Here is a 72,089-nt window from a genome sequence, read left to right as displayed (position 1 = left end):
ATCTTAGCATGGGACATTGTATTATTCATTTTGTGAATTGTTTCTGCTAGTACCAATGTAGGAGATTTCCATGCCTTGGCCACTGTTTGTTTTGCAGCCGTTATTAGTTGGATCATAAGTTTGAATTGAGAGAGCGTTAACCATCCCGGTTTTAGATTAAGTAACGTTAAATATGGATCTGGTTGTATTATTTTTTTAAATATTTTAGATGCAATCACGAAGACTTCCTTCCAGAAGGTTTGGATTACTGGGCACGTCCACCATATGTGTAAATGTGTGCCTATTTCTGGGCATCCTCGAAAACAAAGAGCTGAGGTATTAGGTGAATATTTTGCCACTCTAGCGGGTACAAGGTACCAGCGAGTTAGGACTTTATAATTTGTCTCCAGTGCTAAGATGTTGGGTGAAGATGACTTAGATGTGAGCCATATGTTAGACCAGTCCGTGTCTTCTAAAGTTCGTCCCAGGTCCTCCTCCCACCTCTGAACGTAAGAGGGTCTATTAAGATTTGCTACTCCATATAATTGATTATAAAGTGATGAAATTGTACCTTTAGCAAATGGATCTTTTGTACAGATTGATTCAAAAATGGATAATTGGGATAATGGTGTATCCCCCTTTAGGAATGGTGTATAGAAATTTTTGATTTGGAGATATCTAAATATCTCAGAGTTTGGTAGATCATATTTTTCTCTAAGCGATGGGAATGAAAGGAATGATTTAGATGCTATGAAGTCATTTAGTGTCTGAATGCCTGATGTTGTCCAAGCTTTAAAAGAATTTGGGTAGATCCATGCCGGATAAAAGGCCGGATTTCTGATAAAAGAAAGGAGAGGATTGTGTGGAGATTGTAACTGATATTTGGTTTTTAGTTTATCCCAGAGAGATAAGAAGTGTTTAGTTATGGGATTATGAATTTTAAAGCGGTCTTTAGGATCAAGCCATAATAAATTTGATATTAATAGAGGGTCATTTTCTGAAGCCTCTATAAATACCCATAATGAGATTTCCTGTTTTGCATGGTATTTGGACAGACTGGCCAAATGTGCTGCTCTGTAGTAGTTAGTAAAATTAGGGTATCCCAGGCCTCCTTTATTTTTGGGAAGATGTAGTGTGTGTATAGGTATACGTGGTTTAGAAGAGCCCCATATAAACGAAGTTGCTCTTTTTTGTACTATTCTCAAAAAATAGGAAGGAATTGGGATAGGGAGGACTCTGAATAGATAAAGCAATTTGGGTAGAATAGTCATTTTGATTGCATTAATCTTCCCTATCCAGGATAAAGGAAGTTGCGACCATTATTTTATTAGATTTGTGATCTGTCTTAATACAGGAGGATAATTGGTTGAGAATAAGTCAGAATGAGATGCTGTTAAATGAATTCCAAGATATGGGATTGATTTTTCTGCCCATGTGAATGGGAGTGCAGCCCTAGCCGGGATCAATTCCATGTTTGTGAGTGAAATATTAAGCACTAGGCATTTCTTAGGATTAATCATAAGGCCGGATAGGGCTGCAAATCCATCAAGAGCTGGTATTAAGTTAGGACCAGAGACCTGTGGTGATGATAGAAAAAGTAATATATCGTCTGCAAATATACATAATTTGTGTGTAATACCTCCTACTTCAATGCCAGTTATAGTTTGGTTTGTTCTGATGTATTGGGCCATGGGTTCGAGTATAAGGGCAAATAATAAGGGAGATAATGGGCAACCCTGTCGGGTACCTCTTTCGATATTAAAGGCTTCAGATTTGTATCCAGCATATTTTATATAGGCTTTGGGTTTATTATATAATGCCTTGATCCATGTTAAAAAGTGTGGTCCAAAACCCCATTTTTGTAATGAATATTGCATATATTGCCAGGATACTGTGTCAAATGCCCTCTTAATATCGAGAGATAGAAAACATAAAGGGATTTTCCGTTTTTTAGCAATATGTGCCAATAACACTGCCCTGCGTATATTATCGCCTGCCTGTCTATTTGGCATGAAGCCTACTTGATCTCTATGTATTAATTTTCCTATAATGCTATTGAGGCGTTTTGCTATTATTTTTGCTAATAATTTAATATCGAGGTTTAACAGAGAGATAGGCCGATAATTCACACAGGAAGTATCATCAGAAAGGGGTTTTGGGATCATACAAACAATTGCCATTAGTGTTTCTTGCCGAAAAGAATGTCCATCTAGAAGTTTGTTAAAAGTTTCAGTGAGAATGGGAGAGAGTATTTCTGAGAATGTTTTATAGTATAAAGCCGAGTAGCCGTCTGGGCCTGGTCTTTTGTTAAGTTTTAGGTCTTTTATGGCGTTAGCAACTTCATCTATAGTTATAGGCTCATCCAAACTGCTTTTTTGATTCTGAGATAACTCAGGTAAGGTTATTTTTGAGAAGAAGGATTCAGCTTCTGTAGGATTAAATTCATTGTTTGTCTTGTATAAAGTTGCGAGATGTGAGTGAAATTTATGGACTATTTTAACTGGATTACAAGTGTAAACATTTTTTGATAATTTCAAACATATTGGTTTGAAAGATTTGTTAGTTGAATTTAATGCCCGAGCCAAATATGTACCTGGTTTGTTTGTATTCATGTAGAAATTGTGTTTGGAGCGTTTGAGGGATTTATCAACTGACTCAGTGAGAAATAGATCGTATTCCAATCTAGATTTTTCCAGATGAGATTTTGTACTCTGAGATGGATTATCTTGAAATGATATGTAGGCTGCATTAAAATTGAGTTCTAGTTTTTTTGCTAGATTTTTGCGTTCCCGTTTAAATAGTGCCATTTGTCTTTGTATTGTACCACGCAAGACAGGCTTATGAGCTTCCCACAGTGTTATTGGGGAGATGTCTGTTGTATTATTAATTGATATGTATTCCTTTAAAGCTTGTTCAATGGCTATCTGATGTAGTGGGTGTTTGAGCATTATGTCCGGTAAGTACCACGTTGGGTCATGCGCTTTTGGTATGGCTGAGGCTATAGTAGTGTATACTGCATTATGGTCAGACCACGGAATCGGAATTATATCTGATGCAATAATTTCTGGTATCATTCCTATTGTTAGAAAAATATGATCTATTCTGGTGAAGGTTTGATGAGGGTGCGAGAAATAAGTAAATTTCTTTTTCATTGGGTTACTTTCTCTCCATGAATCTACCAGATTGTATTTGGAAAGAAGTTGAGAAAAAGGTAATCTAGAGGTTATTTTGGATGGTGTAAAAGGTGATTTATCTAGAAATGGGAGGAGGACCTGGTTCGAATCCCCACACATTATCACTGTTCCTATTTTGTGTGTATTAATCACTTGTAATATATGTGAGAGGAATGGTGTAGGTTGTTTGTTAGGAGCGTAGTAGGAAATCACCGTGATTGCTGTATCCATTATATAACCCATGAGTATCAGGTATCTACCTTCTGGGTCTTTAATTTCTGATGATAAGGTGAATGGTGTGGATCGGTGAAATGCAATTAGAGTTCCCCTTTGCTTGGTACAGGCAGAAGCCGTGTAAATTTGTTGATAAAAAGGAGAAATATATTTTGGAGTAGAATCTTTGGTGAAGTGTGTTTCTTGGAGGCATACTATGTGAGCCTTCTTGTTATGGAAAGTACGGAAGGCTTTGGTCCTTTTTTGAGGGACATTTATTCCCTGAACATTCAGGGAAAGTATATTCAGTGGTGCCATGGCAATAGATCAAATAGTTTTGACTTACTTTTTGTTATGCAGAGCTGACTGCGCAGATCAACTTGTGTGGACTGAAGAGATGAATAGATAGAAAAGAAACCAGTGAATTCTGGAGTAAAGAGTAAACAAAAAACATATGAGATTAGATGATACATTGTATAAATTATTTTTTGCAAGTAATCAAAATTTACCCGTAAAAGAGAATAAATATCTCTCTCAGGGGAATAAGTGCCTTCGTCACACTCCCACATAATATGGTTGGGAGAATGAGGAAGGCTAATGGGGGTACATGGATCTTCCGCTTACAGGAGAGAAGTGCTATGTCAAAAGACATCAAAATGATGTTTCATTAATTGGAGTGCAGAATATAGTTTTTGTTGAAATTATTTATTCCAGGGTGGTTGTATATGGTTAGTCTTGCCCTAGGCTAAATAATTCAGTTAGAAAGGTACTGTTAATAACTTTGGTATTGATGAAGATAGTTTGAATTATTTTGGGATTTTAACCCCTTTAGAGTAAACAATTACATATTTTATTCATATGCAACTGTTTAGATATGTTAACTCATAAAATTGAGGTTGTATTGCTTCAGATTAGAATAAACAAAAACATAATTCTAGGAACTAGTTAGGTAATAATATATTTGTTTTAAGAAAAGAAAGAAAAAGCTTCCATTACTTCTGGATTTTTGAACATATTTGTCCTAAAAAGTAATAAATCTATTGTTATTACCTGATAATATATAACTGAACAAGAATTTCCTTATTTCACTTATATATTCTAAGGCTATATGAATCAGAAGTAATAAGAAATATAACTGGATGTAATGTAACATGATCCCACACAGTGTGTGACTATCAGAATGCAGTTACATTCAGTTATAACTATAGGTTTTTTATAGAGAACCATCTCTTAGTATAATAAATGAAGAGATATCAAGAATTAGGATGTCAGTCCATTGAATCTTCTTGGTCCATGGATGATGTGGCATAACGGCCTCTTTTGTGAGAATGATGATTCCCATTTTGTTCTGAAATTTTCTGGGTGCTGCCTGAAGGTGAAGATGACGCCATTCTTCTGCGTGTGGGAGTGTTGCTGTTTGTGGGTTCTGTCAGATTTAATTTTAAAAGGGTTTGTTGTAGTTCATCTGCTGATCTGCTTCTGTAAATTGTACCTTGGTAGTTAAATCTGACTGAAAAGGGGAAGCCCCATTGATACATAATGTTGTGGCGTTGCATTTCCATTAGTTGGGGTTTCATGGATCGTCTTTTAGTAATAGTAAGTTGGGATAAGTCAGCAAAAATTTGATAATTGTGTCCTTGAAAATTAAGTTCCTTTTTTTCTCTTGCAGCAATTAGTATTTGTTCTTTCGTTCTGTAATAATGAAATTTTGTGATTATATCACGTGGGGGTCCATCTTTCTTTTTGGCTGTGAGGGCTCTGTGTACTCTGTCCAGTTCTATACGTTCAATAGGGATATCTGGCTTTAGTTCTTGTAATAGAGCAGTAATAGTAGATTGCAGGTCTGTCACAGTTTCAGGTATTCCCCTTATGCGCAAGTTTGAACGTCTGCCTCTATTTTCGTAATCTTCGAGCTTAGTTTGAAGTATTAAATTCTCTTTTTTTAATTGTTCCAATTCTGTTATATTTTCTTGGGTTGTAATTTCAATTTCATACATTTTTATTTCTAAGGCTGCGGTGCGGTTTCCCAGCTCTCTTATTTCTTTGGTTAGGCTTTTTGTTATTTGGTCTGAGGTTTGTTTTAAAGCCTTATGAAGCATCTTTTCAAATTGTAATAATATTACTGGGGATACTGAGGAGGCTTGTGGAGAAGTTTGTGAGAGGATTTGTTCTGTATCTGACTCAAATGGAGAGTCTTGCTGTGACATTTTCTGTCTGTGAGAGCGCCCTGATGCTGTATCTTGTGAGGTGACTGGAGCTGCTTCAGCTGCAGTGAGTGCCTGTGAGCTCTTTGTGAGGTGATTTTTATTTCTGCCACGTTTTCCTCCCAGTACCATATTTCCTGCCCAAACTTTCACAGTTTGTTCCCAGGGGCAAAAAGGTTCAAATGGATACCTTTTGAGCCTGCAGGCTCCGCTTTGTCCTTCTCTTCTCTCCTCAGCGGTGTGGAGCTCTAACAATGCATGTCTGCCCTGCTAGGCTCCGCCTCCTGCCCCCCGACTTTGGTTTGTTTCAACCCAGTGACTCAACAAGTCTGATTTGCAAAAGGCAAAGCGGGTGTTCCCTTTGCAAGGCAATTTTCTCTTTGCAGATTCTGATGACTTCCCTCATCCAATCATGAGCAACCAAAAATACAATTTTTTTTTATTTCCTTGCACATGATTGGACATTCTTAGCAAAGTGAATCCTCACCACATTCACTAAGTTAAGGCAAAATTCTCCTGCAAAGTGAACAACCTATTTGCCTTTAATAAAACAACCCTGATGTTTTGCAACCAGAGACATTTTGAAAACTAGCTTTTTAATCATGTGGAACCAAAAATATAAAAATCCATTTTTTTTTTAAGTTTTCCTTGCACATAATTGGGTATTCTTTGCAAGACAAATTTTCACCGCATTCACTAAGTTAAGGCAACATTCACCTGCAAAGTGAACAGACTATTTGCCTTTAGTAAATCAACCACAATATTTTGCAACCAGAGACAGCTAGAAAACTAGCTTTTTTTAGATTAGCAGTGGTAGCCCTATATTACTATTAATACAGGTTTCCTTTAACCACTTTAGCACCGCCCACCGCATATATACTGCGGCAGGGCGGCCCTGCTGCGTGAAACGACGTACCTGTACCTTGTTTCGTGCATGAGATACTGTCCACCAGCCACCCGCAATCGCAGTACAGAGAGGCAGAATGGGGATCTGCCTAACAGGGGACAACACTGAGATAGCCTGTTCCTAGTAATCAGGAACAGAGATCTCTGCGTTGTCCCAGTGAGCCCATCCCCCACACAGTTAGAACACACTAAGGGAACACACTTAACCCTCTTGATCACCCCCTAGTGTTAACCCCTTCCCTGCCAGTGTCATTTATACAGTGATCAATGCATTTTTTTAGCACTGATCACTGTATTGGTGTCACTGGTCCTCAAAAAGTGTCACTTAGGGTCAGATTTGTCCGCCGCAATGCCGCAGTCCCGCTAAAAATCGCAGATCACCGCCATTACCAGTAAAAACAATAAACATTTTTTTAAAAGTCCCTAAATCTATCCCCTATTTTGTGGACGCTATAACTTTTGCGCAAACCAATCAATATACGCTTATTGTGATTTTTTTTTTTACCAAAAATATGTAGAAGAATACATATTGGCCTAAACTAATATATACATTTTTATTTATTTTTTGGGATATGTATTAACGCAAAAAGTAAAAAATATTGTTTTTTTTTTTTCAAAATTGTCAATAATTTTTTGTTTATAGCGCAAAAAATGAAAACTGAGGTGGTCAGAGGTCATCAAATACCACTAAAAGAAAGCTCTATTTTTGGGAAAAAAAGAAAATCAATTTTATTTGGGTACATCGACGGATGACCTCACAATTGTCAGTTAAAGTAATGCAGTGCCGTATCGCAAAAAATAGCATGGTCATTAAGGGGGTAAATCCTTCCGGGGCTGAAGTGGTTAAAGATACAATGTCACTTCTCTAACAATGCAGGCACATTCTATCTTGTAAACATAGTACCGGATCACTTAAGCAGGTTATACATGGACTGAAAATTGGCCGGTTCAGTAGAAATCAGCCGACTTTTGGCCCGTGTGTACCGCTGACTGTTCAACAGGGAAACCAGAATTTAATCACCACTTTCAGGGAATGGCTGCAGGGCTGATCAGTGTAAACTGACGGGGAAGTGGAGTCCCCGCTGTCAAAATACAATAGCGCAACAGGAGAGATCCCTGCATCACACATCTCCCAATTTTTGTTTGTTCAACCTGCTGGTTGAATGTGTATACCTTGCTTTTACTTTTGCTGCCTTTCTTAAAAAAATAAGTGCCCAGATATGCTCCACTCCTTTGTGGAACCCCTCGCACTTCAGGGTGCGGCAGAGGTTCCTCTGGCCTGTAGGTGCTCCCTGCTTCTCTGATGTCTTTAAAGTTTTTTCTACAAGGAAAAACATTCATGATTCCTAAAGACAGCACATAGCCTGTCTTTGGGAGCATTCTTAAAAAAAAAAAAAAACTTGTACGGTACAATTAACACTTCAAGTGCCAGTTCTTGTTTTCTTTTTTTTGTCTCTATTTTTAAAATACAGCATACCGCAACACACAGAGCATTTGCATCTGTGTGTTATTGTGGCTATAGTAAAGATGTGCGTTAGGGGGCAATTCACAAGGAATAGCAAGGCACCATACACACATGTGCAGTGCGGTAACCTACCAAACATTAAAAGCATGTTACATTGCATGTTATAATGCACACCATGGTGTGAATGAGCCCTTAATATAAACTCCCAGATGCATTATTTTTCAGTCTTTTCCTCTAATATTTATCTAGCCCTTCTTCTATTTATAGGACACTAACTTATTATTTTGCACTTAATCACTAAAAATAAAATGGTTTAACGCTTTGATACTGATTGTACTGAGTATATGACTAGATATTACAGGAAAGCATCTCTATCTGAAAGCTCAACTGCCTGGGATAATACTTTGAAGCTCACTACAGGACTTGATCATACATGCAGAGATTTAGCTCTTAGACTCAGTAGCCTCATCACCTAGATCTTGGATGTTCTCTGGGAGTTTAAAAAAAGAAAAGTATTTTCTTTATTGTAGGCTCTGGCAATGTAGTGATAGGATCAAAAATGGCCAGATGTCTTACCACCTGTTGTTCCTGCTGAGACAACTGTCTATCTATTGTCAGCATAACAGATTGTCATACAGCCATTGGTTGTGTATACTCCAGCCACTATTGCTGTTATATTTTAGCTTACATATGTAGTCCCAGTTTGCTGTTGCTCCAGTCCACAGTGCTGCTCTGTTTGGCAGCATGGACCAGGCTACTGGTGCTGCTGCTGTAAACCCCCCCCCCCCGCCCCCCAAGCTGTCAGGGACAAGATAAGCAGCTGTATGAAAGAAGAGAGGAGAAAAAAAACTGCTTCTGCTGCAGGGTTGTGTGGAGCCCGAGTATGCTCCACCCACTACCTGGGAACACAGAGAGGAAGAGGAGACTGAACTGTGCATCCTGGGAATGATAAAAGCCTGCTGGGAAGAATTAAGACTTTGGGAATGTAGTGGAAAAACATAAACTGCGCTACGGAATCCGCAAATAAAATATGATATTGGGGTTTTAAGGAATACCCTGATGTTGAAGGAATGTAGTACCTAGGAAAACTTAGTTTGTATTGCAGATTGGCTCTGAGACTACATATCTCAGCTTTACCAGAGTTCTGCAAGAGAGGACAAAGAAGGACTGTTCCTGGGCTCAGACAGTCACGTGGAGAACTCTAGGGGACACAAACTGTATAGCACTTTTGTATAAGTGATAGCCTTTTCTAACTGCTTCTTCTAGAGTAGACCATTGGTTTCAAGTAGCTGGACACTTTATAAAGCTAGCCACACACAAAATCTAACAGATTCTTCCATTCATGCTACACAGAGCGGATGGACGAATACCCCACTGTTGCTGTTGTATTTTTAAATCTACAACCCCTGGCAAAAAATATGGAATCACCAGTCCCTGAGGATGTTCCTTCAGTTGTTTATTGTTGTAGAAAAAAAGCAGATCACAGACATGGCCAAAAACTAAAGGCATTTCAAATGGCAACTTTCTGGCTTTAAGAAACACTAAAAGAAATCAAGAAAAATAATTGTGGTGGCCAGTAACAGTTAGATTTATAGAACAGGCACAAGGAATAAATTATGGAATCACTCAAGTCTTAAGAAAAAATTATCAAATCACCCTGTAAATTTTCATTACAAACACTAACACCTGCATCAGATTAAATCTGCTTGTTAGTATGTAGGTAAAGAGGGTAAATCATCATGCAGTGTTGCATAAGATGTTGGTTGTTCACAGTCGGCTGTGTCTAAAACATGGACCAAATACAAACAACATGGGAAGGTGGTTAAAGGCAAGCATACTGGTAGACCAAGGAAGTCATCAAAGTCTCAAGACAGAAAACTTAAAGTAATATGCCTTGAAAACAGAAAATGTACAACAAAACAAATGAGGAACAAATGGGAGGAAACTGGAGTCAACATCTGTGACCGAACTGTAAGAAACCGCCTAAAGGAAATGATTTACATACAGAAAAGCTAAAAGAAAGCCATCTCTAACACCTAAACACAAAAAAACAAGGTTACAATAGGCTAAGGAAAGGCAATCGTGGACTGTGGATGATTGGATGAAAGTCATATTCCGTGATGAATCTCGAATCTGCATTGGGCAAGGTGATGATGCTGGAACTTTTGTTTGGTGCCGTTCCAATGAGATTTATGCAGACGACTGTCTGAAGAAAACATGCAAATTTCCACGGTCAATTATGATATGGGGCTGCATGTCAGGTAAAGGCACTGGGGAGATGGCTGTCATTAAATCTTCAATAAATGCACAGGTTTACATTGAAATTTTGGACACTTTTCTTATCCCATCTATTGAAAGGATGTTTGGGGACGATGAAATCATTTATCAAGATGATAATGCATCTTGCCATAGTGCAAAAACTGTGAAAAAATTCCTTGAAGAAAGACATATAAGGTCAATGTCATGGCCTGCAAACAGTCCGGATCTCAATCCAATTGAAAATCTGTGGTGGAAGTTAAAGAAAATGGTCCATGACAAGGCTCCAACCTGCAAAGATGATTTGGCAACAGCAATCAGAGAAGGCTGGAGCCAGATTGATGAAGAGTACTGTTTATCACTCATTAAGTCAATGCCCCAGAGACTGCAAGCAGTTATAAAAGCCAGAGGTGGTGCAACAAAGTACTAGTGATGTGTTGGAGTGTTATTTTGTTTGTTTGTTTTCCATGATTCCATAATTTTTTCCTCAGAGTTGAGTGATTCCATAATTTATTCCCTGTGCTTGTTCTATAAATCTAACTGTTACTGGCCACCACAATTATTTTTCTTGATTTCTTTTAGTGTTTCTTAAAGCCAGAAAGTTGCCATTTGAAATGCCTTTAGTTTTTGGCCATGTCTGTGATCTGCTTTTTTCTACAACAATAAACAACTGAAAGAACATACTCAGGGACTAGTGATTCCATAATTTTTGCCAGGGGTTGTAGCCCCACCCGCTGTCAAAATACCCAAACAGCTGCTGCAACAATTGTTCCATGGGCTCCTACAATTTATTATTTAAAGGATGTCAGGCAGAAGGCAGGCAACAGCATAGTTCCCAACTGTCCCTGATTTTGAAGGACTGTCCCTGATTTGGAACAAAGTCCCCCTGCCACCCCTTCCTCCTCATTTGACCCTTATTTTGGTCTGATCTATACAGTTTTATATAAATTGCACTTTTTATCTTTCAAAAAGTGTTTCCCAGTGCTAAACCTTTCATCCAAATTCTAAATTGTTGCATTTGTAAATGTCAAAAGTCAGTATAAAGGAATAGTAGTGGTAAAAAAAAAGCACTTGTGGATTTAACTAATCTTTTTTTTTTTATATAATTCTCCTTTTGAGGGGGGCGTGGCAGGGTGTGTGTCCTATGCATACATACTTTTGCTAATAGGTGTCACCTTGTTTCCATCTAAAAAATCTGGGAGGTTACAAAGTTACGTGTTGTTCTACCCTATGGGAACTTTTCATTAAACTAAGACATCATTGGTACATGACCCCGGATAGAATTTCTCAATTTAGTATTGCCTGAATAATCAATACTGGAGAAACTGTGGTAAAAAAGGCGACCTACACCATATCCTCTAGATATGTATTAAATTGACATCATATTGGTTATTTATTATCTGATGTGGCTAAAACAACAATCTCTCCATCACCCAGCCTGGCACCACATTCACTAGATTTAGAAATGTTTCCACGCACATTACAATATACGATCACCCATATCCTTTTAGCCACCAGACTCAATATCACTAGGAGATGGAAAAATCCTAATCCTTCCACTCTATGGGAAGTGATAGACTCTTGTGTGACCATGGCTTGAATTGCGGTCCTTTCTTCCTTGATAAGACTAATTCATTGCATTAACCTCCTCCCTCTATTATCAACAGGAGTTGGCTTTATTTGGTTGAACAATATTCATATGATCAGTATATGTATAACTATTGTTCCTTACTTCCTCTTCCCTACCAGTGAATTCCATGCTGAATTTTTTGTCAAGTGTCTATATTGTTGAAACTTCAAAAATTATTTTTGTTTAATTCTTTTTTTACAAACACTGCCAGAACAAAAAAAGTTCTTCGATAGGTATGGTATAAAGAACCAGTATAGGAGATAGTACATGAATAACGAAACAAGAATTATTAATACTGCTGTCAGATAGACATAGTAATTGTAGTGATCAGGGGTCTTTGGCATGCAAGTATTGGTTGGGTTGTAACCCACTGGTACGGCAGGAGCAATATTTTAAGGTATCGGTTGGGTGTAACCCAGTGGTACAGCAGGAGCAATATTTAAGGTATTGGTTGGGTGTAACCCAGTGGTACAGCAGGAGCTACATATGAAGGGTCCAGCAGATAAAAAAAAAGGGGGGGGGGGGGAGTAGAGAAAGGGTTGAAGGAGAAGAGCGCAGCTGTCTGGAAGAAGGAGGGTGTAGTGAGAGAACAAAGCGTGTCCTAAAAAACGAGTTTTAAGACTATCGCCATTGAAGCCCTCCTAGTAAGGGGGTATGTCGGGCAGCATAGAGGGTGTATCCAGGGTAATAAGATGGGAAAAAAAAAGGTGGAGGGGGGGGCCTTAGCATGAGGCCACCCTGGCAGGGCCCCCCTACCCTCTTCAGAAGCATATAAACCTTTTGCCATTCAAAAGTCATATTAAAAAGTATTTAAAATGGATTAAACATCTATTGAATGAAAAAAAAAAGTTGGGAGGTATGCAACAGGGCAAACCACTGAACAAATTTTGTCTGGTTCATGAGAAACTGTGCCAAATTCAAACAGTGTATGGCCAGCTTTACCTTTTTTTCTTCTCTTTGCTTTTTTTGGGTGATTTTTTTCCTCTCTGCTTATCACTTCTCTCCTACTTTCTTTCCTTCCTGGAAATATTTGGCTATTGCTGACTTATTTTTTTTTTTTAATTTTTAATAGCATTTAAAGGGACGTCCTTGACTTTGGTATATCTGAATGATGCCTGCAGCTACAGACATCATTCAGATATCAGCTTTTTCAGCTGGCAATTCCCTACACTATAAGAATGATCATAGCGGCCCTTCCACTGCTTGATCGTTCTAACGAGCGGCAGAGTTTCTATGATCATTCAGAGGCCGGGGGTGATGTTATGACATCACCCCCGGCCTCTGCCTTCAAACAAATGGCGCCTTCTCGGCTGGGAAGCCGAGATCGTTTATTTATTTTTATTTTTATTTCAGGCTTCCCAGCCTAGAGGTGAGATGTGGGGTCTTATTGACCCCATATCTCACTGTAAAGAGGACCGATCATGCCATATTCCTATTACAAGGGATGTTTACATTACTTGTAATAGATATAAAAGTGATCAAATTTTTTTTTTTTAAAGTGTCAAACTAAAAAAATAAAAGTCAAATTAATAATAATAAAAGAAAAATAATTAAAGCAATGTCACATAACGTCAGAAGGGTGCGGGGTTACCTGCTAACATCACCAGGTGGCCCCGCCCTCAGCTATATAACAGCTGTCATCGGGAAGAGGCTTCAGTCAGCAAGAGCCTCCCATGAAGGCGGCGTTTTTTCAGTTTTTTTATATCGGGTCGTCAGATACTGTGTTTCAAGATGAATGGACATTGCGGGACAGTTTTATTTGTTTTATTTTTTAAATAAAGGACTTGTCCCAAATTGTCTCTTGTCATTTTTAATATTTTGACACTTTTTTTTAGTGAATGGGTAGGGGTACAATTTGCTACCCATTCACATGGGGGGCGGGATCTGGGGGCTCCTCTGTTAAAGGGGGCTTCCAGATTCCAATAAGCCCCCCACCCGCAGACCCCCACAACCACCGGGCAAGAGTTGTGGGGATGAGATCCTTGGCCCCATCAACATGGGGAAAAGGTGACCCCTACACCATTTTTTAATTTTGGTTTGGGGTTCCCCTTAAAATCCATACCAGACCTGAAGGGCCTGGTATGGATTTTGGGGGGGACCCCTACGCCTTTTTTTTTTTTACATTTTGGCACAGGGTTCCATTTAATGTCCATACCAGAACTGAAGGGCCTAGTATGGATTTTGGGAGGACCCCCCACACAATTTTTTTTTAAATTTGGGGGCAGGATTCCCCTTAATATCCATTCCAGACCCAAAGGGCCTGGTAATGGACTGGGGGGGAACCCATGACATTTTTTTCAATGATTTTTATCTATATTGCCCTGACCCGATGATACATTACAGCCACGAGCAGTTTCAAATTACTTTTTTTCCTTTAGAAATATCATTTTGCTGTGGTACTGTTATAAAAATGGGAAAGATGCGCTACTTTACAGATATACTAAGGACACCCCCCAGGCATGATATTTAAAGGAATATTAAATTTTTATTGTTTCACTTTAAGCATTATTAAAATCACTGCTCCCGAAAAAAACTCTTTTTTTGCATTGATACATGTCCCCTGGGGCAGGACCCGGGTCCCCAAACACTTTTTATGGCAATAACTTGCATATAAGCCTTTAAAATGAGCACTTTTGGTTTTTCATGTTAGTGTCCCATAGACTTTAACGGTGTTTCGTGGCTTTTGAATTTGCCGCGGACACCGCATATTGTTTGCTGTTCGGCAAACACCCGATGTTCGAGTCGAACTTACGTTCGACTCGAACATCGGGCTCATCCCAAATAGTAGTGTAAATATTTTATTTTATAACATTCTTTAATGGTAATCTATTGCAGTAGTGGTGACTTGATGAGAGGATTAGATTGCTATTTGCATGCTTTTTGAACTTTTAGATTAGTAAACTTTGAAAAGCCATATACAGTATACGGTCAATAATTTCTTGCATGGTAAGTTCATCCTGGGAGGTGACTTCTATTTTAACACCAATTGTTGTGACTTATCCCTTCCTGAAATTTTGACTTCTTTCATGGGACTTCTCATCTTTCTTCATCTTTTCAGAAGTTAGGGCAATTTCGCTTGGCAGTTAAATGATGTATGGAGGATTAAAAGTCCTGGCACTAGAGACTGCATTTTGTTTCTCTTTCATACATAGCTCTACATAAATTCCCTTTTGTATACACCACACAGATCTTCCCCTTTTCCTATATACTGAATTGGTAATATTACTTTCTCTGATCATGTTCCTAGTTCGCTCTTGTTATGCTTCCCTGACCACCCCCTCACTTTTTGTAGTGTAAGTTTCATAAAAGCAAAATCAGCACTCCTTTCCTTTAGAAGTTATCATTAAAGTAGATGGTCTTTACTTTTGTATTAATGCAAAACCTAACCCCTGGTAGTCTGAGAAGAGCATGAATGTTATATGAGGGGAGTTTTAATCTAGTACACATCTAATAAAATGAGAGACGGCATGCAGTTTTCTTTCACAAATGCATTAGCTCAAGCTATCTCCTAAACAGAATTCAGCTTCAGCCCCTGGTTCTGCTTTGCATGTTTAGCCAGGTGCTATGAGAGAAACACTGGCTGCATCTGCTTTTTGTAGCTGCTGCCCTGCAGTGTTTAACTAGTTAACAGCTAAAGCAGCAAAGGGGAGGGCTATTGAGCAGGAGGTGTTCAATAGACTGAATCAGGCAGCACTGCACTGTGGGACCTGTAGTCAAGAGGAGAGACACTCTACTGTAATGAAGAGCTTTTGAACTGCATTTCCCAGAGAGAGATTGCCAGGAGGGGAAAGAGCTGCATTTTCTCAGGCTGTACAGGACACAGCTTCTTCTTGCCATAAAGGAGCCCAAAGAGTGCACTTCGCAGTCCAGTGTGACCACCAGTACTGCATCACGGCGGTCTGAACAGGATTCCAAACACTGAGTTCAGGTGTGCCAACAGCCATAGTCACTTAGGTGCAGAGCAGAGAATGGACTAATCGCTGTGTGTCACCAGATTGTGAGCTGCAATATCGTTGGGATTGGTGAGCTGCTGCTGTGGGGATTTACTATCTGCTGCTAGAAAGACTGAGCCCTTTAGGAACTGACCATACAGCCATCTAGTAGCCTTATTGTTGCCTGCAGTCTTTACTGGGACTATTCTCATGTGCACCAACTGTACAATTGGGCCCCAACACTAGCCAGCTGATAGAGTTAAAGACTAAAGATAGAGACTAAAGGCTGCTCTTTTACTGCTGCTACACGGAGACCTTTACTTACTGCCTATGCAAAGAGGTACCTTGCAGGAGACAATGCACCATATTCTAGCCATCCTCCTAGAGTGCATTCTAGGCTAGTTATAGTATTATTATTATTATTCACATTGCAGATAATGCTTAAATGCACTGTTTATAGCTGACTTTGATGATCCATGGGCTAATTCTAGTCTAGTGGTACAGAACGCTATTCTTAGTTATGTTGGCATAGTGATTATATTGTATAACAGACTGTGTCTGAACCTACCTTCTCTATGCTAGTTTGTGCTCAAACCATCATTTACTCTAACCTACTGTATACCAATACATTGGGGTTGATTTACTAAAGGCAAATAGACTGTGCACTTTGCAAAGCGCAGTTGCACTCTGCAAGTGCAGTTGCTCCACAGTTTAGTAAATAAGGTAAATGTTCTCTCTGCAAAGAATACCCAATCACATGCAGGGAAAAGAAAAAAAAAAAAAAACAACATTTTTGCATGCACATGATTGGATGATGGAAGTCAGCAGAGCTTCTGCTCATTTACTAAGCTCTGGAGCAACTGCGCTTGCATAGTGCAACTGCACTTTGCAAAGTGCACAGTCTCTTTGCCTTTAGTAAATCAACCCCTAAGAGTTAATTTACCACTAAAAGGTCTTGTGTCTATTTTCTGATGCTAATTCATAGCCGAGTTAAAGGTGTCTATACTCGTATTCTTATAAGTGCATGCAGGGACTTTCATTCAGCCAAGTGTGTCAGAGGGGCTGAGGGTGTTCTTGGAGTCGAAGCATGGGACAGAAAGCCCAAATTTCCAAGCAGCACCTGCCAAGGTAGAGTTACACATAGTTAAAGCCCAAGGGTTAATTGCTCTTTTTATTTCTAGGGCAGAGCAGAGACAGTTTTACTTACCTGATCCTTCACTTCCCAGCAGGCGGTGCCCCCCCCCCACGATCCAGCCATGGATTGTCTGTTGGCAGTCTCATGTACAGTACTATAGAACCTGCTCTGTTCTGTTCTTGATGACCTCAGGACCCTAGACTGGTGGAGCATGGGGGTGCAAATGCTGTGGGGGAGTCTAGCTGCGGGGAGGAGCAGAGCATCAGGTAAGTACAGTAAATCTCCTTTTATTTTTCTCCTAGGCATAAACGAGCAATTAACAATTAGCAATTGATTATTTCTTGTTGCAGATATTACATTTTGGAATTTAAGTATTGGCAATAAATGTACTTATATTTCCCAAACCTAAGCATACCTAAGGAAAAAAGGTGAACCTTGGGGCTAATTCTCACTGTGCAGTGACCAGTGTTTTACTGCACTGTCAAATTCCGGTCACCACTAGGACACACAAAAAACAATTGTTTTCTGTGTGTCCTATTCACACTGCAACACAGCCCAGATCTGCACTGCAGTGAGCTGTGATAGAATGTAAATATGCTAAATTGTATTGCGGTTCACTTCTGTGCACTTCAAATAATTTCAACAAAAAAAAAAAGGAGCTGAATCGCGCACTACACCGCCCCCCACGACAGTCGGACCGGACAGCTATTGGTGGGTAAAGCACTGCAGTTTACCTCTCCAGCAGTTGTCTGTTCAGTGTGAATTCAGCCTTACAGTATGAATCATTAAAGTAAATTTAAACCATAAACGGATGCTATTTAGTTTGCTAAAGCGTTGTTTATAATAAAAATAACTTAGTTGTTTTCATCTTTCTGTTGTATCTGTTGTTGAATCGCAGTGCTTTTTTCTCCTGCAGCCTCTTTGCTGACGCTTCTTAATTGCATACACGCACTCCAATGGTGGCTGCATGGCATTTCTAATGACAGGCTTCTGGAGAGCAACAACAGTGGACCATACCTACCAAATGTGTGTGGAAACAGCTATTAATTTCCATCAGAAACCGGTGTGCCAGGGTGGTAATACAGAAGAACAATTCAAAGAGGCGCACAGAATGTTATCATGTTATAACAAAAAGCCCCTGATTTAGGGCCTTTATAGCAGTATCACCAGGGGGTCTAGTTATAAAAATGCATTAACATATAAACAATGTAAAATACAGCTGTCACCAATAATCATTGTACTGTTTCTAATATGTGTCATTTCTGTCATCGTCAGCTTCATCTAATGGCCATAATGTGTCATTTTCTTGAAATGCTGCATTCAGGAAAATGCCACATTTTACCCCCTAGATGGGGCTGACATTCATAATCAATACACATATTCAACACATTACATAACATTTGCACAGCATTTCTTTTACAAATAGCTCCCCCCATGTGTTATTTTAATTTTATTGTTAAAAACGTAATTTACTTTTGAAAATGCATTACAGTTTTAAATCTGAGAAGAGATTTTAATGATCGGGCTTACATAATTCTATTCTTCACATAACAATTCCCAATGAGCTAGTACAAAATAGACTCAGTTATAACCTTTTTGTATACTGTACCTTTGGTCTTCAATACCTTTTTGGCGAGAAGGAAAATACTATTCAGCCTGGCAAAGCCTCCTCTATGACATAGATTTCCTGAAACGTTTTGCTGATTTATATCTTTATTGTTTTTAATGGATTAAAAAAAAAGAGTGTTTTGGACTTTATAAAGAAGTACCATATATCCTGTGAGCTGTTGGACATTGTTTTTTTCCCTACTGGATGAAAACGTAGATTATTTCTTGCTCTGCCCTGGACAAGCCAAGCCTGCATTGTTTATACATGGTGTTTGAATATTATATATATCAGTTTGGGAATGGAGCTGACTTTGTTTTTACACTCTACTTTGGAAAAGCCCAGATGTGTTCACTTTCTCTAACTATAATTTTTTTTTATCGCAAACAGTAATTATTTCTGACAAAACTTCCCACGGGCTCAAAGTTCTGTTCTCTAAAAGGAGGCAAAGGCCTGTCACCATGTTCCAGTTATTGCTGCATTTACCTTTCCAATGCTGACATCAAAGTCTTAGAAACTCTTAATGTATATTCTAAGACCACCAACCTATACAAAAAATATTATACGTATTAACATGTAATGAAACAGATATGATTACCTTTTTCCTTTGATGATAGAATCTCTTTGATTATGACAAATGCTATTTTAATTTTTTTTATAGTGCCTTCATCCTTAATTATTGTCATTTAGATTTACCAGATGTCCAACCTCTTTTTTTACTTCCTCTTTTTTTTTTAACGTCTTTTAACGTATTTTGATGTAAAAGCATTTTAAGAAACACTTAAAGTGATAATAACCTCTCAGTTTTTTTTATTTACTGAGTATGCAGCCTCTTTATCTTTTAACCACTTCTGGACCAGCCGCCGCAGTTATACTGCGGCAGGTTGGCTGCCCTGCAAGAAACCATGTAGCTGTTGGTTCTCGGGGTCTGGATAGCGGATACCCCTTCATCGCCCCCTAGTGTTAACCTCTTCACTGCAGTGACAGTTTTACAGTAATCAATGCATTTTTAATTGCACTGATCGCTAGATTAATGCCAATGGTTCCAAAAATGTGTCAAAATTGTCCGATGTGTCCGCCATAATGTCACAGTCCCGATAAAAATCGCAGATCGCCGCCATTACTAGTAAAAAAAAAAAATAATAATAAAAATGTTATAAATCTATCCCCTATTTTGTAGACACTATAACGTTTGCGCAAACCAATCAATATACGCGTATTGCGATTTTTTTTACCAAAAATATGTAGAAGAATACATATCGGCCTAAACTGAGAAAAAAATTAGCTTTTTTTAAAACAAATGGGGATATTTATTATAGGAAAAAATACAAAAGATTGTGTTTTTTTCAAAATTGACGCTCTTTTTTTCTTTATAGCGCAAAAAATAAAAACCGCAGAGGCGATCAAATACCACCAAAAGAAAGCTCTATTTCTGGGGAAATTTTGTTTGGATACATTGTTGCACGACCGTGCAATTGTCAGTTAAAGCGATGCAGTGCCGAATCACAAAAAACGCTCTGGTCAGGAAAGGGGTAAATTTTTCTGGGGCTGAAGCTGTTAAAGTAGAACTAAAGTTTAAGCTTTTTTTTAACTTTTGATAGCATAAGGGGAGGGTTATAAGCCCTCTTTTTTTTTTCTTCACTTCCTGTGCCATAGCCAACAAGGGAAGTGAGAGGTAAACCCTCTAAAGTGATGGAATTCCTAGTTGGCACCAGGGTCTCCAAAATTAGTGTGCATATTGGAAAATTTCCCCTCTATTGCTGTACTGGGAACAACCCAAAATGTGGGATTTTTTTTTTTTTTTTACTTTCACTTTCAATAATAATTGTAAACATGACATATAGAGAGAGGAATCTCCCTAACTGGAGCACAGACAGCAATAGAAACCTGACAGGTGTTCTAATCCCTCTCCCACCCTATCCAAAAGTAAAAAAAAAATATTTGCCTTTAGCATACCTCCCAACTTTTGAAGTGAGGGACATTTAGGGGGAAGATTGACCTGTGGCAAGAGTAGCGTGCCGCGGCGAAATGTGGGTGTGGTTTAATTATGCTGGCTGGGAGGGGATAATCTGGCATCCCCTGTGTGCCTCTACCACTGCCCCCTTTTGCTACAGAGGCAGCACCTGCAGGTGTAAACATACTGTATCCACAATGCCTTGCTTCACAGCTGTGGCATGAATTATACCCTCTGTTGAACGTCACCCAATTAAGTGACTGGCGCTGCTCTGCAAGTGTCCCACAACTGTGTGCAATGCACACGGTTGCAGCATGCTAATGTGGGGGTTGAAATGGTTAAAGCAGGTGGTGAAGAGGCGATACAACACCTCTTTATCACCTGTTAAATGCTCACTGAAAAGCAATCCGAATGCCAATCCTTCTTCAGAGATAGACGTGTAAACAAACCCTTAATTACCGCATTTTCTGCTCCATAAGACGCATCTGACCATAAGACGCACTTAGGTTTTAGAGGAGGAAAACAAGAAAAAAAATATTCTGGACCAAATGGTGTACTAAAATATTTTTCAGTGCCCATGAAATGCAGCCTGACCAGGGTCAAAGAAATGCAGCCTGACCATTGCCATAAAACGCAGACTGACCATTGCCATAAATGCAGCCCGACCATTGCCATAAATGCAGCCTGACCATTGCCATAAACGCAGACTGACGATTGCCAAAAACGCAGAGTGACCATTGTCATAAACACAGAGTGACCATTGCCACAAACACGGCCTTACCTGATGTTATCCCATCCGCCTGACAGAAGACAGAGCAGCCTGATGGGCCGAATGCTCTGTTTTCTGTCCCAGGAGCAGTGTCAGGCCCAGCCGGGAGATCGCCCGGCACCCACGGGGGGTTTGGATGTCTGTTCCCCGCTCTTCTGCCTCTCCTCCGGTGGTGGCGGCGGGGGGCGTTGCCTGCGGGGGGCGGTGCCAGCAGTGGCAGGGGGCGGTGCCTGTTGTATATTCGCACCATAAGACACAGAGACATTCCCCCCCATATTTCTGGGGGAAAAACGTGCGTCCTATGGTGCGCAAAATACGGTATCTATTTTTTTTTCATATATTTTTTACTTTGTTTTATAGTTTTTAGAATTGTTTTTTTTGTTTTTTTTTTTACATTTTTAACAGCATTAATTTTTGGCTATGGTGAAATATTAGGGGTCTAAACAGTCTCACTATTGAGACAGAGAAAGGGACTGAGGACAGATTCCCCAGTCTCTTTCTCTGCAGCCTCAGCTACACTGGACAGTAAATGAACAGAAAGCTCTGAGAATTTTGGAAAGCAATGTATATTATTACTATTACATGAACTGCTGCAATAGGTAATGATGGAAATTGGGTGCAGAGAGGAAAAGTGGCAGGGAGAGAAGAGAGTGGTAGTGTGAGGACTCCAGCTTAGACACTGCAAGAAACCATGGAGTACCCCCTAAACCCTAGCTGGGAGCCCAGTGGCAGAACGCCAGGGCCTGGGTGTAAGTGCAATCTTTGCAAACCTGATAGCTCCTCCACTGGTGTCAATAGTTGTTTTATTATTTTTTTAGAGAGCCCCATTAGGGGGCTTTGGTGAGATATCAGGGATAACAGACCTCTAACATCTCATCTTTGAGACAGGGAAAGGAGATTCTCTGCAGCCCCAGCTGCACAGATTGAATGGACAGGAATAGCTCTGTACAGAGGCTTCCTGTTCATTCACAGACTGAAGCAAAGCAAACATAGTTTACTATGCTACAGTTAGGAATGGACAGAGTAAGTGATTGGTACCTTGTAATTTAAGGCAAGGAAGGTGCCAGGAAAATACCATATTTACCAGCCCCTTCCCTGCTCTCCATCCTGACATACAGTATCTCACAAAAGTGAGTACACCCCTCACATTTTTGTAAATATTTTATTATATCTTTTCATGTGACTACACTGAAAAAATGACATTTTGCTACAATGTAAAGTAGTGAGCGTACAGCTTGTATAACAGTCTAAATTTGCTGTCCCTTCAAAATAACTCAACACACAGCCATTAATGTCTAAACCACTGGCAACAAAAGTGAGTACAACCTTAAGTAAAAATGTCCAAATTGGGCCCAATTAGCCATTTTCCCTCCCCGATGTCATGTGACTCATTAGTGTTACAAGGTCTCAGGTATGAATGGGGAGCAGGTGTGTTAAATTTGGTTTTATCGCTCTCACTCACTCATACTGATCACTTGAAGTTCAACATGGCACCTCATGGCAAAGAACTATCTGAGGTTTTGAAAAAAAGAATTGTTGCTCTACATAAAGATGGCCTAGGTTATAAGAAGAATGCCAAGACCCTGAAACTGAGCTGCAGCACGGTGGCCAAGACCATACAGTGGTTTAACAGGAGAGGTTCCACTCAGAACAGGCCTCGCCATGGTCGACCAAAGAGGTTGAGTGCATGTGCTCAGTGTCATATCCAGAGGTTGTCTTTGGGAAATAGACGTATGAGTGCTGCCAGCATTGCTGCAGAGGTTAAAGGGGTGGGGTTCAGCCTGTCAGTGCTCAGACCGTACGCCACACACTGCATCAAATTGGTTTGCATGGCTGTTGTCCCAGAAGGAAGCCTCTTCTAAAGATGATGCACAAGAAAGCCCGCAGTTTGCTGAAGACAAGCAGACTAAGGACATGGATTACTGAAACCATGTCCTGTGGTCTGATGAGACCATGATAAACTTATTTGGTTCAGATGGTGTCAAGCGTGTGTGGGGTCAACCAGGTGAGAAGTACAAAGATAAGTGCCTTGCCTACAGTCAAGCATGGTGGTGTCATGGTCTGGGGCTGCATGAGTCCTGCCGGCACTGGGGAGCTACAGTTCATTGGTGAAACCATGAATGCCAACATGTACTGTGATATACTGAAGCAGAGCATGATCCCCTCCCTTCGGAGACTGGGCTGCAGGGCAGTATTCCAACATGATAACGACCCCAAACACACCTCCAAGACGACCACTGCCTTGCTAAAGAAGCTGAGGGTAAAGGTGATGGACTGGCCAAGCATGTCTCCAGACCTAAAACTTATTGAGCATCTGTGGGGCATCCCTAAATGGAAGGTGGAGGAGCACAAGGTCTCTAACATCCACCAGCTCCGTGATGTCGTCATGGAGGAGTGGAAGAGGACTCTAGTGGCAACCTGTGAAGCTCTGGTGAACTCCATGCCCAAGGGAGTTAAGGCAGTGCTGGAAAATAATGGTGGCCACACAAAATATTGACACTTTGGGCCCAATTTGGACATACTCACTTAGAGATGTACTCACTTTTGTTGCCAGTGGTTTAGACATTAATGGCTGTGTGTTGAGTTATTTTGAGGGGACAGTGAATGTACACTGTTATACAAGCTGCACACTTACTACTTTACATTGTAGCAAAGTGTAATTTCTTCAGTGTTGTCACATTAAAAGATATAATACAATATTTACAAAACTGTGAGGGGTGTACTCACTTTTGTGAGATACTATATCCCCGCAGCAGCTGGTGGGAGAGGGGAGGGGGGGACTTGGCAGAGCTGCGGGGGCAGAAGGTGGGCTGGGAGACCGTACAGGGGGACCGAAGAACAGCAGGAAACTAAAATGCAATAAGAAAAAAAAAATGTCGCTCAAAAAAAAAAAGTCTCTTTAAGAGCTATGGGTGGAAGTGACGTTTTGACGTCGCTTCCGCCCTGCAATGGTATGGAGCTGGGTGGAGGCCATCTTCCCCTCGCTCAGCTCCATACCACACATGGGAACGGACACGATCGCCTCTGCCGCTGTTGGCGGCTCCGGTAAGCGGCGGAGGGCACCGGAGTGCGGCGGGAGGGGGGCCCTCTCCTGCTGCCGATAAAAGTGATCTTGCAGCGAATCCGCTGAAGAGACCACTTTTATCTGAAAGTGGACTTCCCGCTGAAGAAGAGGGTTGCTGCCATAACAACGATATCCCTCTTCAAACAGCCGACGTATAACGACAGTGGGTGGTCCGTAAGTGGTTACTGTCAGGGCCAGATTAAGAGCAACATGGGCCTGGTGCTAAGGATTTTGGTGGGCCTTTTTATGAAAATAAATAAAATGAAAACGCAAACAATTTTTTGTTGAATTAAATTAAAGAGAAAGAGGGGTGAGAGAGAGTGGTTGAGAGAAAAGGAGAGAGAGGAGGGGGGTTGATAGCGAGATAGGGGGCTGAAAGAGAGGGGATGAGAGGGAGGGGAAAAGAGAGAGAAAGGCGTTGAATGAGAGAGATGGGGACGAGAGAGAGGGGGTGAGAAAAAGGGGAATAGAGAGAGGGTGAAAGAGAGAGAGGGTGGTAGGAAAGAGGGGGTTGAAGGGGGAGAGAGAGAGAATGGGGGATGAAGGGGGTGAGAGAGAGAACAGGGTGAAAGAGAGGGGATGAGAGAGAGAGAGAGAGAGTGAGGGGGGGTGAAAGAGAGAGAGAGAGGGGGGGGTGGGAGTGAGGGGGTGAGTCTGTGGGGGGCACAGCATAGTACATTACACGGGGGGGGGGGGGAAGCACAGTACATTACATGGTTGGCACTACACATTACATGGTGGATACATGGATACAGCACATTTAATGGCGGGCGAAGCACAGCACATTGCATGGCGGGCACAGCACATTACACTGTTGGCACTGCCCAATACAGCACATAACAAGGTAGGCACAGTACATTATATGGTGGGCACAGCACATGACATGGTTGGTACTGCACAACACAGCACATTGCATGGTGGGCACAGCACATGCACACGGTGGGCACAGGACCTTATATGGTGGGCACAGCACATGACATGGCGGGCACAGCTGAGCACATTACATGGTGGGCACTGCACAGCACATTATATGGTGGGCACAGCATATTATATGGTGGGTACTGTACATGGCATGGTGGGCACTGCACAGCACATGACAAGGTGGGCACTGCATGACACCACATGATATGGTGGACACTGCATGACACAGCACAGCACATTACATTGTGAGCACAGCACATTAATTGGTGGACACCGCACATGACATGGTGAGCCCTGCATAGCACATTCCATTGTGGGTACTGCACGGCACATGCCATGGTGGACAATGTACAGCACATTACATGCTGGGTACAGCACATTACATGGTAAGCTCTGCATGGCGCAGCACATGACATGGTGGGCACAACACAGCAGGACAGGGTGGGCACTGCACAATAATTTACATGTGGGCACTGCACATGACACGGTTGGCACTGCATGGCACAGCACATTACATGGTGGGTACAGCGCGTTACATGGTGGGCACTGCATGGCACAGCACATGATGTGGTGGGCACAGCGCATTACATGGTGGGCACTGCATGGCACAACACATTACATGGTGGGCACTGCATGGCATAGCACATTTCATGGTGGGCAATGCAACTGAACATTACATGTTAGGAACTGCACATGACATGGTGGGCACTGCTGAACAGCCCAGCACATTGCACAGTGGGCACAACACACTACATGCTGGGCACAACACATGGCAGGGTGGGCACAGCACATGACATGGTGGGAACTGCATATGGCATGGTGGGCACTGCATGGCACATCACATTACATGGTGGGCACTGTACATTACTTGGTGGGATCACTGCATGGCACAGCACATTACATGGTGGGCACTGCACATTACATGGTGGGCACTGCAATGTACAGCACATGACATGGTGGGCACTGCAATGTACAGCACATTACATGGTGGGCACTGCAATGTACAGCACATGACATGGTGGGCACTGCACATTACATAGTGAGCACTGCAATGCACAGCAAATTACATACTGGGCATAGCACATTACATGGGGGGCACTGCAATGCACAGCACATGACATAGTTTGCACAGCACATTACATGGGGGGCACTGCAATGCACAGCACATGACATAGTGGGCACAGCACATTACATGGGGGGCACTGCAATGCACAGCACATGACATAGTGGGCACAGCACATTACATGGGGGGCACTGTAATGCACAGCATATGACATGGTGGGCACAGCACATTACATGGGGGGCACTGCAATGCACAGCACATGACATGGTGGGCACAGCACATTACATGGGGCCACTGCAATGCACATGACATGACATGGTGGGCACAGCACATTACATGGGGCCACTGCAATGCACATGACATGACATGGTGGGCACAGCACATTACATGGGGGGCACTGCAATGCACATGACATGACATGGTGGGCACAGCACATTACATGGGGGGCACTGCAATGCACATGACATGACATGGTGGGCACAGCACATTACATGGGGGGCACTTCAATGCACATGACATGACATGGTGTGCACAGCACATTACATGGGGGGCACTGCAATGCACATTACATGACATGGTGGGCACAGCATATTACATGGGGGGCACTGCAATGCACATGACATGACATGGTGGGCACAGCACATTACATGGGGGGCACTGCAATGCACAGCACATGACATGGTGGGCACAGCACATTACATGGGGGGCACTGCAATGCACATGACATAACATGGTGGGCACAGCACATTACATGGGGGGCACTGCAATGCACAGCACATGACATGGTGGGCACAGCACATTACATGGGGGCCCTGCAATGCACATGCCATGACATGGTGGGCACAGCACATTACATGGGGGGCACTGCAATGCACAGCACATGACATAGTGGGCACAGCACATTACATGGGGGGCACTGCAATGCACAGCACATGACATGGTGGGCACAGCACATTACATGGGGGGCACTGCAATGCACATTACATGACATGGTGGGCACAGCACATTACATGGGGGGCACTGCAATGCACAGCACATGACATAGTGGGCACAGCACATTACATGGGGGCACTGCAATGCACAGCACATGACATAGTGGGCACAGCACATTACATGGGGGCCCTGCAATGCACATGACATGGTGGGCACAGCACATTACATAGTGGGCACTGCAATGCACAGCACATGACATAGTGGGCACAGCACATTACATGGGGGCACTGCAATGCACAGCACATGACATAGTGGGCACAGCACATTACATAGTGGGCACTGCAATGCACAGCACATGACATAGTGGGCACAGCACATTACATGGGGGCCCTGCAATGCACATGACATGGTGGGCACTGGGCACAAGAGAGCACATTACATGGGGGGAAGCAGCAGTCTTTCCCCTAGCACAATAAAACCCCTCCCTAACAAATGTACTAACCTTATCTCAACAACAGCATGTGAGATGTCCTTCCTCCCGGGCTCCTGCTGGTTAGGACATCAGCGCCCCTCCCCCAGACAGCTCCCAGACACTGAGGATCTGTGTGAGTGTAACAGATCCTGTGATAGGAGTCAGTCAGGCATCGGCAGAGACAGGACTCACTTGGCTGCACTGACTAACTCTTTTCTCCTCCATGTGTGCACAGAGGGCTCCTCTTCCTTCAGGAAGGCACACAGATATTCATAAGCCACTGCCATGGGCCTATATTGAGGGAGGGGCCTGGAGCTGCAGCTCCACCAGCCCCTATGTTAATCCGGCCCTGGTTACTGTTTGTAAAAAAAGAAAAATATTTTAAATAAAGTATCAAATTAATAAAATATCTGTAACATCACTGAATCAAGAGAATATCTGTGATATCATACCGCTTTTTATACCTCATGTTACAGTGACCCTGTCACTATAGCAAAGATTTTAATTGAAGGCATAGAGTACCTATAAAGAAATCAGAAACTACCAGTAGCGACTGGTGCTCAAAATTTTTGGGGGGCGCAAACAAACTGAAAAATTCTGAAAAAAACACATCAATTGCAGCCTCACTGTGCCCATCATACTCAGCCACTGTGCCCATCAAACTCAGCCACTGTGCCCATCAAACACAGCCACTGTGCCCATCAAACTCAGCCACTGTGCCCATCAAATGCAGCCACTGTGCCCCATCAAACGCTGCCACTGTGCCCCATCAAATAGTGCCACTGTGCCACATCAAATGCTGCCACTGTGCCCATCAAATAGTGCCATTGTGCCCCATCAAATATTGCCACTGTGCCCCATCAAATGCTGCCACTGTGCCCCATCAAATGCTGCCACTGTGCTCATCAAAACTTGCCACTGTGACCCCCCTGATCGCCGTCTGCCTGGCAATTACCCTGTCTCAGTGGCAGGTCAGGCAGCGGGTGACGGCTGCAAGCAGTGGGACCTTGCAGCAGGTCAGATAGCAGCTCGTGTGTCCTCCGTGCATCTCCTCTTCCTGATAGGCGTCCAATCATATTGCCTGTCCTTTCAGCCAATAAGGTGACGGGTAACAGACCCGCGCACCTGATTGGTGGAGAGGCGGTTCAGTGTTAGAAAAGCGGATAGTCATTCGCTTTTCTAACACACCTGGGTGGACTGCGAATGCAATGCTTTGCACTCGCAGTTCACCTTTTTTGAAGCCTATTAGAGCCTATGGCTCTAATCAGGTGCTTCAAAATACACCCCCACCGCTGGATTTCATGCGCCCGGCGTCCGAAAAGGGGCCAGGCGCCTGAATAGGGGGTGGTGGCGGCGGCCATGGATAGATTCATGCAAAGCATGAATCTATCCATTATACATAGAGGGGGTGGCTGAAAAGAGGGGGCGGTGCCCGTGCGCCCTTAAAAGAAGCACCGCCAGTGGAAACTACTTACCTTTCCTGCTGCCATCCCATGCTGAGAAATCATCTGCTAAAGTCTGCACTGAAATCGACACTTCCAAGAGTGTTAAATTCCTGAGTCCTTTGCAGTTATCACTTAATCCTCAATCCTTTACAGGTATGCCTTCATTTAAAAGCTTTAATAAGGTTACAGGATCCCCTTAAGGACCTGAGATTTCTCCCAGACAAATTCTTTCAAAGAAAATTCAGTTGGGTCACTGAAGCACCCATAATGAAGCATTCTATATACACCGATCAGCCATAACATTGTGACCACCCACTTAATGTAGCACTGCCCCCTTGGGGGTTGCTTAGAATTGCATGTTCTTCTGTGCCATCTTGACCCTGTGAACTTTCCAGCCCTCCTGACACTCTAAGTTCAGACATGCTGTGTATACCTTTAAATAACACACTGACACAATGCTGATTAATTAGCTCTCTCAGATTTTTACTTAATCAAGAGGAGAGTCTTATAACGGGGTATTAGTTAGTCAAATCCTGAATAAACAGCCAAGACTCAGTTAAAAAGGTCCCCAAAGCAATTAAATGGCAGTTTGAAATGACAGATACATAATATCAATGCACACAAAAATAGACAATAAATGAATAGATCTCTAAAAAGGCTACTGGTGCTATCTATAATACCACTGCTAAAAGGGGAACCCCAGGCCGGCCTATTATACCTTTAATCCTAATGAGAGATGAAGTAATTTAGATACTAGTGCTGTGTTCCCTTTAAAACCATAGAATAGCAGTGTTCAGAATGCAAGGCCTTGCAATTATCTTCACTGGCTGTTAGAGCTCAAAGAAACAAGAATTCTATGTGTGGCACAGTGATAAGCAGTCAAGGCAAAGCAGCTGAGTCTGACCAGTAGTAATCCTTAAGGCAAGCCAGGTATAAGGTGTATGTATACAGTGTCCTGTGGAATATGCTATTGGCTGGTACTGGATTTGTGGGCAGGTACCCTCTCACCAATCCGGAGAACTGTGTAGGAACTGCCTGAACAGCGAGCCAAGTTGAATCTTCCTTCTGCAGGTGGGCTGAGATGGCGATCTGGCTGCTGGAACAGTGAGTCGTCCGGTCCTGCTATTTACAGCATTGCCTGAGTTGGTGCCTTTCGTGTATCAAGAGGTGTTTGACCCACCTGGTTTGGAGCTGGGAGCGCCATGTTGCCACATGGTAGGCCCCAGTCCTCTTGCACAGCAGCAAAGGGGGTGTTTACTTGATGGGACCCAGGAAGCAAAAGAGCTTGGGCCTGGTCCACTGATTCTTTTATAGCCTCTCCCATTGTTCTCTCCCTGGAACAGATGGCTTGCTGGAAGGTTTAGTTCATGGATAGTTCTGAGGTTCAGGAATGTCTGTTCCGGAGACTACAGTTTCCACAATGCTCTCTGCTTGGCTCAGGAATATGTTACATGTAATCCAAACCCAGCACTAGGGGAATACAGAGACAGTCTAAGAAGGTAGAGGGTAAGTCTGCAGTGTCAGATAACTGTAGTCTGCTCTCGGCTACATCCTCCCCCCACTTGAAAGTCTTTGGTCCCCAAAGACAAGATGCAATCTCATCAAATTATTTATTGATTCACTTAAAGATTTGCAACTAATTAGTCTACTAACCAGAACCTACAGTAGCAAACAACTGACTAATAGAGGTATTGTCATGTACCTGGGTGTCATTGAACCGGGATGCTCCTGATTCCACAGCTGCAGCCTTACCTGTTGTGCAACGGGGGAGCTCTGAATTCTTGACCACTCTTTAGCCTGTTGATTTTGTACTTCACCGCCAGCTCATTTATGACCTCTGTCTGCCTGACCACTCTCTGGATTTCGATTGTGTACCGCTTTGCCTGATCTGTTGCCGGCCTGACCTGCCTAACTACATTTTCACCTGAATCCTCAGCACACAAGCTCCACTTCGGACACTACCTACCACAGGTACCTTACATTACAAATGGGCCACAATGGCAGTGGACCCTGCTGAGATTGTTAAGGCAATTTTGCATCAGGGACAATTGATTGGAGCTCATGAACAGCATCTTTCTTCTCTGGACACTAAGCTAGATGAACTTTGTGCTATGCTTAAGTCTTTTTTGCCTGGTTCCTCTGCACCTGTCCAGACTCCAGTTCCTACTCCTGCTCCAATCCAACCCGCCTTATCTGTGCCACCCAAATTCCTCTTTGGTGGTGATACTGAGGACTGCAGAGGTTTTTTAAATGTTTGCCGTTTGCATTTCCACAACAACCGTTTCAGCACGTCTTCTGCCAAAGTGACGATTGTAATTTCATTGTTAAAGGGGAAAGCCCTGGCATGGGTCTCTCCTACCTGGAATGCAAAGATCCTGTGCTGCAAGACGCTGATAGATTTATAGCTTCTCTCCAGACTGTATTTGGCAAGACAGATTAAGCTTCTGCAGCTGAGTGCTCATTTTTGGACATACAGCAAGGTACCAGGACTGTGGCGCAGTATGCTATTGAGTACCGTACCCTAGCTGCTGAGACTAATTGGGACTCAAGGGCATTACGTGCAGCTTTCCGTAAAAGGTCTTTTAGATCACATTAAGGATGAATTGGTCTATAAGGATTCCCAAAAAGACCGTGAAAAATTCAAGACTTCCTGAAGATGCCAATCACGGCGAAACATATGTCGGAGCAGAGGATCCGCTAATTCTGGGTCCTAATCTGATACTCTACACAAGGCTTTGCCCTCTGGTGAGAGATGCAGAACGCACGCCATCCCCAAGAGATTAGCCGACTTGCACACGGAGATTACACCTAGTGCCAGGCCAGGCACTTCAACATGTGAGTGTAACTGCATTGCTGTTGCTATTTTTTAACATTCATTCAAATACTACACTATCAGACTTTTATCCATGTCTGATGTGGAGTCATTTTTCACATCCTAGTTTCATTTCGAGCGGCCAGTGGAGTGGAATTGTGCTGACAGTGGAATCAATTTGGTATTCCAAAAGTGCTTTTTGACCATCTTGTAAAAAGGGGTCAAACATCTCTGGCGAGTGGCCACCTTCCCATTGAGCACTCGTGGTGGAAGAACTAGAAGTTATATCTCAGAGCATTCTACTTTGGTGTTGAGATTATATCACCTATGGCAGGGATAAGCAATTAGCGGACCTCCAGCTGTTGCAAAACTACAAGTCCCATCATGCCTCTGCCTCTGTCCGCTAATTGCATATCCCTGACCTATGGACTTATAGCTTGCTATTTATGTATTTTATATCAATTGTGTCACATTTTTATGTTGTACAATATTTTATTCACCCCATTTTTCCACAGCCATTCGTGGTTTTCACTCAACATTTATATCGCTTAATGGTCTGAGTGTTTGCCTTGGCTGAATTTGCCATTAACTCCAGTTGGCACAGTGCTCTTCATACCACGCCATTCTACGCAGCCCTAGGCTATCACCCTCAGACTTTTCCCAAACTTCAACCTTCTTCTGGTGTACCAGCAGCAGATCAGTGGGTGAAAAATATTCTGCTACACTGGAAAAAAGATCTGCTCATTGCTACGGAAGTCAGCAGGCAAATATGCACTTTCCTCCAACAAGCGAAGATTCCATATGTGGTGGGGGACAGAGTTTGGGTGTCTACCAAATACTTGAGACTGAAACAACCCTCGATTCATAGGTCCTTACAGAAAAATTGCTTGAGTCAGGCCAGTCTCCTATCGGTTGAAATTACCCTCCTCTCTCCGGATAATCCCTTGTTCCATGTTTCTCTCCTTAAAAAAGCAATTTTCAATTGTTACTCGAGAACTCAACAGCTACCTCCTCCTGTTCTTGTTGATGGACAATATGAGTTTGAAGTCGCTAAGATTCTGGATTCTAGAAGGCAGGATGTGGCCTACAGTATCTGGTTCATTGGGAAGTATATCCCGTCACAGACCGTTCCTGGGTTCCAGCCAAAGATTTACATGCCCCTGCTCTTATTTGAGACTTTCATGCCTCCTTTCCCACTAAGCTCCGCTAGGCCCCCGGAGGGGTCCACTGGGGAGGGGGCCCTATCATGTATCTGGGTGTCATTGAACCTGTATGCTCCTGGTTCCACAGCTGCAGCCTTACCTTTTGTGCCACGGGGGAGCTCTGGAGTTGTTGCAATGTTCTCCCAGCTTGATGCAGTGCCTTGGACTCACTAGCCCCACCTGCTACCAGCTGCGGACAATGTACAATCAACCAGCCCATAAATAACAGCACTTCCTGTTACTCAGTGCCCGTTTGTGTGGACTAGCTCCCTGGGTGTATTGATAGCTTTGTGATTCTGTAAGTTCTGAACCCTCACCTTGAGATCAAAGTTCCTTTTGTTATTCTGTTCTCTAGCAGTAGATGCTTCCTTGGCTTTCTCATAGGCAGTCTTCAAGCTTCTCCAAAGTCTATCAACATATCCCCAGTAAGTGGCCTGAGAAGTGTGATCCAGGGATGTTCCGAAAGCTAGATCTACAGGCAAACGGGCATCTCTCCTGAATATCAACCTGTAAGGAGAGTATCCAGTACAGGCATTCACTGTGCTATTGTAAGCCTGGACTACTGCAGCAATGTAATCACCCCAATGTTATTTGTTTTCCAGAGGTAGTATTCCTAGCATGTTTAATAGAGTACGATTAAAACATTCAGGTTGTGGATCTCCTTGGGGATGATAATCTGTGGTTCTAGATTTTTGAATGTTCAATAGTTCACACAGTCTTTTTATTTATTTGCTCTCAAAATCCTGACCTTGTTCCCAATGTAAGCGCTGAGGTAAACCGCAATGGACAAAAAATTTCTCCACCAGAGTTTTGGTGACTGTACTGGCTTGTTGGTCTTTGGTCAAGAAAGCCTGAGCATAGCGGATAAAATGATTTCTCACAACCAGGACATTGCTTCTCCCATTGAGGTCAAATTCTAGACACAAGAAATCAATGCACACCAGTTCCATTGGCCCCTGACTCTGCAGATGGCCCATTGGGGCAGCCCTACCAGGCAAAGTTTTGCTTTTTGGATGCACCGAATACAGCAACAACATAAAAGTGGTTTCTAACTAGCTTAAGAGATCTATTTGGCCCCAAATGCCCATGGTTGTCATGAAGAGCTGTCAGTACTACCAGTCTGTGCTTTTCAGGAAGAAACAATTGACAAACACCTTCTAGTTCCTCAGAAGGGGCTTTCCTGTATATGACTCCGTCTTCCATTTGCATTCTTTCCCATTCCTTATGAGCTACTTTTGAGCCTTCAATAGAACTCTTTAGCAGCATTTGAGAGTCCCGAGCTGACAATGCCTTCTTAACAAGGTTATATGGGTCTTCACGCTGATCCCTTCTCAGGTCTTCCTTGGTCAGCTGAGGCAGTTCTTGGCTGCCCACTTGAGTCAAATCACAGTAACACCGGGGCACTCCAGCAGGGGTGACTCCCACAGCTTCATCTCCCTTGACCTACCTGTTGTCTACTGCTAAATTGGATGCCACTGGGCATCAGTGGTTGGCCACACTGTCCAAGTTTCAGTTCAGCCTGAAGTATCGGCCAGGAGTAGGAAACCCATATGCAGATGCCCTATCCCGAAGACCGTATGTTACAGACATTGGCATGAAGAGCTGGGTACATTTGCCTCCTGAGGGAGTGCAGTTCTATGTAATCCATAGCAACACACTGTTTCTTTCCCATTTGCAAATTACGGATCACTTCAGCTGCTGGGCCTCGGAGGCGCTCACCAAGCTGCTGTCACTTCACAGCTTCTGGAACATTCCATTCTTCTACTGTCTGAATGGCCTGACTCAACCACGTCTCTAATTCCTCCTCTTCAGCTGACATTGGAAGCCACCCTGAGAAAAACTGGAGCTTCCTATAGCCTTGATTGGCACTGGCAGAGCCATTTTTCACCAAACTCTCAACCATATCCATATAGAACGAGGCGGGAGGAGAGCTAACCCCACAGGAATCTGCACCAACTAGTCCTGTGTTCCCCTCACTGGCCTGCAGTGGTGGTTGCCTCTCTGTGGCCTCTCCCCCAACTTGCAATGGAATCATCTGAACAATTACCCCTTCTGCTAGAGGCACCTCTTCTTCCCAGAAACAGGCAGGTATTTCATCCTGCCACTCCATCAACACCCAAACATAGTCCAGCGTAAACTCTACCTTCACATCCAGAATGTAGGCCCTCTGCTCTGGGACTAAGGCTCTCACCCACGGTCGAATCTCTTTCTCAGTGCACTCACTTCCAAAACAGTGCTTTGCTCAATTCAAGCTCCTTGGGCTCTTACCCAGATGACTGCACCAGCTGGGTTCATCTCTTTATCCCGCAATGGGTTGTGACTGGGCTGACTAGGGCCTGCAGCAAAGAACATCCCGGACAAGCCCCCCAAATGTAGCACTGCCCACTTGGGGGTTGTTTAGAATTGCATGTTTGTCTGCGCCGCCTTGACCCTGTGAACTTTCCAGCCCTCCTGACACTCTAGGTTCAGACATGTTGTGTATACCTTTAAATAACAAACCGACACAATGCAGATTGATTAGCTCTCTCATGTTTTTACTTAATCAATGGGAGAGTCTTATGACAGGGTATTAGTCAGCCAAATCCTGGATAAACAGCCAAGACTTAGTTGAAAATGTCCCCAAAGCAATTGAATGGTAGTTTGAAATGACAGATGCATAATATCAATGCACACAGAAACAGACAATAAATGAATGGATCTCTAAAAAGGCTACTGGTGCTGTCTATAATACTACTGCTTGTGGTGTGTTCCTTTAAAAGCAATAAAATAGCAGTGTTCAGAATGCAAGGCCTTGCGATTATCTTCACCGACAGTTGGAGCTCAAAGAAACAAGAATTCTAAGTGTAGCACAGTGATATGCAGTCAAGGCAAAGCAACTGAGTCTGACCAGTAGTTATCCTTAAGGCAATCCAGGTATAAGGTGTCTGTATACAGTGTCCTGTGGAATATGCTATTGGCTGGTACTGGATTTATGGGCAGGTACCCTCTCACCAACCTGGAGAACTGTGTAGGAACTTCCTGAAGAGCAATCCAAGTTTAATCTTCTTTCTGCAGCAGGCAAAGATGGCGATCTGGCTGCTGGAACAGTGAGTTGTCTGGTCCTGCTATTTACAGCGATGCTGTGGTGGTGCCCCCCGTGTAGCAAGCAGCATCTGACCCACCCTGGTCAGAGCTGGGAGCACCGTGTTGCCACGTGGTAGGCCGCAGTCCACTCGCACAACAGCGAAGGGGGTGTTTACTTGATGGGACCCGGGAAGCAAGAGAACTTGGGCCTGGTCTGCCAATCCTTTTATAGTCTCTCCCATAGTTCTCTCCCTGGAAAAGATGGCTTGCTGGGAGGTGTAGTTCATGGATAGTTCTGCAGCTAAGGAATTTCTGTTCAGGAGACTACAGTTCCCACAATGCTCTCTGCTTGGCTCAGGAATATGATGCATGTAATCAGCACCAGGGAAATACAGAGACAGTCTAAGAAGGTAGAGGATAAGTCTGCAGTGTCAGATAACTGTAGTAGGACCCAAGTTTTTCCAGCAGAACATTGCCCAAAGCATCACAATGCCTCTGCCAACTTGCTTTCTTATACCGCATCCTGGTGCCATCTCTTCCCCAGGTAAGTGACCCACACGAACCCAGCCATCCACATGATGTAAAAGAAAATGTGATACATCAGACCAGGCCTTCTTCCATTGCTTCGTAGTCCAGTTTTGATGTTCATGTGACCATTGTAGAAGCTTTTGGCTGTGGACATGGGTCACCATGGGCTTCAAAGCTTTAAGGCTTTCACCACATCAGCTTCATGGACATCATGTTCACTTGCTGCCTAATATATCCCACCAATTTTCAGATGCCATTGTAACGAGATATTCCCTTTACCTGTCAGTGGTCATAATGTTATGGCTGATCTGTGTAAACTCTGGGCTTGATCACACTGGTCACATTACTTTTCATGGTGGAATGCAGTAATGTCAAAATGAATGCATTCAAATGAAATATAACAACATACTGTATATGTACACTGCAGTGTGTTAAGAAAATATATATGTTATATTTAGATTTGTTGTCCTATGATTCCCAATCATGTTAGTGTAATGAATCCTTTTAAAGTGCAGTGCAGCACATTTGAACAACATAAAAGTACATTTAGTTAGTGTAATGTAGCGTATATGTGGTGTATGTGGTAGGGGATTTTGCCTTCCTGATGATCAGCTTTATTATGCAATATCTTTATTGATCACAACTATTGTTTGGAGTAAACACCAAACCTTATAAACAATCAAATCTAAAAGAGCAACTCTAAACAATAATACTCTTGCACTGCAGTTAAAGGTGACATATAACTTTTAGATGTTCTTAAAACCACCCCACTATTGGTCCAAATCTGTTACAGTATTTCACGGTACTTCAAGTTATCTTCTCCCCATACCCTTTCTCTACCGCCTTTCTGTTAGGTGGTAGGGGAAGAATATGGGGAAGAGAGTGAATGGCTGTTTTTTTTTTGTGTCTCTATACAGGCAATCTATTCAAACTCACTTGCACCACAAGCCTGTCATATTAGGACAAGCTGCTGTGTCTGTGCAGCTGCTGCATCCTAATAGACTGCAAGTGCTGCATGCAGCACCTGGAGTCTGTCTGCATGCAGCCCCTGGATTCTAGAGAGGCTAAAAATAAGACCCATTCATGGCATACAGTCCTCAGTGCCCCTGTAAATTAGGCCTTACTTATTCAGAGGTCAGCATTGGCAGCCACCATATTTCCGCAATTCAGGTTTCCTTTAATAGACTGTTAAGATGGCTGTTATCTAGAACAGTGAAGGCTCCAATCCAGTGCTGGAAGCTCTCAAAGCCCAACTCCCAGAAGCAGATATGTCATGTGTGTGATGCTGCATAGATAAGCTTTGCCCCAGGACTAGCATCTCTTCCAGTAATTGGACAATGGCAGCCTCCAGCGCTGGATGGAAGCTTCAGCTATGACAGATAACTACCACTATGACAGGTTCCCTTTAAAAAAAAAGATTCATATAGGTCAATTCAGAACATCACTTAGTATATATTTCATTCAAAATAAATAATGTGCAAATAGAGACACACAACAGTGTGATATTTACCACAGGTTATATTATCTAAGGGCATTAAATCCTTTAATCGAAAATCATTAAAATCAAGAATGAACACATATAGCCTAGTAACAATATTTCTAATTCACATCAAAGGATGTCATGCACAATCTTTTGCAAGGTTCCATCAGACTATATCAAATCAATCAATGTCTCAAATTATGACACAATAAGTTAGAATTAAGGTACATGCCATTTACAGCCCAGCTGACCACAGTGTTTTCTTTACACAGGAGAACGATTTAAGCAATACTGATTTTATTTTTATTTTTTTATCAATATTTGTTTGATTGGAGATAAATAAAAATCAGATAATTTTGGAATTTAAAAGTAATGTGATCTTTTTGCACATAGTTTATATGCAAATTTGTGAGGAGTGTCTCTACCAGCTTTGCACATCTAGAGAGTGAAATTTTTGCCCTTTGACTGGGCCATTCTAACACATGAATATGCTTTGATCTAAACCATTCTATTGTAGCTCTGGCTATATTTTTAGGGTCATTGTCCTGCTGAAAGGGGAACCTCTGCCCCAGTCTGAAGTCTTTTGCAGACTCTAACAGGTTTTCTTTTAAGATTGCCCTGTTTTTGGCTCTATCCATCTTCCCATCAACTCTGACCAGCTTCCCTGTGCCTGGTGAAGAAAAGCAACCCCACAACATGATGCTGCCATCACCATGTTTCACGGTGGGGATGGTGTGTTACGGGTCATGTGCAGTGTTAGATTTCTACCACACATAGCGTTTTGCTTTTAGGCCAAAAAGTAACATTTTGGTCTCATCTGACCAGAGTACCTTCTTCAACATGTTTGCTGTGTCCCCCACATGGCTTCTCGCAAACTGCAAACCAGACTTCTTATGGCTTTCAACAATGGCTTTCTTCTTGCCACTCTTCCATAAAGGCCAGATTTGTGACGTGCACGACTAATAGTTGTCCTGTAGACAGATTCTAAAACCTAATTTGTGGATCTCTGCAGCTCCTCCAGAGTTACCATGGGCATCTTGGCTGCTTCTCTGATTAATGCTCTCCTTGCCGGTTTAGGTGGATGGCCATGTCTTGTTAGGTTTGCAGTTGTGCCATACGCTTTCCATTTTTGGATGATGGATTGAACAGTGCTCCGTGAGATGTTCAAAGCTTGGGATATTTTTTATAACCTAACCCTGCTTTAAACTTCTCCACAACTTTATCCCTGACCTGTCTGGTGTGTTCCTTGGCCTTCATGATGCTGTTTGTTCACTAAGGTTCTCTAGCAAACCTCTGAGGGCTTCACAGAACAGCTGTATTTATACTGAGATTAAATTACACACAGGTGGACACTATTTACTAATTAGGTGACTTTGGAAGGCAATTGGTTCCACTAGATTTTAGTTAGGTGTATCGGAGTAAAGGGGGCTGAATACAAATGCACGCCACACGTCAGATATTTGTTTGTTAAAAATTTGGAAAACCATTTATGATTTTCCTTCTACTTCACAATTATGTGCCACCTTGTATTGGTCTATCACATAAAATCCCAGTAAAATACATTTATGTTTTTGATTTGTAACATGACAAACTGTGGAAAATTTAAGGAGTATGAATACTTTTTCAAGGCACTGTAGACTCTCCCAGGACTTACAGAGACCCACTTAGTCAGAAAAGGGGGCAATCCATTGTAAGGCCTGTATTGCTGAACATACTGATGTCACTGACTTTGTACTGACTAAACATTTTGGGGGAAAATTAAAGGATTTGCCCTGCACTCACCCACATCACTCCTCCCCCTGTGACAGTGGGATGGAGATTCTGTCCCCTGCAGCTGCTGTCACATTCAAAATCATTGTGGCCGCGGCACTCCACCTGCACAGCCACATCATTCCTTCATGGCAATCTGTGAATAATTAAAACAGGGCTCAAAATTTCAAGTCCTGAGCTACTAGCCAGTTACTTGCCACCAGTTGCCCCACCCAACCCCTACCCTGCCCCACCCCTAATTTCCACCCCTAAACACACTCTCATAAATTATATCAGTGCAACCTCATCAGTGCCCATCATCGCAGCATATCAGTGCCCATCAGTGCCGCATCATCAGTCAGGCTTATCAGTGTCCATCAGTGCTGCCCCATGAGTGCCGCCTCATCAGTGCCCATCAATGCAGCCTCATCAGTGCCCATCAGCTCAGCCTCATCAGTGCCCATCAATGCAATCTCACCAGTGACCATCAGCACAGCCTCACCAGTGCCCATCAATGCAGCCTTACCAGTACCCATCAATGCATCCTCACCAGTGTCCATCAGCGCAGCCTGATCAGTGCCCATCAATGCAGCCTTACCAGTGCCCATTAATGCAGCCTCACCAGTGCCCATTAATGCAGCCTCACCAGTGCCCATTAATGCAGCCTCACCAGTGCCCATCAATGCAGCCTCAGTAGTGCCCATCAATGCAGCCTCAGTAGTGCCCATCAATGCAGCCTATCAGTGCCCATCAATGCAGCCTCATCAGTGCAGCCTGATCATTGCCCATCAATGAAGCCTCATCATTGCCCATCAATGCAGCCTCATCAGTGCATCCTGATCAGTGCCCATCAATGCAACCTCACCAATGCCCATCAATGCAGTCTCACCAGTGCCAGGGTGCTAATGAGCTTCCGCGTAATGAGCTTCCACTGACACTTCCTCCAGCTTTCAAACTGAAAATCCATATGGAGGTACAGGTAAGAAAGCTAGAGGACGTGTCTGCAGGATCTTGTCATTGCACCCATGATCCACTGATCATGGGGGCGATACTTTGCAGGCTCTTGTAGGAAAAAATATAAATGCGTGTTTTTCAAAAATGTGTGCATTTATTATTTTTACCTGAAAGGTTAACTGAGCATTTAATGGTGAAAACTCTGGTAAATATAGCACTTTAATGTGTGTGGAGGGGGATTATATCAATCGATGGAAGTGTGGGCAAAAGTGTAAAGAAACTGGTTTGAAGGTTTCTTTTCCCTTTAAAGGAGAATGGGCCTAGATGATAAATGATTCTAGGTTTAGATATCTAATTAGCATGCAAATCACTAGGTTATATTTAATTATCCAACAAGTTCTCTTGAAAATGATAAACAAAGTGGTTATTTGGAATGGAAATCTATAAATATAATTATTATCCCTGGAACATTTTTTCAGACAACTAGCAACAATTTAGACCAGATTTTTGTACATAAATTGTCATTATCTGAACTAAGATCTACTTAAAATTTTGGAGTTTCGAGTTATGTGCCTATATAATGAAATACATACATTTTTACTCTCTCCTTTCCCTCTCCCACCATCCTGATTACTGATGGGCCATATCTCACTGACCATATATTTTGTGCACCATCCAACAAATAAAATCATGTTCACTTTGAAAGCAGGATAGCAGATTTTCTGACCAATAAATAATGGAACAGTCACAAGTTTGGTTCGTCATAACATCACAGTACCACTGAGATCTTTTAAAAAACGAATGAAAACATAAATAGTTTTATAGCTATAGAAAAATTTGATTTAATATATTGCTTTCAATTGCACCCTTATTTTCTCATGTGGTTGCAATATTTCTTGTGAACATCACATCAGCTTTCAAAATGATTTTCAGGGTATATGAATAAATCATTACTTTCTTTCACTGTTTTCTTTAGAGCAATTCAACATCATATTCGTTGCTTAAAGTCCATGGATACCTAGTAGCACATTTTAAGTTGAAATAGACTAATTGTACTTGAGCTCTGAGGCATAATTTGGTACACTAATGTGCCACAGTCATTTTGTCTACCATTGATTTTATGATCACTTTATTTGTTCTGTTCAAGCTAGCACTGAATTATTTCTTCTAAATGGAGCTACCATGATAGTTATATATTACTGGTGAGTAAAATAAAATACCTGTGTTATTCTTTCTTTATCAACACAAGCAATTGGCAGACAGAGATACCAACATCTACCACTGGATTAAATTCATAGGCTTTTGAATGAAGCCAAGCAATTCCTTGTTTGCTTGTAGCTAATATTCTACAGCAGTCATGGCCATTCATGTATTTATTAAACAATGTTTCCAAATGTGTTATAAAAAGAACTGTATAGAGCTTTCAGCTGCAGATAGATGAAGTTATCTACAGCAGCTAAACTCAGACAATGTATTCCTATTGCTTGCGTTTAGCAAAAATTTCGTTACATGCAGATTTGTGCGGTTAGAAAAAATAAATTTGACTGTGTCCAGGACCGATTTATAGCAGCTATCTGTACAAAACTGCAGGTAATTGCAGCGCACTGTTTCATCTGCGGTGAAAAAAAAGAAAAAACAGGAAGCACATCAAAATCACAAGGCATACCAGGGAATGACACAGGAAGTTGAAGGGAGGGTACTTATAGAGGGAGGAGCGATGGCAGCACGTGATATCTCTTATGAGGCCATAATAGCCTTGGTGCACGACCGACCAGAGATATGGGACCCTGAGTGCCCAGGATATTCAGACAGAGTCAGGAAGAGGTTGAAATGGGAGGAAGTGTACCGATTTCTGACTCCAAACTGTGAAAATATGTCTGCAAGTGAACAGGAGAACCGAGGTGAGTGCATTGATTGATGTGTGGGGTGCAGGGGTACACATACATGGGATCAGTTGCCCATAGCAACCATACCTGAAAAATAGCAAATGCAGTTTCCTAGGGTAATTGTTTGGTCAATTAATGCTACATCCATCATGTGTGTCCTTTGTTTAATTTTTTCCAATGTAATATATTGCAGGAAAAGAGATTTCTACAAGATGGCGGTCCTTACGTGACTGCTACAAGAAGGAACTCCATGGAGAGAGGTCTGCAGAGAGAAAGGGAGCACCTTCAACACATCAGGCATTACCTCCATACAGAGGCTTTGTTGTTTTTGAGGCGCACCACTGAGATGCAACCGTAAGTTTATTTTGTGTTTTTTTTGTATCCAAGAAGCTGCAGATATTGTCTAATTTTACCCTATGTTTTGCTTTGTCTCTGGATAATATTGCCTGCTATTGGTGTCTGCAGCAATCATTATTTTAGCATACTATTCTTACTATCACTTCTTATCCAGAAAGAAATCTGACCGATTTTTTGAACATTCCCTCTGCTATTGCTAGAGGGCAATCCTGTAGTTTACACTTGACATGATTCTAATAAATAATGTAAACACTGAAACAACTATATGGTTTGTAGAGACATTCTCCATGAATCTTTATCCTCAAAGTTGTATGCTATTATTTTTACCTAGAACCGTCTCAAGCATTCCTGCAAGAGCAAGGTGTCATCAGACAATGGAATCGAAGCTGAAGCAAACCAAGAAACAAATGCAGAGCCAGTTTCACCTGATGAAAATCAACCACCCACTCAAGCCCTTGTGGTATTTTTCTTTCAAAATGTCACAATTGTCATGTCACAACCTCCCTCTACAAATCACTTATTGGTGACACCTTCAAAAAATGGCAGCTGGTGTTGGTGCAGTGACATTTTTGTAGAAAAGCATAATCTGTAGTCTCATTCTATTTACAGGCAAATATGGATGGGAGAGTCCAGTCAAGTTCCACCACCCGTCAAACACGCCATATTCAGCAAGAGCCCCCTTTTGAAGAATTTTTTGATTGCCTACTTGAAAAATTGAAAAAACTTTCTCAAACCTCTGCCTCAAAAGATGATGATGAATGTTTCAATATCTTGGACCCTGATGTGATGTTTTCTACTGTCTGTAAACCAGGAGGTCCCTCTTGATAAGAGTACTGAAGTCAAGGGTGCCATCATTACCATGACATTACACCTGCCATGAGCCCTTACTCAGAATCCTCACCAATGTACACTCCTTTCTCATTTCTTTAGGGTTTTCAGAGAATGTATGAGCAGCCAAACCCATGTTGTCCACCCTCATCTTTATCTTCCAATCTGAATCACTCATAGATGTCGGCTGGGAACCAAACCATTCTTCCCTACATTCCCCTTACACGGTTTATGAAAACTTGTAGTTTTGTTTACTGCTTCTAATTTGTTATTTATATGCCTGTTTTATTTCTATATTGTGGTTTAATCAGACTGATAACTTTGCTGTAATCAGGTATATCCAACTTCCTGCTGATTGTTCTCTATGCTATCCCCACTAAAGACAGGTTTTCATCATGGCATGGTGAAACTGCTTCAATTTTACCATTTCAACCTCCCCTTTGTGTCCTCTTGTATAGTTATATAGTTAGTCAGCTTGAAAAAAAAGACACAAGTCCATTTAGTGCAACCAATAACAGGGAGAAAGAAAAGAAAAATCCCCAGCAAAGCATGATCCAATTTGCTCCAGAAGGGGAAAAAAAATTCTTCCTGATCCCCCGAGAGGCAGTTGGATATTCCCTGGATCAACTTTACCTATAAATGTTAGTATCCAGTTACAGTATATTATGTACATTTAGGAAAGAACCCAGTCCTTTTTTAAAGAAATCTACTGAGTTGGCTAGAACCAGCTCTTGAGGGAGTCTATTCCACATTTCACAGCTCTTACTGTGAAGAAACCGTCAGGGCTGGGCTCAGCCCTTCCTTCTCTGTGCTGTCCGCTCAGCTGTCGGCTAATTGCCAGCTCCTATCTCTCCCCAGGTACTCAGCTGTTGATGATATCCTGCTCGTCAGTCCTGCCTACTTAAGCCATCCAGCCCAGAGAATCTCTGCCTTCGCCTTAGTCAAAATCACAGAGACGCTCTCCTGCATTCCTGTTAAAAGACTTGCTTGGCTGACATCCCTTCTGGCTCCAGATCCTGCTTGCTGTTTTACTACGTCTCTGGCTCCCTGACGTTTGTCTTGTCTGACTATCCGTTCCAGTTCCTGAACTCTGGCTATGTTTTGACTACCTATAAAAAAGGAGACAATCAGAGCAAACTCAAAACTCATAAAAAGCAAGCTGAACACTATAGGAAATCACCAAGCCTATATAAATAATGCAGAAACGATATTAGTGCAGCGCATAAATAAAACAGTCTATGTAGAAAAAGAAAGAATCCCTCGTGGCATGAAGAGGAGAAAAATTCTTCTGTACAAAGTGACGTTAACCTCCACCCCAGACACGTAGATGTGCTTACCAGATAGGGTGGACCTCTTATTACAGGAGGTCAAAAATGCATGTAATCAGGAAGTCCACAACCACTATAGATGTCCAATACAGCCCCGCAGGAGAACATAATGCAGAATCAGTGGGAACCCTGAGCTTGTCACTTGCCACCAGATGCAGTGTGTCCAATTTGTCCACCGCAACACCGCAGTCCCGCTACAGGTCGCTGCCTTCCCACCAGAGCAACGCCCGGCGCTCTCCTCTCCGCTCTCCCTGAGCTCACCTTCCAGTCTGAAGGATGATTGTGGCTGATGAGCCACAATCACACCGGCCATATGATTGCACAATTGACCTTCAACCTGGTGCCATACCCCCTCGTGGCCAGGTTTACCCTTTGTCGGTCTTGGACGATAAGGCCATGGAGGAGTATGTTGCAGACGCACTTTCTCGAGGTTTCATCCACAAATCCTCGTCCGCTGCTGGTGCTGGTTTCTTCTTCGTGAAGAAGAAGAGTGGTGAACTGAGACCCTGTATTGATTATAGGGGTCTCAATCGTTTGACGATTAAGAATGCCCATCCAATTCCGTTGATTACGGAGTTATTTGACCGCCTCAAGGGAACAACAATTTTCACGAATCTCTCTGTCAGGAGACATGACAGAGAACTACTGTTCCCAGTGATCTCTGTCATGTCCCTGTCAGCCCACCCCCCCACCGTTAGAACACACCCAGGGAACACAGTTAACCCCTTGATCGCTTTCTACTGTTAACCCTTCCCTGCCAGTGTCATTTTTGCATTGATTGGTGCATTTTTATAGCACTGTTCACTGTAATAATGTCACTGGTCCCCAAAAAGTGTCATTTGGGGTCAGATTTGTCTGCCGCAATGTCACATTCCCACTAAAAATCACAGATTGCTGCAGTTAACAGTAAAAACAATAAAAAAAATAAAAGTCCCTAAATCTACCCCATAGTTTGTAGACGCGAACCAATCAGTAGGTTTGCGCAAACCAATCAATATATGCCTATTGTGATTTTTTTTTTACCAAAAATATGTAGAAGTATATATATCTGCCTAAACTGATGAAAAAAAATAGTTTATATATATATATATATATATATATATATATATATATATATATATATATATATATATATATATATATATATATTTTTTTTTTTTTTTTTGTATTATAGCAAAAAGTAAAAAAAAAATAGTTTTTTTTTAAATTGTCACTTTTTGTTTATAGCGCAAAAAATAAAAACTGCAGAAGTGATCAAATACCGCCAAAAGAAAGCTCTATTTGTGGGAAAAAAAGGACGTTAATTTTGTTTGGGTACAGCGTCACATGACCGCGCAGTTGTCAGTTAAAGTGACGCAGTGCCATATCGCAAAAAAATGGCTTGGTCATTAAAGGGGAAAATCCTTCCGTGGCTGAAGTGGTTAAAGTGAATAGATCAACAACAAGTTCACTATATGGACCACTTATGTATTTATACATGTTGATCATATCCCCGCTTAATCTCCTCTTCTGAAAAGAAAATAATTTCAGTTTCTTCAATCTTTCCTCATAGCTGAGCTCCTCCATGCCTCTTATCAGTCTGGTTGCCCTTCTCTGCACTCTCTTCAATTCCCTGATATTCTTTTTATGAACTGGTGCCCAAAACTGAACTGCATATTCCAGATGAGGTCTTACTAATGATTTGTTGGGATGGGCGAATGGTTTGGCCCCAGCATAAGTTCTTTAATCATCATAAAATCATTGCTTCTTTAAAAAATATAATTTTTGCATTGATATGTCCCCCAGAGCAGTACCCGGGCCTCCATACCCTATTTATGGGCAGTAACTAGGGATGGGCGAACGGTTCGGCCTGAGCATAAGTTCGGGCTGAACTTTCACTGTTCGGACGTTCGGCGAGTAGCTGAACAAACAGGTCGTTTCGACCGCGTGTTCGGCCCCCAGAACCGACCACAATGCATTGCAGCACTGAACAGTGCATTGCAAGCCCTGATTGGCTGAAGCAGTGAAAGCTTCAGCCAATCAGGGCACAGAACACTGTCAGAGTCATGATTGGACACAGTCATCATGACTTTATCCAATCATGGCTCATTCCCGCCCCACAGTATAAAAGTAGTATTTCAATGGCAGCCATTTTCAGTGTGATTTCGGCATGGAGAGAGATAGAACAGGGCTATGTTCAGTGCTATTAGTTAGTTAGTGTGCTATACTGTGCTATTTTGCTTCAATTGTCAGTGTAGAATATTAGTTAAGTATCAGTCTAGGGATAGTGTGGGTGTAGTGAAGAGGACCATCATTCAGCTTTGCATAGTGTGCAGCTAGAGTAGGGGCAGCTCAGATAGTTTCACTGTAGTGTAGTGATACCGTGTCATTCATACATACATTAGTGTAGAGTAGGGACAGCTCAGATAGTTTCAGTCTAGTGTAGTGAGACCATGTCAGTAATCTTTACATTAGTGTATAGCTAGAGTAGGGACAGTTCAGATAGCGTCAGTGTAGTGATGGTTGAACACTGTCTATTTGATTGTGTTATTGCCAGTTTAACGCCATTTACTTCTGTGTGCAGTACTGCCAGTTTAACGCCATTTAGTTCTCTGTGCGTTACTGCCAGTTTAACGCCATATAGTTTTGTGTGCGTTATTGCCAGTTTAATGCCATATAGTTCTGTGCGTCACTGTACGTTTGGCGCATTATATTGCAATATATTTTAGTGTATCCGTGGAGTGTGTCTGTGTAGTGTGAGTGCTCAAATGAAAGTGCACCAAACACCTCTTTACATTGATTAAAGTGCATCTACATACAGATTTCAACTTCTTCTTTACATTTGATTATAAGCACCGCCCCCTCCCTCCCAATAATGTCGGGGAGGACAACAAGGAGAGGCAGACTTTCCCTTGGCACTGTAAGGGAGCCAGAAACAAATGTGTCCACAGACAAAGGTGGACGTGGTGGTCAGTCCTCAGGCAGGGCATCATTTCCTCTGTTTAGTGAGTTTGCCCGTGCTATCCAGCCACAGCATGCACAGGAGGTGGTGGACTGGCTTACTAAACTTTCCTCATCCTCCTCATCCTCTGTCATGCAAGCAGAGACAAGTGTGCAGTCCCCTGCAGTTGCCAGAGTGGATAAACCTGCCTCCTTGTCCACATCTATTCCTGCCATAGCCCCAACATCAGCCATTGAGGAGTCAGCTGAGTTATCTGACCACAGCGTCAGCCATTTGCTCCTTGATGATGCCCAGCCATTACTGGATTCAGATGTTGGTTCTGAGGTTGAGGATGACAAGAACATGAGCCTAGAGAGAGGGAGGAACACTGGTAGACCAATTGGCATTCATGTTCCCCAAGCCGCAGCGTATTGCCAAGTTGTCTCCAGTGGTAATAATGAAGATGGAGGAGATGGAGATGATGACGATGAGGTCACTGATGTGACTTGGTTGCCAGATAGAGCAGGGAAGGAAACTGAAGGGGAGGCGGCACAACCCCAAGGAGGCTGACATCAGGAAAGAGTATGGAGCAGCCCCCCATTCCATCACATTCTGCAGCTGTTATCTTAGCCGGAACATGAGCGGGGATGAGGCGTGTTCCGCACGCCGGCGAACGAGATAGACGGCGACCCTTACCATCCATTCAAACTGCTGCATAAGCTTGGTGCCGGCACATGGGCACCGGCAACATGTGAGTTGCATAGCCTTTGTTTTTACTTGATCTTTAATAAATGGTTTTAGCATATTGCACTATGTATGCTATTTGTTTTCTATGAGGACGGATTGACGTGCTAAACGGCATTGGTGACAGCTTAAAGCTGATTGGTTATCCCTTAATGAACCGAGGGCTTGTATGTATTTGTATCTGGTGAGTGCCCAATTTATATGCAGTGGTGGTGTTGGCATTGAAAGTCACTTTAAGCACTAAGGAGAAAATAGAGCACTACAACAGCACAACGGCAGTGGAAAACCCACTCAGGGACCCACGCTTTTATCAGCACAAGTGTATTTAAACTGGACTGTATACATTTTAATTTATATATGTTTTTTAGAATGATAAATTTGAGCGGTGATATTAATAGTTAATGAAAATCACTGATGTATATGTAGATTGGTTTAGATGGTAGCGCAGTCAACACCAGATATACACATATTTACTCATTTTTTCACAAGTTGAAGGAATGGTTTTTTGACTGTAGCAACCAGGGGCCTCTTTAATTTTTTAAATTCACAATTTATACTAATTGTTTGATTTTTGAATTTCACATTGAAGCACATACAAATCGTGCGCCGGTGGCACACATATTACATATTCACCTGCCACCCACATGCCCAGCGTCTGAATGCAAGCTTGTCAAAACTGTTGGCTCTCCAACTTCTGCCTTTCAACCTGGTGGACTCTGCCCCCTTCCGTGAATTTGCACAATGTACTGTACCTCAATGGCAGGTTCCCAGTCGCTACTACTTTTCACGTAAGGCCGTTCCATCTCTCTACCATCACGTGGAAGGGAATGTTCTGGCATCGTTGGGCAAGGCAGTCAGCCAAAAAATCCACCTTATTGCTGACACATGGTCCAGCAAGCATGGGCAGGGATGATATATTTCATTCACACCACACTGGGTAACGGTGCTTCCAACTCGAAAGGATGCAGGACAGGGCCCGGTGCTGCAGCGTGTTGTGCCCCCATGTCTCCATACAGCTGGTGGAGATTATGCCAGACCTGTGAGCTCTACCCATCCTCCTCCGCCACCTCCATGCCCTCCTCTGCAGAATTGTCCTATAAACATCAGGTACCCCCTAAGCGTTCAAAGGGCTATTCCCAGAGTCTGGCTAAAAGGTGCCATGCAGTGCTTCAGCTGGTGTGTTTAGGGGACAGGAACCACACCGGATCAGAGATTCTTGCAGCTCTGCAGGGACAGGCCAGAGGTGGTTCACACGCAGCTGGAGCCAGGAATGGTGGCATCCGATAATGGCACAAACCTCCTGTCTGCCCTTAGACAGGGAAAGCTGACACATGTGCCATGCCTGGCACATGTCCTCAATTTGGTGGTGCAGTGTTTTCTAAGTATGTACCCAGGGTTGCAAGATGTACTAAAGCAGGCCAGAAGAGTCTGTCGCCATTTCAGCCAGTGCTCGGTTGGCTGAAATTCAGCGGGAATTCCACCTGCCCGTAAACTGCCTGATTTGTGACATGCCCACCAGGTGGAACTCAACTTTGGGAATGCTGCAGTGGCTATACATGCAGCAGAGGGCCATCAACGAGTACATGTGCCAGTACGGTACGACGACAGGTTTAGGCCGCCTTGGCTTTTTTCCCCACAACAATGGCTAATCATTAAGGATGCATGCACTGTATTGTCACCATATGAGGAGGCCACAAGGATGGTGAGTCATGACAGTGCATGCATCAATGACACAATCCCTGTTGTGTTCCTGCTGGAGCAGACTCTGTGTGCCATTGTGTACAGGGCACTGGAGGCAGAGCAGCAGGAGGAAGAGGAGGACTTCCTTTCCTCTCAAGGCCCACTTTTCCAGAGACCATCATTCCTATGTCACAGAAAACACAGGAGGAGAGAGGGGAGGAGGATGAGGAGGAGGATTCTGGCACTTTCATTGGCTTCGAAGAAGAGGAAGACATGCGTCAATCTGTAAGTGATGGCTTTCTAACCCCAGGACCCTTGAGAGTAGTACGTGAATGGGAGGAGGAAGTTCCAGATGCTTTCGTACTGAGTGACCCCTAGGAGTCCGCTTCTCACGCCTCGGCAAATTTGAGGTGCATGAGAAACCTCATGCTTCAAAGCCTGCGAAAGGACACAAGAATACGTGGCATAAAGGAGAAGGATGGTTACTTGTTGGCAACCCTCTTTGACTACCGTTATAAGGGGAAGGTCTCAGAACTCATCCCGTCCCCACAGAGAGTGCAGAAGATAAAATCTCTTGAGGACACGTTAAAGAGGGTTTTATTGAACGTTTTTCCTGATTCCAGTAGGTTACAGTGTCGTGGAAAACGTAGTTTTGAGTCTTCCGTTGGTCAAGAGAGGAGCGTTGGGGAAGGTGCCCACCTAAGTGAAGCATTTTGGAATTTTTTTAGTCCTCGCCGCCCAGGGCTGTCAGCTTCCACATCCCATCAGCAACATCTGCAACACATGGTGAACGATTTCCATTGGGGCCAAAACAGACATGGAGAGCTTTCCAGCTGACGATCCACTGATTTACTGGGTCATGAGAATAGACCACTGGCCAGAACTTGCCCAGTATGCTACTGAGTTGTTGGGCTGCCCTGCATCCAGCGTGCTTTCAGAACGGGCATTCAATGCTGCAGGAGGTTTTGTTACTGATCATAGAACGCATCTGTCCACAGACTCCGTGGACTGTTTGACTTTTATAAAAATGAATCAGTCCTGGATTACCAACTATGAAGCCCCTGATGCCAATGTCACTGATTAAGACTTTTTTGGGATGTGGAATCTGTGCAGGAGGGATGAACTTCGAGTTCGAGTCGAACTTGAGTTTGACTCGAACATTGGCTGTTCGCCAGTTCGCTGAACCTCAAACAATTTGGGGTGTTCGCGCTAAATTCGAAAGCCGTGGAACAACATTTAAAAGTCTATGGGAGAAATCAAAAGTGCTCATTTCAAAGGCTTATATGCATGGTATTGTCATAAAAAGTGTTTTGGGACCTGGGTCCTGCCCCTGGGGACATGTATCAATGCAAAAAGACATTTTAAAAATGGACGATTTTTTGGGAGCATTGATTTTAATAATGCTTAAAGTGAAACAATAAAAGTGTAATATTCCTTTAAATTTCGTACCTAGGGGGTGTCTATAGTATGCCTGTAAAGGGGCGCATGTTTCCCGTGTTTAGAACAGTCTGACAGCAAAATGACATTTCAAAGGAAAAAAAGTAATTTAAAACTACTCGCGGCTATAATGAATTGTCGGTCCTGCAATACACATAAAAGTTCATTGATAAAAACGGCATGGGATTTCCCCACAGGGGAACCCCGAACCAAAATAAAAAAATGCGTGGGGGTCCCCCTAAATTGGATATTAAGGGGAACCCTGCACCAAAATTTTTTTTTAAATTGCCTGGGGGTCCCCCTACATTCCATACCAGGCCCTTCAGGTCTGGTATGGATATTAAGGGGAACCCTGCGCCAAATTTTTTTTTTAAATGGCGTGGGGGTCCCCCTCAAAAGCCATACCAGACCCGATTACATGACCCCACCCCCTCTGATAACACGGGGAAAGCCTCAGGGAAGTCCCGTGAATTCCCCGTGCATCAGAGGAGGGCGGGGTCACCGGGTGGCCCCGCCCTCCATTATATAAGAAATGTCAGAAGAAGCAAAGCGTCACATGGCTGAAGACTCCCACTGAGGCGGATCGTGCAGACAGAGCGGTGAAGAAGTCTGGAGGAAGATGCAGGACGAGAAGAGCAGAGGAAGAAGAAGATGGAGAAGAAGAAGATGAAGAAGAAGATGGAGGAAGATGAAGAACACCAAAAGAACACCAGAAGAAAGAAAATGGAAGAAGAAGCCAAAAGAAGAAGAAATTAATAAAGGACTTGTCAAAAACTGTCTCTTGTGTTTTTTAACCTTTTTGACACTTTTTTTGTGAAATGGTAGGGGTACATTTGTACCCCATTAACAATTCACATGGGGGGGCCGCGATCTGTGGGTCACCTTGTTAAAGGGGGCTTCCAGATTCCAATAAGCCCCCTTGCCACAGACCCCCACAACCACCGGGCAAGAGTTGTGGGGATGAGGCCCTTCCCCCCATCAACATGGGGACAAGGTGCTTTGGGGTCTACCTCAAAGCACCCTCCCAATGTTGAGGGCATGTGGCCTGGCACGGTTCAGGAGGGGGGGGGCGCTTTCTCATCCCCCCTCTTTCCCTGTGGCCTGCCAGGTTGCGTGCTCGGATAAGAGTCTGGTATGGATTTTTGGGGGGACCCCACGCCATATTTTTTTAATTTTGGCGCGGGGTTCCCCTTAATATCCATACCAGACCTGAAGGGCCTGGTATGGAATTTAGGGGGACCCCCATGCCATTTTTTTAATTTTGGTTCGGGGTTCCCCTGTGGGGAAATCCCATGCCGTTTTTATCAATGAACTTTTATGTGTATTGTCAGACCGACAATTTATTATAGCCGCGAGTAGTTTTAAATTACTTTTTTTCCTTTGAAATGTCATTTTGCTGTCAGACTGTTCTAAACACGGGAAACATGCGCCCCTTTACAGGCATACTATAGACACCCCCCAGGTATGAAATTTAAAGGAATATTACACTTTTATTGTTTCATTTTAAGCATTATTAAAATCACTGCTCCCGAAAAAACAGCCCTTTTTAAAACTTCTTTTTGCATTGATACATGTCCCCTGGGTCAGGACCCAGGTCCCCAAAAACTTTTTATGACAATAACTTACATATAATCCTTTAAAATGAGCACTTTTGATTATTCATGTTCGTGTCCCATAGACTTTAAGGGTGTTCGCGTGTTCGAACAAATTTTTTGCCTGTTCGCATGTTCTGATGCAAACTGAACCGGGGGGGGGGTGTTCGGCTCATCCCTACTCTGCAGGACTTTGAGGCTGCCTAGCTTTGAGGGTGTTCAATCATTTCATCTGGAAGAATGTTTTTGGTATAGGTCTCATGGGCACAATTAATAACCAAAGACCAATTTTTCTGCACCTGTTTGACAGGTGCATATTATTGCTATTTTTTACAGCAAGGCCAATTCTGGCTTTCATCAAGAGTACCTCTATAGGGTTACGGTGGGAAAACGCCACCGACACCCAAAGACCAATTTTTACGCACCCGTTACTTCTATCCAAAGTCAAAGTGACACCAGAATGTATCCAAAAAATCTCCAATCTTGTTCCCAGTCCACTACATTGTGGCCTCATCATACACACTGGCTCCCCAGCTGTTGCTTGGCAAAATAAAGGCAGCTTGCAGGGAAAATGTCTTTTTTTGGCTTTATAAATGCAATTATTGCTGCAGCAGATTCTAGACATGGTACATATCTGCCACTTTACAGGTAGATTAAGGGGACCCCCCAGACACTATATTGTAAGGAATTTTTCATTTTTATGCTTTCACTTTAAAAATAAAAAAAAACACTGCTCATTTAAAAATGACGTTTTTCATAAACTTTTATTCTATTGATACATGTCCCACAGGGCAGGACCCGGACCCCTATAACTGTTGTATGCCCAATTACTTGCATTTAAGCCTTCAAAATGGGCACTTTTGATTTTTGACATTCGGGTCCCATTGACTTTTGGGACATTGGGGTTCGTTATTCGGGTCTGAACTTTTGAGGTGTTCAAAAGTTCTGATGCAAACCAAACAGAGGTCCGTTTGGCCCATCCCCAATTATTTGTATAGGGGCAAAATTATATCTTTCTCTCTCTCTGGAGTCTAGACTTCTCAATACGATAAAGGACTTTGCTCACTTTGGAGACTGCAGCTTGGCTTTGCATACTATTTTTAAGCTTATAATCTACCAAAACACCCAGATCCTTCTCCATCATTGATTCCCCCAGTTGTACTCTCCCTAGTATGTATAATGTATGCATATTCTTAGCCCCCAAGTGCATAATTTTACATTTATCAACATTAAACCTCATTTGCCACATAGTTGCCCAATTAGACAATGCATTGAATTTGGCTTGAAGGTTGGAGACATCTTGTAAGAATGTTATTCCACTGCATAGCTTAGTTTCATCTGCAGACACTGAAAAGGTACTTTTAATCACAGACCCTATGTCATTTATAAATGTATTAAAAAGTAAGGGTCCCAACACTGAACCTTGGGGTACACCACTGATAACCTTAGACCATTCAGAGTAAGAATCATTAACCACTACTCTCTGAATACGATCTTTTAGCCAGTTTTTTACCCATTTACAAATTGATTTTTCCAGACCTGTAGACTTAACCTTACACATTAACCATGTGTGGGGAACTATGTCAACACTTTTGCAAAAGCCAAGTATACCACGTCCACAGCCACACCTCTGTCCAAGGTTTTACTTACCTCCTCATAAAAAGAGTTCAGATTTGTCTGGCAACTTCTGTTTTTCAGTAATCCATGCTGTCTCTTGCTTAAAGTGGATGTAAACCCTCACATATACCCAGTGAAGTGAACAGCCTCAGATGATACGCAGAGATGAAACAAATTCTCTTACATAAGTTTTTCATGTATAGCTGCAGTCTAAGACTTTATATACTGTTTAGAAAGTGCACGTCCTGTTAGAATTTTCTCTTCCTGATTCACCTGTGGGTGTGAATTCTTGTCATACACTGTGAGACAGCTGATTGGAGGAAAGGCACCCCCCCCCCTCAACATAGGCAGAGACTTGCAGAGCTGTGCTGTGAATAGACCAGCTCTCTGCTAATCTGTTTATAGCACCCACCCTGACACAATGTTCAGGTTGGTTTTATCACAGTTGACATAGAACTTTTCAGAAGTTATCATGCTGATAACAGAAGAACGGAGCATAAGAAAGGCACGGGACTTAGGGTTTTGAAGAGAAATAAAAAAACACTGCAGATATATGTGCCCAGCTCAAATTTCATGATTCGGATTTACATCCACTCTAAAATACTTTTTTTTTCAGCAAGAACTCATCTATGTGGTCTATTATTAAACTCTTTGGTATCTTCCCAACTACAGAAGGTAAACTAACAGGTGTAGCACCCTGTGTAATTTTCGGTGTCAGGGTTTGAATGACTCAGATAGGCTGGATAACTCATCAGCAGCTTCTCTGGTGACTCCCCCTGCTAGCTGGAAATGGAGAAGATTCCAGAAGCAATTGGGAGGGGTCCAGGAGGAGCTAGCTGGAGTGTTCTGAGGGGCCCTGACCAATCCCCAACAGAAAGGTTGGCATGGGGCAGCCCCCCTCATATACTCAGTCAGTCCAGCTGGGGCAGTGTGGAGTTCAGGTGGAAGATGAAGATGGAGTGTTAGGCTGTCGGAGGCCTTTGAGAGTAGCTCCCCAGGCTGGGGGGTGAACCCAGGCCTGGGCTCAGGTGCAGGGATCCTGACCAGGAGGCAGGGGGAGCAAAGAGAGGACAGCAGGAGGCACTGCCCGGCAAATCTCCAGGGAGAAAGATAGCCAAGAGGGCTGATGAGTGTTGCAGTCAGAGGACTAAGAGGCAAGCCTGAAGGGACTAGGTGCAAGCAGTCTGGGATAGATGCACAGTCAGTCTGGGAGGACTGTGGAGAAGTAGCCAGGAGGGCTAGTGAAAGGGGCAGCTGCAGCCAGGTGGGCTGGCAGTGCCTGAAGAGGTGGTACTGAAAGCAGTAGCCACAGGAATTAGGACAGCTAGCACCAAAAACCTCTATTTTTGCTACACCACCAAAAGGGGCCTACTGTCCCTGCCTGCAAAGGGCATTCGCTTGGATCTAACTGAGAAGTGTGTTGGATCAACAATCAGTGCTAGCTGGTCCTGGGAGTTGTAGTTCTACAAGCACACTTGTGCTGAAGGTAGAAGAAGAGGAGTATGTATATACTTGATGTATATAGTTTGTGTCCCTGAAGAGTTTCTACTGATCAAATGGGCATCCCATAAAAACCCTTCCCCATCCAAGTTTAATTGCCCTAAATAAAAAAACAAAACAAAGCTGCAAGGACTGCTTCTTGACTCCAGAGTGAATGGAAAATTGATGTACCTGGCTGTGTGGGTGGGAGATGCATATTCACCAGTGGCTCTTACAGGGGTAACACTACACAGGTCTATAGTTACTTGGTAAAGACTTTGATCCCTTTTTAAATATAGGCACCAAACTGGCCTTATGCCAATCGAGTGGTACTATTCCAGTCATTAAAGTGTCCCTAAAAATTAGAAACAATGGCTTTGAAATGACAGAGCTCAATTCTTTTGGGATCTGTGGGTGTATGCCATGTGGTCCAGGTGCTTTATTCACCTTTTCTTCCTAGGACCTGGAAACTGCTACCAGCGGATTAATCGCTTTGTGACTGTATACATAATTTCTTTCTACCTTTGTGAGATTTTAATCTTGTTTTTAATAAATTTTTCCCAGGGATAATGCACTAGGCCGGTGCGCTCTCTTTTTCTTTCTTATGCTTTATTCACCTTTATTCTGTCTAAATATTTAAATATTTCTGGACCATATCACTTTTGAGCGATTGTGGATCATTTGGGGCTGTGTCAATACCATCCCCATTATGGCCATGAGCTCCCCCATGCCCCTTTTTACTGTATACACATAACTGACTAAGGTATTTAACAAATAGATTCTAGAAGAATAGAAGTGGAGGTTAGGAGTAGGGATGAGCTTCGAGTTTGAGTCGAACTCATGTTCGACTCGAACATTGGCTGTTTGCAAGTTCGCCGAACGGCGAACAATTTGGGGTGTTCGCGGCAAATTCATATGCCGCGGAACACCCTTTAAAAGTCTATGGGAGAAATCAAAAGTGCTAATTTTAAAGGCTTATATGCAAGTTATTGTCATAAAAAGTGTTTGGGGACCTGGGTCCTGCCCCAGGGGACATGGATCAATGCAAAAAAAAGTTTTAAAAACGGCCATTTTTTCAGGAGCAGTGATTTTAATAATGCTTAAAGTCAAACAATAAAAGTGTAATATCCCTTTAAATTTCGTAGCTGGGGGGTGTCTATAGTATGCCTATAAAGGGGCACATGTTTCCCGTGTTTAGAACAGTCTGACAGCAAAATGACATTTCAAAGGAAAAAAGTCATTTAAAACTACTCGCGGCTATTGCATTGCCGGTCCGAAAATACACATAAAAGTTCATTGATAAAAACGGCATGGGAATTTCCCACAGGGGAACCCCGAACCAAAATTTAAAAAAAAAATGACGTGGGGGTCCCCCTAAATTCCATACCAGGCCCTTCAGGTCTGGTATGGATATTAAGGGGAACCCCGGCCAAAATTTTAAAAAAAAAATGACGTGGGGGTCCACCTAAATTCCATACCAGACCCTTCAGGTCTGGTATGGATTTTAAGGGGAACCTGGCACAAAAATAACAAAAAAAAAACTGTGTGGGGTCCCCCAAAAATCCATACCAGACCCTTATCCGAGCACGCAACCTGGCAGGCCGCAGGAAAAGAGGGGGGATGAGAGAGCGGCCCCCCCTCCTGAACCGTACCAGGCCACATGCCCTCAACATTGGGAGGGTGCTTTGGGGTAGCCTACCATTTCACTAAAAAACTGTCAAAAGTGTTAAAAATGACAAGAGACAGTTTTTGACAATTCCTTTATTTAAATGCTTTCTTTCTTCTATCTTCCTTCATCTTCTTCTTCTTCTTCTTCTTCTTCTTCTGGTTCTTCCTCCGGCGTTCTCGTCCAGCATCTCTCCGCGGCGTCTTCCATCTTCTTCTCCTCGGGCCGCTCCACACCCATGGCATGGGGGGAGGCTCCCACTCTTCTCTTCATCTTCTTCTCTTCTTAATCTTCTTCTCTTCTAATCTTCTTCATTTTCTTCTCCGGGACATGACGGGACTTCCCTGTGGCATTCCCCGTGACGTCACAGCCCCCCGTTATTTAAGAACCGTCAGAAGAGGAGACGCTGTCACACAGCGGGAGCCTCCCTCCATGCCAGCATGGATGCGGAGCGGCCCGGAGAAGAAAATGAAGAAGAGAAGAAGATGAAGAAGAGAAGAAGATGAAGAGAAGAGCAGGAGCCTCCCCCCATGCCATAGGTGCGGAGCGGCCCGAGGAGAAGAAGATAGAAGACGCCGCGGAGGAGATGCTGGACGAGAACGCCGGAGGAAGAACCAGAAGAGCCAGAAGAACCAGAAGAAGAAGAGGATGAAGGAAGATAGAAGAAAGAAGAAGCATTTAAATAAAGGAATTGTCAAAAACTGTCTCTTGTCATTTTTAACATTTTTGACAGTTTTTTAGTGAAATGGTAGGGGTAAGTACCCCCTTACCATTTCACACAGGGGGGGGGGGGCCGGGATCTGGGGGTCCCCTTGTTAAAGGGGGCTTCCAGATTCCAATAAGCCCCCCACCCGCAGACCCCCAACATGGGGGTCAAGGTGTTTTGGGGGGCCACCCCAAAGCACCCTCCCATTGTTGAGGGCATGTTGCCTGGTACGGTTCAGGAGGGGGGGCGCTCTCTCGTCCCCCCTCTTTTCCTGCGGCCTGCCAGGTTGTGTGCTCGGATAAGGGTCTGGTATGGATTTTGGGGGGACCCCACGCCATTTTTTTTTAAATTTTGGCGCGGGATTTCCCTTAAAATCCATACCAGACCTGAAGGGCCTGGTATGGAATTTAGGGGGACCCCCACGTCATTTTTTTTTTTTTTTTTAATTTTGGTTCGGGTTCCCCTGTGGGGAATTCCCATGCTGTTTTTATCAATGAACTTTTATGTGTATTGTCGGACTGGCAATGCAATAGCGGTGAGTAGTTTTAAATTACTTTTTTCCTTTGAAATTTCATTTTGCTGTCAGACTGTTCTAAACATGGGAAACATGCGCCCCTTTACAGGCATACTATAGACACCCCCAGCTACGAAATTTAAAGGGATATTACACTTTTATTGTTTGACTTTAAGCATTATTAAAATCACTGCTCCTGAAAAATGGCCATTTTTAAATCTTTTTTTTGCATTGATCCATGTCCCCTGGGGCAGGACCCAGGTCCTCAAACACTTTTTATGACAATAACTTGCATATAAGCCTTTAAAATTAGCACTTTTGATTATTCATGTTCGTGTCCCATAGACTTTAACGGTGTTCGCGTGTTCGAACAAACTTTTTTCCTGTTCGCATGTTCTGGTGCGAACAGAACAGGGGGGTGTTCGGCTCATCCCTAGTTAGGAGTATTCATGAGGGCCCTGACCAATCCCCAACAGATGGGTTGGCAGGGGGCAAACCCCCACTTGGGTACTCTGGGTCAGCCCCGGTCAGTAGGGGATTTTGGGTGAAAGATTGGAGATGGGGTGCTAGGATGCTGTCGTGGACCCTTGAGGGTAACCCCCTAGTCTTGGGGGGATTAACCTCAGGTCTGGGAGCTCAGGTGCAGGAGGAATCTTCTATAATCCACAAGGTATCCTGTCCAGTGGCACAGGAACAGGTGTGAGCACAGCAGGAACCAGAGCGCACATCCGGGAGATCTCCAAGGAGAAGACAGCCAGGTTAGCTGGTAAGTGTTCAAGTCGGGGAGGACTGAGGGGCAGCCTAAGAGGACTGGGTGAGAGCAGTCTGAGATGGATGCAGAGTCATTCTGGGAGGACTGTGGAAGTTTAGCCAAGAGGGCTGGACAAAGGGGCAACTGCAGTCAGGTTGGCTGGCGGTGCATAAAGAGGTGGTGCTGGGATCAGTAGCCACAGAAGGACAGCTGGGCACTAAGACTTTGCTACACTACCAAAAGAGCGTTTGCTATTAATCTGACTGTGCTGGAGGAAGCCGAGGAGTGTAAATAGTCTGTACAGAAGAAGTTGTCCCTGAAAAGTTCTGCTGAATTCAAGTGGGCATCCCATAATAGCCCTATCCCCATACGCGCTCAATACACCTAATAAAAATACAAAAACAAAGCTGCAATGACTGTTTTCTGACTACAGAGTGCTGTGGAAAATACTATGTGCCTGTCTGTGGATGGGGGATCCTTTATTCACCAGCAGCTCCTGCGGGGATAGCGCTACAGAGGGATATTGCAGTAACTTAGCACCTGGATACATACAAGTTTGGTCATACTGGAAATAGGCACTAGAGCAGTTTTCCCATTGTTTTGTAACCATGCAGATTAGTATGTGAGATCCATCTGATTTTATGTTACAATTGCCAAGAAGAGGTACTTTTACAGAAGCCATCCCTGTTCAAAGGGAGCATCATTTACAGTGATAAGGTTGTCATTTTGCAAAATTTCACTAGCTACCTAGCAACTTGGACATTGCACAATTGTTCGACGTCAACCTAGTTTTTTTATGAATTTTAAGTTTAGAGTCCATGCATTGACCTTGATTGTGAAAATCATACTCTCCTCCCTCTTCAGCTCAATACCCTCTTCTTCGACAGAAATATAGAATTTGCCATGATGTCTAAAACTTCTTTGCAAAAATCAACAAAAGCCCACCAAGGCAAGTGCTTTACCAAAATTTTTAATAGCTGCCAAAGTCTTTAAGAATAAAATATTTTACCAACAAATCTATATGGACCTCACCTCCTAGGGTTAGCATCGTGAAGAGACAATGACCTTGGTAAATCTATCTTAAATAGACCAAGCTTAGACTGACTTGATTTCCGGGAGCACACAATTATATTGTTATATAGGTCAATAATGCAAATGATTTGGTTGATATGATTTTTATCATACAGAAAATGAGTTTTTAAGAAAACTATTTTTTTATTTGTAATGTATATATATTACCCTAGGCTTCCTCTTCAATACAAGACTTATGAAGTATGGCCACAATGAACATTAAGTTAGCTTTTTTGTAGTTCAATAGTTCAGGTTTGCCACTACCAAGAGTTCCAGGGGAATCATGCTGGCTTGAGATTCATGGCTTAAGTGAATTTAACCATAATGCACTGCAAGGCATTTGACTATGACCAGCAGGCTTAGAAGGGCCAAAAAGTTTTTTTATTGTTAAACCAGCCCCTTCCTATAAAAAGGAGAGCACAGAGCAGCCACAGTGCCAGCGAATTAGAAACTGTACTGGAAAAGCATGGGAGAAGCTGACAAACTGTTTAGGAAGTGATTAGGTTCAGGTAGGAAACTTTCAATTTCAATTGCTAGCTCTTTAGGCAAGCAACCTTTTTTGTTCTTATTGGGGGCTCTGTCTTTTATTTTACTGTGTGGTTGATTGGAAATCAGTGGTCACTTTGTTTTTCCTGCTAGGCTTCCCTTTTTAAAAAAATGGGCTTCAGTGGTGGTATTTTGGGGTTCTAATTTGTTTTGGGATATATTGTTTTTTTAATCATGTTGCTAGGGCCTATATTTTAGATTAAATTGGGCTTTTGTTTTAGGGTGGTATTTTGAAGTTATAATTTATTTTGTGGGGGGTTTTTTATTTTAATTTATGTTTGGGGTGCTCAAAGTGGAGCATTGTTAGTGATCATTTGTTCTTGGAACTTCCATTTGTTCACAGCATGCTGATGCACCTTTTGAAAGAAAAAGAAAACTAAGCGCAAGAACGGGTTGCTGTTGAACAGTTTTACACTACTCTATCCTCTGTAGTATCTTAATTCTTGTAGTAAAGCTGCAGCCTGTGCTTTGTTTCTAGGCCAATGTTACACTGCTGTGTCATCTGCAGTCTGTTAATTCTTGTAGCAAAACACCAGTCGATCTCTAGTACATTTTAGCCAATGCTCTTATTAAAAATGTCCTGCTGCTGGCCAATTTTACACTTCTATATCATCTGCAGTCTTTTAATTCCTAATGAGAGATTAGTAATTGGCTAATGGCATGATAGGTTTGAATAAGCAAAAACAGGGACAGCCACAGTGAACTACTCCTCAATTTCTATCTGCCAATCAAAGCGGGTCTATTGCAGTTTGATGAAAAAGCATTTTTTAAATCTGAAATGTAAACCAACAACAAAATTCACCTTCCCCGTCCCCCTTCCCAACAGTCTTCAGTGGTATTCGCCTCTAAATTCAGGTTTGCCATAACCCTCGCAAATCAAACCCGAGCACATTCACCTATCACTAATGAAAAGCAATGAATATGCCCCAAGAAATTTGACAAAGTATGGTCAAAATGGCTTCATAATGACTCTATAGCGCTGATATCAGCGTTGATGTCTCCTATTTGATCTCATTTAGGTCATGGCATGAGCCACACATGCATAGACTTGTGTTCATTTTCTTTTTAAAGTGGTAGTAAACCCTATAATAAAGCTTACCTGTAGGTAAAATGAATATCTCCTAAACGTACACCGTTTAGGAGATATTCTTGCAAGCAACAGGAAGTGATGTCATGTGCTCTGAAGGAATGCCATGGGTATGTGTGCCGCGGCCGAGACTCTTGTGTGTGAGTGACATTATCGCGGCTCAGCTGATCAGAAGCCTGGGGTCCCCAAACCCAGAAGGAAGACCTGGAGAAGATGGAAGCCCCTGCAGCTGTGCCAGCTGGAGGGCTTCATTTTAAGGTACCGTATTTTTTGCACCATAAGACGCACCCGTCCCCCCCAAAAATGGGGGGAAATGTCCCTGCGTCTTATGGAGCTAATACTACCTTCCCCCCCGTCGCAGTCGGCGTCTTACATACCCGGTTAGCCATAGAAGGGATACATCTGGTGTCATCTGCTGTTACTCACAGGGAGTCAGACTAATCTGCGACTGCAGCGATCAATTTACAATAGAGATTGTTCTCTCTTAGTTTCTGAAGCACATGACAGACTTATGTGTGGTGGCTCCCCAGGGACTTGGAAAATATGAGGATATCGTCGAGATAAACCACCACACATTACTGCAACAAATCTCGGGGGACATCGTTAATAAGTTCCTGGAAAACTGCTGGGGCGTTGCAAAGGCCAAAAGGCATTACGAGGTACTCATAATGGCCTGTTCTGGTATTAAACGCAGTTTTCCCCTCGTCGCCCTCCTTAATCCTCACGAGATTGTATGCCCCTCTCAAATCAAGCTTTGTGAAAGCCGTTGCTCACTTGAGGTGGTCAAATAACTTTGAACCGGAATCTGGCATTCTTAATCGTGAAACTATTGAGACCCCTATAATCAATACAAGGTCTCAGTTCACCACTCTTCTTCTTCAAAAAAAGAAACCAGCACCAGCAGGAGACGAGAATTTTAGGACGAAACCTCGAGAAAGTGCGTCTGCAACATACTCTTCCATGGCCTTATCCTCCAAGGCCGACAAAGGGTAAACCCGGCCATGAGGGGGTATGGCACCAGGTTGAAGGTCAATTGTGCAATCATACGACCGGTATGGATGCAAACTACCGGCTTGACCTTTGTCAAAGAGACCGCTAAAATCATGGTACTCCCCTGGCAGGGAGGACAGTGAAGAGGTGCACAGGACCTTGGCTACATTCTGGAAGCATGTCTTACTGCATTGTGTTGACCAGGAGAGAACCTCATCATGGAGCCAATCAAAAGAGGGGTTGTGCCTCTTTAACCAAGGATAACCAATAACCAGCGAAAAACTTAGGTGAGGAAATAACTTGGAGCGAATACTACCCCCCCGTTGTGGCCGCCGTGTTACATACCGGGTCAGCTGTAGAAGGGATGCATCCGGCATCCTCTGCTGTTACACACAGGGGGTCAGACTAATCCGCGGTTGCAGCGGTCATCTTGTTGGGGCCGGGCCCGAGCAGCACGCATGGTGATCATCAAAAAGCAAGGGAAGGGGGCCCGGCCCGGGTGGAGGAAGCCCCCAGGATGCTTTGCATCAGACGACTAGTCCCAGTGCACGGAGGCACGCCCACACAACGTCATTACGTGTTGCCCCGCGCACCGGAAACCTACAGTGTACTCGGTGCATGCGCAATACACCCACCTATGATGCGGTTGGAGCTTTAAACAGGTTGGAGCTTTTGACAGAACACCAGATTACCTCACTCCAAGTCCCTTCCAGTCCCTCAGCAATCAGTGCCCACCCTGCATTTTTTTTAGTCTATGAACACAACAAATGTACCGTACTAAGCACTGTTTTCATAATTAAAACTGACCAGGTGCTCAGCCACACCACCCACTGCAGGGACCAGCTGCTCAGCCACACTACCCACTGCAGGAAGCAGGTGATCAGCCATACCACCCGCTGCAGGGACCAGTGTCAGAGACCATGAATCAGACTGAGACAGAAGTATAGTTAAATCACACTTGTTTAATAATAATAATGAAAAGGTAAACAGAGTAAACGTAGTCAAAACATAGCCAGAGTTCAGGAACTGGAACAGAAAATCAAACAAGCCAAAAGATCAGGGAGCCAGAGATGAGTGTAGTAGAACAGCAAGCAGGATCTGGAGCCAGAAGGAATGTTAGCCAAGCAAGTCTTTAACAGGAACACAGGAGAGCATCTCTAGAGATGTGACCAAGGTGAAGGCAGAGATCATCTGGGCTGGACGGCTTAAGTAGGCAGGACTGACGAGCAGGTTATCATCAACAGGTAAGTCACTGTGGAGAGAAAGGAGCTGGCAATTAGCCGACAGCTGAGCGGCCAGCTTTGAGAAGGAAGGGCTGAGCCCAGCCCTGACAGTACCTCCTCCTCAATGACCCCTCCCCCTCAGAGAACCACCAGACTTCAGGGGAAAACTTCTATGGAAATCACAGAGGAGAACAGGGGCATGTACGTCTGAGGATGAGACCCAAGAGCATTCCTCCGGACCGTACCCTTTCCAATGCACCAAGTACTGTATGCGCCAACAGAACCTACGGGAGTCAACAATGGACTGTACTTCATACTCCTCATGGTTCTCAATCTGTTCAGGGTGAGGACGAGGCACCAAAGTGGTAAAGCGGTTGCAGACCAAAGGTTTTAATAAGAGAATAATTGAAAAAGTGCTCAATGTCACAGAATACGCACTAGATTATCCCACATCCCGAGTAACAAGACATTGAAAAAATAGAATTTCCTCTAGGTGGGATATTTGGAAAGGGATAAATAGCGTAATGAGGTATGAGAGTAGTGTAAAAAGTATATACATTTTTATTAAGAAACATAAGTTTAAAATAATGAGCACATATATACACTGTACATATCACATAATATCATGAATGAATACTGGACAGGACTAATCATATAATAACATTACAAAAAAAGGCAGCTAGTAAATCGCAAAGATCTGTTATGTTGGAGGTGAGCACAACAGAAAAGACCCAACACGTTTCGAAAATGCTATTTCTTCATCAGGGGTGTATGCGATTTTATCGCAGAACCTACAACCGTCTGCAATTTAAACAAAATACACACATATTAGATACGTAATATTGATTAAACACAAGCTAACTGGTACGTGTGTGATCACACCGTACTTTGTGTTTTAGTGTGTTTAGACACTGACCGTATGAACTGTGTAGTACTAGAGTGGATTTTCTGTACAGATTTTGACGTTTAAAAGCAGTTTAAATGTTGCAGCTGTCAGCCTGTGGGGCCCAAAGCCTGACGGGGTGAGTAAATGCACCAACGCAGATAGATGGGTCCAATGGTGGCACGAGGGGAAACATGGGCAGAGTCCCACACAAAGGACAAACCAGGCTGGCCCTCCAAAATGTATCCCTTACTGAAAAAAAAAAAAAAATTTCGGAGGGCCAGCCTGGTTTGTCCTTTGTGTGGGACTCTGCCCATGTTTCCCCTCGTGCCACCATTGGACCCATCTATCTGCGTATCTTAATAAAAATTTATATACTTTTTACATTACTCTCATACCTCATTGCGCTATTTATCCCTTTCCAAATATCCCACCTAGAGGAAATTCTATTTTTTCAATGTCAAGGTTTTAATAAGGAGACATGAAATACATTCAAGATACACATATTAGAAGGAAGGTCTAATGCGTAAACCACAAGGTTAATCCTGCGAAGTATATGGAAAGGCCCAATAAACCGAGGTGTGAACTTCAGAGAGGAAACACGAAGTTGGAGGTTGTGAGATGACAGCCAGACCCTGTCCCCAACCTGGTAGGAAGGCACAGGCAGGCGTCTGCAGTCTGCATGGAGTCTGTACTTATCATTAGCATGTCGCAAAGCCTCCTGGACTTGTACGCAAGTGGAACGAAGACTGCGAAGATGTTCCTCTAACGCAGGAATACTCTGCAGAACAAACTAGTCAGGCAACATGGAAGGTTGGAAACCATAGTTCACCATAAATGGGGACAATCCAGAAGCAGAATTCAAGGCACTATTGTGAGCAAACTCCACCCATGGTAAGAGGTCTGGTAAGTTATGATGGTCAGAAATATAGCAACGTAGGAATTGCTCCAAGGACTGATTGGCTTGTTCTGCTGCCCCATTAGACTGCGGGTGATATGCAGAGGAGAAAGCAAGCTGAATTCCCAACTGTGCACAAAAGGCCCGGGACACAAACTAACTACCCCTGCCCGAGACAATCACCTTGGGTAGCCCATGTAAGCGAAAGATCTCTTGAGCAAAAATGGAAGCCAGTTCCTTAGAAGTGGGCAACTTCTTAAGTGGAATACAATAGGACATTTTCGAGAACTGGTCAACCACTGTGTTTCCCTGGGTGTTGGGTAACTCCAAAATGAAATCCATGGACAGGTGCATCCAGGGCTTCTCTCCATTGGGTATGGGTTGTAGGAGGCCCACTGGAAGGTGTCAAGCTTTGTGAAAACCGTTGCCCCCTTGAGGCGGTCAAATAACTCCGTAATCAACGGACTCAGATAGGCATTCTTAATCATGAAACGATTGAGAACCCTATAATCAATACAAGGTCTCAGTTCACCACTCTTCTTCACAAAGAAGAAACCAGCACCAGCAGGAGACAAGGATTTGCTGATGAAACCTCGAGAAAGTGCTTCTGCAACATACACCTCCATGGCCTTTTCCTCCAAGCCCGACAATGGGATTATCTCATGATGAAGAGCCCCTACGGCCATGGACAACACAACAGTCTCATGAGTCACAAGGGCAGGCTGTAGAGGTCTCCCGTCAAGAGCCTCAATGGCAAGTGGAGTGTCACGCAGCTGCAGCGGAATCGAGTGCTTTGATACAAAGGCAGCACCAATGAACAGGCCTGCAGCCCCAGAGTCGATTAGAGCCTGTATCTCGATGGACGACTCAGAAACCAAGATACCAAGAAAGGGTAACTGAAACCAAAGCTTACCCTTCTGGATAACTGGGGTCATGATTTACATCTCTGTTCTATGTCGTAAGATATATGGTATTTAGTTCCTTTTTTGCCTGGATTTCTTTACAGTGGAGTACATGTTGTGACAATTTGATGACATAATATAATTTTATTTTTTTATCATAAAAAGTATATATACCTAAACCGCAGTTCATGGACTTTTCGGGTACAGCTCCAACAGGTAAAATAAAATAAAAACATTGATACATGATATAAAATATATATTAAAAGAACTCTAGATTTAAAAACATAGTAGCATTCAGCTAGGTTTCGCTAGGTGGCCGCCTGACCACTTCCGGACGTCTCACGCTGTGCGCATTCTTGTGGCATTTCGCGAGTGCGCACGGCGTCACGTGATTACGGCAGCGGTGATGACAGCGGTGGGGACTTTTGCCATCTGAAACGCCAAGGGAGCCACACGAGGCATGCCTCCATGGCTGCCCCCACCTCCCTCGGCTGGTCAGGTACGTGGGCAGCGGTCATCACACCTGTGGCGTGTTTTCCATGAGCACATCCAATTAGGGATACTTTATTAACTTGTGGAGGTGGGCTGATCTTGAGATGATCGCTCCACATTCCTCCATGACGGTCAGACGTCTCCATTTTCCCCCACAGGAGTAAGTAATATTTATCCATTTATTCTTGTTGGCCTTTTGCCATGTTTCGCTAGGCTATGTCTAAATCTGACATCCTAACCAGCCATTTTCATTATCAGGCATTTGGGCCACCTACTTTCTACATGACAGTCTTTTGACAATACAGCCATTTCAGTGATGCTAACATCATCATTGAACTAAGCAAGGTACTAATTCAATGGTCTAAATTGTCTAATCTATACACCTGTAGTATGTATACATTTTTCTGCTTTCCACTTTTCTCTTCCCCACCCCTGCTTTTGTCATCACTTCACTATCATTTTGTTACAACTTTAGTATGCACACACTTCTCTGTTTTTTTACTTTCCCTTTCTCTCCAGTTTTGCTATCACTTCAGTATCATTTTCTTTTTTTTGTTTTGTTGTTCTCTTTCCCTTCCCTTTTTGTTGTCTCGTATATATTTTTCCTATTCCCCACGCATCACACCATCCACGCACACTTCATTTATTTTTCCTCACTCCTTTCCCCTTTTTCATATGTTCTCATCTAACCTAATTTTGTATTTCCATGCACCTGCCCCTTTCCTTCCACCATTTCCTTTCTTTTTCTTTTTCACACTTCATGCTAAAACTATTGCATTTTGATATGTTGGTTTTCACTTTTCCTTTTTATCCATTCTGCTCATCGCTCATTTCTCACACCATTGCACTTTTCCCCCACACTTCCTCACACATGTCATTATATTGCCGTGCATCCACACGCACTTTTTCCTTTTTCTTTCTCCTTGCCTTTTTCATTATATTCTCACTTTCATTCACTTCCTCTTTCATCCATTGCACTTTGGTCATTTTTTACTTTCTGATTTTTTTCTCATTCCTTCACTTTTTCTTCAATTTTTTTTCCCACTCTTTAATTTTCACTCTTCATTCCCTTCACTTATTCACTCACATCATGCTCTCATGTTCCTCATGTCCTCTTATGATATCATAATTTATGCACTAATTATCTTAGTAATACACATATAATATATACAACACTCCCCTGGGGGGTTTATTTCTTTCAGACCGTGCAACGCATCAAGTTTAAAATTCTTTAAATCTATACAAGCACTATATATAATATATATTCTATGAATTTATGCTCTGGAACTCTGTCACAGGTGTCGACCCCACCTGGCCTGGTGTGCCCTTGAGGGTATATAAACGTGTGACTCCTTGTAAGCGGTACTTAGTGAATTGTCGTCTCCTCCTGAGGTTTTATCTGACTTAGAATCACACAGGATCAACTGATAGCTCTTAAGGAAATCTTGGTTGGGAGGTCCCCACCGCATTTATTGGTAAGTATGTGAAATGGCCACTTTGTGTACATGTAGCCTTTCATGCATCTTTCAACCTGATGTGCTAAATGTAGTCTATTTGCAGCAAACCTATGCTCTGAAGAAGACCCCAACAAAATGGGTCGAAACGCATCAGACTTTGTCTTACAGTAGACATGTTGTCATATAATATTATATACAAATTTGTGTTTGCATTCTCTGCACTTTAGGGCATGCCCTCTTTAGAGCTCATATTTTAACTTTGGTGGAAGCACTGTATGCTATAAATTTTTAATAAAGAACGTATTTTTCCAATTACATCTACTATTTATTTACTTCGCTGCTAAAAAACCCCTCTGGGGGAACTTTTCCATAACACATAGTAGCATTCAGCACCATTTAAAGATATAGGTGATGGTCCACAATTAGTGGAAATATATATAATAATTAGGGATGAGCCCAATGTTCGAGTCAAATGTAAGTTTTCGCCGAATAGCGAACAATATATGATGTTCGCGGGAAATTCGAAAGCCGCTGGAACACCGTTAAAGTCTATGGGACACACTAACATGAAAAATCAAAAGTGCTGATTTTAAAGGCATATATGCAAGTTATTGTCATAAAAAGTGTTTGGGGACCCGGGTCCTGCCCCAGGGGACATGTATCAATGCAAATTTTTTTTTAAAAACGTCCGTTTTTTCGGGAGCAGTGATTTTTTTAATGCTTAAAGTGAAACAGTAAAAATGAAATATTCCTTTAACCACTTCAGCCCCGGAGGATTTTACCTCCTTCCTGACCAGAGCACTTTTTGCGATACGGCACTGCGTCGCTTTAACTGACAATTGCGCGGTCATGCGACGTTGTACCCAAACAAAATTGATGTCCTTTTTTTCCCACAAATAGAGCTTTCTTTTGGTGGTATATGATCGCCTCTGCGGTTTTTATTTTTTGTGCTATAAACAAAAAAAGAGCGACAATTTTGAAAAAAACGCAATATTTTTTACTTTTTGCTATAAATATCCCCCAAAAATATATTAAAAAAAACTATTTTTTTCCTCAGTTTAGGCCAATATGTCTTCTTCTACATATTTTTGTAAAAAAAATTGCAATAAGCCTATATTGATTGGTTTGCGCAAAATTTATAGCGTCTACAAAATAGGGGATAGTTTTATGGCATTTTTATTTTTTATTCTTTTCTTTATTAGTAATGGCGGTGATCTGCGTTTTTTATCGGGACTGCGACATTATGGCGGACACATTGGACATTTTTGACACTATTTTGGGACCATTGTCATTTATACAGCGATCAATGCTATAAAAATGCATTGATTACTGTGTAAATGACACTAGCAATGAAGGGGTTAACCACTAGGGGGCAGTGAAGGGTTTAAGTGTGTCCTAGGGAGTGATTCTATCTGTTAGGGGGCTGGGCTTTAACACACAGGACAGTGATCACTGTTCTCGATGACAGAGAGCTGTGATCTCTGTCTTGTCACTAGGCAGAATGGGGAAATGCTTTGTTTACAAAAGCATCTCCCCGTTCTTCCTCTCCGTGACACTATTGCGGGCACCCGGCAGACATCGAGTCCGCGGGACCCTCGCTCATGGTCATGGAGACCGCGGCAGGCGCGCATCCGCGACACCGCTTCTTAAAGGGGACGTACCTGTACGCCCTTTTGCCTACCAGCGCCACTCTGCCGACGTACATCGGAGTGCGCTGGTCGGCAATCGGTTAAATATTGTGCCTGGGGGGTGTCTATAGTATGCCTGTAAAGTGGCACATTTTTCCCGTGTTTAGAACAGTACCACAGCAAAATGACATTTCTAAAGGAAAAATTGTCATTCAAAACTGAATTATAGGGTCTCTGCAATATGGATAAAACTCATTGAAAAAAGAGCATGCGCTCTCCCCTCCCCCAGTCCATTATCAGGCCCTTTGGGTCTGGTATGAATATTAAGGGGAACCATGAACCAAAATTGAAAAAAAAATAGCGGGGGGTCCCCCTAAAGGGCCCTTCAGGTCTGGTATGGTTTTTAAAGGGAACCCTGCGCCAAAATTTTTTTAAAAATGACGTAGGAGTCCCCCCAAAATCCATACCAGACCCTTATCTGAGCACGCAACCTGGCAGG

The sequence above is a fragment of the Aquarana catesbeiana genome, linkage group LG05 (genome assembly GCF_042186555.1).
Source record: "Aquarana catesbeiana isolate 2022-GZ linkage group LG05, ASM4218655v1, whole genome shotgun sequence".
Classification (NCBI taxonomy): domain Eukaryota; kingdom Metazoa; phylum Chordata; class Amphibia; order Anura; family Ranidae; genus Aquarana; species Aquarana catesbeiana.
Note: the sequence above shows the minus strand (reverse complement) of the source record.